General features: G+C 40.6%; 2 protein-coding genes across 8 annotated transcripts; both read right to left on the bottom strand.

The window, feature by feature from the left end:
* Nucleotides 1-34,539: 34,539 nt before the first annotated feature.
* Nucleotides 34,540-39,626, bottom strand: LOC104089096 (oligoribonuclease-like). 7 transcript variants are annotated; one of them, XM_070177935.1, is made up of 9 exons: nucleotides 39,538-39,608; nucleotides 37,980-38,111; nucleotides 37,654-37,785; nucleotides 37,091-37,167; nucleotides 36,500-36,581; nucleotides 36,310-36,365; nucleotides 35,612-35,698; nucleotides 35,238-35,431; nucleotides 34,540-34,917 (listed from the first exon to the last, which is right to left on the bottom strand). In XM_070177935.1, the coding sequence occupies exons 3-9, from the start codon at nucleotides 37,658-37,660 to the stop codon at nucleotides 34,869-34,871; spliced, it is 552 nt and encodes a 183-aa protein (XP_070034036.1). In that variant the 5' UTR covers nucleotides 37,661-37,785; nucleotides 37,980-38,111; nucleotides 39,538-39,608; the 3' UTR covers nucleotides 34,540-34,868. The 7 variants fall into 7 exon arrangements, with proteins under 7 accessions (XP_070034036.1, XP_070034038.1, XP_070034039.1 ...); XM_070177937.1 differs by having other exon boundaries at nucleotides 37,980-38,084; nucleotides 39,538-39,605; XM_070177938.1 differs by having other exon boundaries at nucleotides 37,980-38,033; nucleotides 39,538-39,584.
* Nucleotides 39,627-48,016: 8,390 nt separating this feature from the next.
* Nucleotides 48,017-49,532, bottom strand: LOC138894862 (uncharacterized). The gene is made up of 3 exons (XM_070179595.1): nucleotides 49,082-49,532; nucleotides 48,787-48,929; nucleotides 48,017-48,742 (listed from the first exon to the last, which is right to left on the bottom strand). Exons 1-3 carry the CDS (start codon nucleotides 49,530-49,532, stop codon nucleotides 48,017-48,019), a joined length of 1,320 nt encoding a protein of 439 aa, XP_070035696.1.
* Nucleotides 49,533-72,089: the final 22,557 nt, after the last annotated feature.

The raw sequence follows: 72,089 nt of genomic DNA, 5'->3' as shown, positions 1-72,089 counted from the left end.
ATAGTTTATTTGATGCTTTAATTTAAGTGCAAATGCCATTTTCTTCACTCAAACTATTTTTAAAGTAAATTGATCGAGCAGATACTTTTATATATTAATATTTTTGGCATGTGAGTTGTCCGTGCAGTTGTGATAGAAACATGGGCGTGAGGTGCCGTGAAAATATAAAAGTGGGCTGAGACCCATATTTTTATGAATATGAAATTAGGTGTCACAAGGTGACTTTTATTTGAAGGAATTATATTCCAAAATTTTATTTGAAAGAATTATATTTGAAAGATATTTATTTGAAGGAAGTATATTCGAAACAAAATTATTGGAAAGTATTATATCCTACGGATTATTATTTGAAAGATTTTTAGGTGAAAGAATTATATTTGAAGGACTTGATTAATTGGTTGTACTTGTATTCATTATCTTTCCTTCCTGCTGTTTATATCACTGGTTGATTATTATTGCCATCATTGTTATTTGTTTCCTATTATTTTTGTATGCTATATTACACAAGTTATTAGACTAGTGAGTGTCTTGACTGTACCTCGTCACTACTCCACTGAGGTTAGTATTGATACTTACTGGGTACCGACTGTGGTGTACTCATACTACACTTCTGCACATTTTTGTGCAGAGCCAGGTATTGGAGACATCGGACTCGGACATAGTTAGAGTGTGATCATAAGGATTCAAGATAGAGCTGCTTGGTTGTCGCAGTCCCTTGGAGTCTTTCCATTTTATTGTACTGTTAATTACTAATCAAACAGTATTGAGTATTCGATCCTTGAGATCATTTCATGTATTTAGTTAGAGTTCGTGACTCAGTATTACTAGTCTTGGGAGGTTGTTTGTAATTATTTCCACTGTTGGTTTATACAAAAAGATGTCTTGAATTGTAATTATAATTGGCTTACATAGTCTTAGAGACTAAGTGTCATCACGACGCCTTTGGTGGGATTTTGGGTCGTGACAAGTTTCCGCACCTGCAGGCTCGCAGATGCGACAAAAAGTGTGATGACCCAAAAGGTCATCTTATGTTTTAGAAACTCGAATCTGCACTCTTAAGCCTTAAAAATCTCATTTTTACCCTCCTTGATTTGCATGCGCAATCGGGGCAGGTTTCCGAAAAGCTTTTATGTTGAAAACAAATGAAAATAAGAATTTTTGCCTTAAAAGTTGATTTTAGTTTACCTCGGCCAACAATTTTGGTAAACGGGCCCGGATCCATGTTTTGACGATCCCGGTGGGACCGTATCGAAATATGGGACCTGGGCATATGCCCGGAATCGAATTCGGAGGTCCCTAGCTCAAGTTATGATTTTTTTATGAAAATTAAAAGTTTGGAAATTATTTATTTTTAAGAATTGATTGGTATTAGGCATTGTTAGTATCAGGTCCGTATTTTGGTTTCGGAGCCCGGTACAGGTTTGTTATGATATTTAAGACATGTCTATGAAATTCGATGAGAAACGGAGTTGATTTGACGTGATTCGGACGTCCAGTTGAGAAAATAGAAATTTTAAAGTGTTCTGAAAAATTTCATTTGATTTGGTTCTAAATTTAGAGTTCTAGGTGTTATTTTGGCGATTTGATCATGCGAGCAAGTTCGTATGATGTTTTTAGACTTGTTTGCATGTTTGGTTTGGAGCCCCGAGGGCTCGGGTGAGTATCGGATAGGCCACAGGATGTTTTGGACTTTGGAAATCTGGTTTTTTCTGCAGAGTCTGGGTTCTGGCATGTCCTTCTTCGCGTTCGCAAAGGTCCTCTCGCGAACGCGAAGAGTAAACTGATGAGGCAGGGATTTCTTCTTCGCGAACATGAAGTGATAGGGGCGTTACCCTTCGCGAACGCGACAAGCCCATCGCGAACGCGTAGTATTAGGCATTGGGGAGGGGGAGTCAGACGTTCTTTCATCGCGAACGCGAAGTCCAGGGGGGAGTAACCATCGCGAAAGTGAGCTGTGTCTCCCGAATGCGAAGGCTTGGCAGCCAGTACCCTTCGGGAATGCGACAGTGCTCTCGCGAACGCGATGAACACTGTCGCCCAGCACTTAACAGAATCCAAAAATGGGATTTTAGCCAAAAACTCATTTTTCTCATAAACCAAACGGTGTGAGGCGATATTTCAAGAGTCATTCCTTCCCAAAATTTTTGGTAAGTGATTCTAAACCATTTTCTTTCAATTACCCATTACATTTCTTGAATTTTTAACCTAAAATCTAGAGTTTTCATGGTAGAATTAGGGGTTAGGGTAGAAAATAGGGATTTCGGGAATTTGGGGATTTAGACCTCAATTTGAGACCGGATTCTAAAACTAATTACATATTCGGGCTCGAGGGTGAATGGATAAAAGGATTTTGGTCAGAACCTCGGGCTTTGACCAAGCAGGCCCGGGGTCGATTTTTCGACTTTTTGGAGGAAAATTTGGGAAATTTAATTTATGCAATATAATTGATTCCTTTAGCAATATTTGATATTATTAAGTCATTTTTTAATAGATATGACTGGTTTGGAGGTGAATTCCAAAGGAAAAGCTGTGATTGAGAATTAAGTGGCCTTCGGAGCGAGGTAAGTGTTGTGTCTAACCCTGACTTGAGTGAATTAGGAACCTTAGATTATTTGCTAAGTGAAATTCATATGAGCGGCGTATATGTGAGGTGACGAGTACCTATGCGCCGCCAATTTACCTATTTTTCCATGTTTCTCTATTTTTCTGATATTGTCTCATTCCTATGCCAAATTGCTACGTGTTATACTAGTGTTGTTCAAATTATCGTTCTTATCATGTTTACGAAATTTTCTGGTAATAATTGAGTTTTTATTTCAAAGTTAAGATTGCTATTATGGAACCAAATGTTGAAGTAAGGTTTGTACTTGTTATTCACTCTCCCTATTGTTATTTATGCATTGCATTATGGTAAGGGAGAGTGTTAATGCACGAAGGGTGATGTCGTGCCATATTGTTAGTATTAATGCACGAAGGGTGATGCCGTGCCATATTGTGAGTGTTAATGCACGATGGGTGATGCTGTGCCATATTGTGAGTATTAATGCACGAAGGGTGATGCCGTGCCATATTGTGAGTGTTATTGCACGAAGGGTGATGTCGTGCCATGATATGAGAGTAAAAGCACAAAGGGTGATGTTGTGCCGTTTCTATTAATTTTATGGTGAGATTGAGAGTAAAAGCACAAAGGGTGATGCCGTGCATTCTTTTTTACTGTATTCACCATTCCTGTTGATTTATGGTATATTGACTGCTCCGGTGATCATTCTATTGTAGTTCTTTATCTTGTATTCTCCTCAGTATGTCTCCCCTCCCGACATTTCCTGTTTAGTTCTTCATTCGTGTTATTTGCGTATACACTGTTAAATTATACAGGTTGATTGTAGGTGCCTTGCCTTAGTCTCGTCACTACTTCATCGAGGTTAGGCTCGAAACTTACCAGTACATGGGGTCGATTGTACTGATGCTGTACTCTGCACTTTCTGTGCATATTTTGATACTGGCTTGGGTTGATCGAGATTTTGCTATTGGTCTGCTGTCCGGAGACTCAAGGTAGATATGTCAGTGTTCACAGACCTTGAAATCCCCGTCTATCTTTTCTATTCTATTGTTTCTTACATTCAGACAGTTGCATTTCTTTCAGACTATTACTTGTAGTAAATTCTAGAATGCTCGTGAATTGTGACTCCAGATCCGGGTGGTAGTAGTTAATATAGTTTCATGATATTCCACACTTATTATATTTCATCTTAGTTAATTATTGTTAATTACTGAATGGAAATAAGGAATTGGTTAGTGATTCTCTAACGTTGGCTTGCCTAGCAAGTAAAATATTAGGCGCCATCACCATCCCGTCGGTGGGAAATTTTGGGTCGTGACAAATTGTATCAGGGCACTAGGTTGCTTAGGTCTCACGATTAACGAGAAAGCTTAGTAGAGTCTGGAGGATTGGTACGGAGACGTCTGTGCTTATCTTCCAGAGGCTATGAAGTTTAGGAACAAGTTTCACTTATATTCTTCTTTGTCATGCGATTTTGCTTTCTCAATACTGATTGATCTCTTCTACTTTTATTCTCTCGCAGATGGTGAAAACACATACCGCTTCCTCAGTTGAGCAGCAGCCAGAGCCTCCAGTGATAGCTTCTATGCGGGACAGAGGTCGAGGCCGAGGTCGTGCCAGAGGCCGAGGCAGGGGCAGGGCTCAGCCTAGGGCCCGAGCAGCAGCCCCAGTAGTGGATCTTACTTGGGACCAGTTCTCTCAGCTCTTCATAGAGAAGTTTCTGTCTATCTCATTGAGAGAGGAGCGTCGCCGTCAGTTTGAGCGTCTCCAGCAGGGCGGTATGACTGTTACTCAGTATGAGACCCATTTTGTGGATTTGGCCCGTCATGCCATTCGTCTGCTTCCCACCGAGAGAGAGAGAGAGTGAGGAGGTTTATTGATGGACTTGCTCAGCCTATCAGATTGCAGATGGCAAAGGAGATTGGGAGTCAGATTTCTTTTCAGGCGGCTGCTACTGTCGCCAGACGAGTCGAGATGGTTCCTACTCAGGGAGGTCAGGGGTCTGACAAGAGTTCTCGTTATTCCGGTGAGTTCAGCGGTGCCTCATCTAAAGGCAGGAGTACTTTTGGTAGAGGCCATCCTCCCAGGCCGTTTCATTCGGCACTCCAGGCATCCCACGGTGCCTCAGGTGGTCGTGGCCCTCAGATGCATTATTCCGACTAGCTAGCCTACAGTGCAGCACCAGCTCCTATTAGTGTACCTCTACTCCAGAGTTATCGAGGTGGTCATTCAGGTCAACAGGGATAGTTTCAGGGTCAGCAGTCACAGCAGCCGAGGTTATGTTATACTTGTGGTGATCCGAGGCACATTGCTAGATTTTGCCCTCGGGCAACGGGCAGCTCACAGCATCAGAGTTCTCGTGCCATGGTTCCGGGACCAGTTGCTGCACCACCTGCTCAGCCAGCCAGAGGCAGGGGTCAGGCAGCCAGAGGTAGGGGCCAGACAGTTAGAGGTGGAGGTCTGGCCGTTTGAGATGGAGACCAGCCAGTAAGAGGCCGTCCTAGGGACGTAGTTCAGGGTGGTGGGGCCCAGCCCCAGTGTTATGCTTTCCCAGCTAGGCCTGAGGCTGAGTCATCTGACGCTGTTATCACAGGAACTATTTCAGTTTGTAGTAGAGATGCTTCAGTTCTATTTGATGCGGGATCTACTTACTCCTATGTGTCATCCTATTTTGCTTCCTATTTGGTTGTGCCCCGTAATTCTTTGAGTGTTCCTGTGTATGTGTCCACACCAGTGGGAGATGCTATTGTTGTAGATCGTGTTTATCGTTCGTGTGTGGTCACCATTGGGAGTCTTGAGACTCGTGTAGATCTTCTACTTCTCGACATGGTTGATTTTGATGTCATACTTGGTATGGATTAACTGTTACCTTATCATGCTATATTAGATTGTCATGCCAGGACGGTGACCTTAGCCTTGTAGGGTTTGCCTCTATTAGAGTGGACATGGAATCTTGGTCATTCTGCCAGCAGGGTTATCTCTTATGTGAAGGCTCGACATATGGTCGAGAAGGGGTGTCTAGCTTTTTTGGCTTATGTCTGCGTTTCTAGTGCGGAGGTTCCTTCCATGGATTCAGTGCCGGTTGTTCGTGAGTTTCCAGAGGTATTTCCTGCAGACCTGCCAGGGATGCCACCCGACAGGGATATTGATTTTTGCATTGATTTGGCTCCGGGCACTCAGCCCATTTCTATTCCGCCATACTGCATGGCCCCGCCAGAGTTGAAAGAATTGAAGGAGCAGTTGTAAGATTTGCTTGATAAGGGTTTCATTAGACCTAGTGTCTCGCCCTGGGGTGCACCTATGTTGTTTGTGAAGAAGAAAGATGGATCGATGAGGATGTGTATAGACTATCAGCAGTTGAACAAAGTCACCATCAAGAACAAGTATCCATTGCCGAGGATTGATGATTTATTTGATCAGCTTCAGGGTGCCAAGGTGTTTTCAAAGATTGATTTGAGATCTGGCTACCATCAGTTGAGGATTAGGGCATCCGATATCCCTAAGACAGCTTTTCGGACTCGGTATAGGCATTATGAGTTTCTAGTTATGTCATTTGGGCTGACAAATGCCCCAGCAACATTCATGGATTTGATGAACCGGGTGTTCAAACCCTACCTGTATTCCTTTGAGGTTATGTTTATTGATGATATCTTGATCTACTCCCACAGTAGAGAAGAGCATGAGCAGCACCTTCGGATCGTTCTTCAGACTCTAAAATACAGCCAGTTATATGCTAAGTTCTCAAAATGCGAGTTTTGGTTGAGTTCAGTTGCTTTCTTGAGTCACGTTGTATCAGCAGAGGGTATTCAGGTGGATCCTAAGAAGATTGAGGCAGCCTAGAATTGGCCTAGACCAACATCAGCTATAGAGATCCATAGTTTCCTGGGTTTGGCGGGCTATTACAGTCGATTTGTGGAGGGGTTTTCATCCATAGCAGCCCCGTTGACCAGATTGACCCAGAAGGGTGCCCCGTTCAGGTGGTCAGACGAGTGTGAAGCGAGCTTTCAGAAGCTCAAGATAGCTTTGACTACGGCACCTGTATTGGTGTTACCCACAAGTTCAGGATATTATACAGTATATTATGATGCATCTCGTATTGGTTTGGGTGCGGTATTGATGCAGGGTGGCAAGGTTATTGCATATGCTTCACGGCAGCTGAAGGTTCACGAGAAGAATTACCATGTTCATGATCTAGAGCTAGCAGCCATCGTTCACGCGCTGAAGATTTGGAGGCACTATCTTTATGACATGCCATGTGAGGTATTAACTGATCATCGGAGCTTGCAGTATTTGTTCAAGCAGAAGGAACTCAATTTGAGGCAGAGGAGGTGGCTCGAGCTATTGAAAGACTATGATATCATCATATTGTATCATCCCGGGAAGGCCAATGTGGTGGTCTATGCTTTGAGTAGAAAGTCAGTCAGTATGGGTAGCCTTGCATATATTCCAGTTGGTGAGAGACCGCTTGCATTGGATGTTCAGTCCTTGGCCAACCAGTTCGTGAGGTTAGATTTTTCTGAGCCTAGTCATGTTCTAGCTTGTACATTTGCTCGGTCTTCTTTATTTGAGCGCATCAGAGATCGGCAGGATGAAGATCCTCATTTACTTGTCCTTAGAGACACAGTGCAGCACGGTGGTGCCAAGCAGGTTACTGTTGGAGATGACGGAGTTTTGAGGATACAGGGTCGTATTTGTGTGCCTAATGTGGATGGACTTCATGAGTTGATCCTTGAGGAGTCCCACAGTTCCCGGTATTCTATTCATCCGGGCGCTGCCAAGATGTATCAGGACTTGAGGTAGCACTATTTGTGGAGGTGAATGAAGAAGGACATAGTTGCCTATGTAGCCCGGTGCCTAAATTTCCAGCAGGTAAAGTGTGAGCATCAGAGACTTGGTGGTTTACTTCAGAGGTTAGATACTCCTGAGTGGAAGTGGGAGTGTATCACTATAGACTTTGTTGTTGGACTTCCACAGACTCAGAGGAAGTTCGATGCAGTTTGTGTCATTGTGGACAGGCTGACTAAGTCAGCGCATTTCATTCTTGTGGCAGTTACTTATTCCTCGGGGCGGTTGGTAGAGATTTATATTCGTGAGATCGTCCGTCTTCACGGTGTGCCCGTGTCTATCATTTCTGATCGAGGTACGTAGTTTACCTTGCACTTTTGGAGGACAGTTCAGTGTGAGTTAGGTACGCGGGTTGAGTTGAGCACAGCATTTCATCCTCAGACGGACGGACAGTCCGAGCGTACTATTCAGATCTTGGAGGATATGCTTCACGCCTGTGTTATTGACTTTGGAGGTTCTTGGGATCCATTTTTGCCGTTAGCGGAGTTTGCCTACAATAACAGCTACTAGTCGAGCATTCAGATGGCTCCCTATGAGGCATTATATGGTAGACGGTGCAGGTCGCCAGTTGGGTGGTTCGAGTCGGGGGAGGCTCGGTTATTGGGTACAGATTTAGTTTAGGAGGCCTTGGACAAGGTTAAGATTATACAGGATCGACTTCATGCAGCTCAGTCCAGGAAAAAGAGTTATGCTGACCGTAAAGTTTGTGATATTGCATTCATGGTTGGAGAAAGAATATTGCTTCGGGTATCGCCCATGAAGGGTGTTATGAGATTTGAGAAGAAGGGGCAAGTTGAGCCCTAGGTATATCGGGCCATTTTAGATCCTTGAGAGAGTGGGGGAGGTAGCTTATAGACTTGTGTTGCCTCCAGGGCTATCCTCAGTTCATCCGATATTCCATGTGTCTCTACTCCAAAAATATCATGGTGACACGTCCCACGTGTTAGATTTCAACTCTGTCCAGTTGGACAAAGATTTGACTTACGAGAAAGAGTTGGTGGCCATTCTAGACAGGGAGGTTCGTCAGTTGAGGTCAAAGAGTTACCCTTCAGTTCGAGTGTAGTGGAGAGGTCAGCCTATTGAGGCAACTACTTGGTAGTTCGAGTCCGATATGCGGAGTAAATATCCCCACTTTTCCATCAGCCTAGGTATTGTTCTATGTCCGTTCGAGGACGAACGGTTGTTTTAGAGGTGGAGAATGTGATGACCCAAAAGTTTATCTTATGTTTTAGAACTAGAATTTGCGCTCTTAAGCCTTAAAATCTGATTTTTACCCTCCTCGATTTGCGTACGCAGTCCGGGCAGGTTTTCGGAAAGCTTTTATGTTGAAAACTGATGAAAATAAGAATTTTTGCCTTAAAAGTTGATTTTAGTTGACTTCGGTCAACATTTTAGGTGAACAGGCCCGGATCCGTGATTTGACGGTCCCGGTAGGTCCGTATCGAATTATGGGACCTGGGCATATGCCCGGAATCGAATTCGGAGGTCCCTAGCTCAAGTTATGAATTTTTGATGAAAATTAATTATTTTTAAGAATTGATTGATATTTAGCATTGTTAGTATCGGGTCCGTATTTTGGTTCCGGAGCCCAGTACAGGTTCATTATGATATTTAAGACATGTCAGTGAAATTTGGTGAGAAATGGAGTTGATTTGACGTGATTCGGATGCCCAGTTGAGAAATTAGAAGTTTTAAAGTGTTCTGGAGAATTTCATTACATTTGGTGCTAAATGTAGAGTTCTAGGTGTTATTTTGCCGATTTGATCGCGTGAGCAAGTTCGTATGATATTTTTATACTTGTGTACATGTTTGGTTAGGAGCCCCGAGGGCTCGGGTGAGTTTCGGATAGGCCACGAGATGTTTTGGACTTTGGAAATCTGGTTTTTTCTGCATAGTCTGGGTTCTAGCATGTCCTTCTTCGCATTCGCGAAGGTCCTCTCGCGAACGCGAAGAGCAAAATGATGAGGCAGGGATTTCTTCTTCGCGAACGTGAAGGTTTGGTCGCGAACGCGAAGCGATGGGGGCGTTACCCTTCGCGAACACGACAAGCCCATCGCGAACGCGTAGTGTTAGGCATTGGGGAGGGGGAGTCAGTCATTCCTTCATTGCGAACGCGAGCTATGTCTCGCGAAGCGAACGCTTGGCAGCCAGTACCCTTCGCGAACGCGACAGTGCTCTCGCGAACGCGATGAACACTGTCGCCCAACACTTAACAGAATCCAAAAACGGGATTTTAGCCAAAAACTCATTTTTCTCAAAAACCAAACGGTGTGAGGCGATTTTTCAAGAGTCATTCCTTCCCCAAATTTTTGGTAAGTTATTCTAAACCATTTTCTTTCAATTACCCATTACATTTCTTGAATTTTCAACCTAAAATCTAGAGTTTTCATGGTAGAATTAGGGGTTAAGGTAGAAAATAGGGATTTCGGGAATTTGGGGATTTAGACCTCAATTTGAGGTCGGATTCCAAAACTAATTATATATTCGGGCTCGGGGATGAATGGGTAAAAGGATTTTGGTCCGAACCTTGTGTTTTGACCAAGCGGGCGCGGGGTCAATTTTTTGACTTTTTGGAGGTAAATTTGGGAAATTTAATTTATGCAATATAATTGATTCCTTTAGCAATATTTGATATTATTTAGTCATTTTTTAATAAATACGAGTGGTTTGGAGGTGAATTCCAAAGGAAAAGCTGTGATTGAGAATTAAGTGGCCTTCGGAGCAAGGTAAGTGTTGTGTCTAACCCTGACTTGAGAGAATTAGGAACCTTAGATTATTTGCTAAGTGAAATTCATGTGAGCGGCATATATGTGAGGTAACGAGTACCTATGCGCCACAAATTTACCTATTTTTTCATGTTTCTCTATTTTTCTGATATTGCCTCATTCCTATGCCAAATTGCTACGTGTTATACTAGTGTTGTTCAAATTATCGTTCTTATCATGTTTACGGAATTTTCTGGTGATAATTGAGTTTTTATTTCAAAGTTAAAATTGATATTATGGAACCAAATGTTGAAGTAAGGTTTGTACTTATTATTCTCTCTCCCTATTGTTATTTATGCATTGCATTATGGTAAGGGAGAGTGTTAATGCATGAAGGGTGATGCTGTGCCGTATTGTGAGTATTAATGCACGCAGGGTGATGCCGTACCATATTGTGAGTGTTAATGCCCGAAGGGTGATGCCGTGCCATTTTGTGAGTGTTAATGCACGAAGGGTGATGTCGTGCCATATTGTGAGTGTTATTGCACGAAGGGTGATGTCGTGCCATGATATGAGAGTAAAAGCACGAAGGGTGATGTTGTGCCGTTTCTATTAGTTTTATGGTGAGATTGAGAGTAAAAGCACGAAGGGTGATGCCATGCATTCTTCTTTACTGTATTCACTATTCCTATTGATTCATGGTATATTGATTGCTCCGGTGATCATTCTGTTGTAGTTCTTTATCTTGTATTCCCCTCAGTATGTCTCCCCTTCCGACATTTCTTGTTTAGTTCTTCATTCCTGTTATTTGCGTATACACTGTTAAATTGTACAGGTTGATTGTAGGTGCCTTGCCTTAGTCTCGTCACTACTTCATCGAGGTTAGACTCAACACTTACCAGTACATGGGATCGGTTGTACTGATGCTGCACTCTGCACTTTCTGTGCATATTTTGATACCGGCTCGGGTTGATCGAGATTTTGCTATTGGTCTGCTGTCCGGAGACTCAAGGTAGATCTGTCGGCGTTCACAGACCTTGAAGTCCCCGTCTATCTTTTTTGTTCTATTGTTTCTTTCATTCATACAGTTGTATTTCTTTCATACTATTACTTGTAGTAAATTCTAGAATGCTCGTGAATTGTGACTCCAGATCCGGGTGGTAGTAATTAATACAGTTTTATGATATTCCGCACTTATTCTATTTCATCTTAGTTAATTATTGTTAATTACTAAATGGAAATAAGGAATTGGTTAATGATTCTCTAACGTTGGCTTGCCTAGCAAGTGAAATATTAGGCGTCATCACGGTCCCGTCTATGGGAAATTTCGGGTCGTGACAGAAAGTCCGCAGGTGCGAGATGTCTGGACAGAACACTTAAATGCAAGGCTTCGCGCTTTTTGCTCATTTTCAACATTTTGAGCTCAGGGATTTTCAGAGAGAGCTTTGGGGTAACGATTTCTAACTAATTTTTGGTTGTATTTCATTAATCTATAGTTGTTTCCTCCATTTAATTTTGGATTTTTGATTGAAAAGTTGGGAAAATGGGGGAAAAGTTCCCTAACCAAATTTCTGAGTTTTGATTGGGATTTAGACATCGGATTTGGATAATTTCAGTATGAGTGAACTAGTGAGTGAATGGGTGTTCGTATTTTGTGACTTTTACCCGATTCCGAGACATGGGCCCAAGTCGACTTTTTAGGGCTAATTTCAGAATTTTTATTAAAGTATTGATTTCATTAATTAGATGAGTCTATTAAGGTTGTATTTATGATATATAATTATTTATGGCTAGATTTGGGCCATTCGGAACCGGATATTCGTGGGAAAGGCATTTTGACCGATTGATTGAGCTTGGTTCGAGGTAAGTGGCTTGTCTAACTTTGTGGGGGGGGAACTCCCCGTAGGATTCGTAGTGTTTTTGATATATGAGTATCATGTACGTGAGTTGACGAGTACGTACACGGGCTAATTGTGTAAAAACCTGATCTTTCTACTAAGTAATAACCTGATTTCTTTCTTATTTGAGTTTCATCAGCATGTGTAGTATCCTTCTAGATTAGAATAGCATGTCTACTTACCTTAACTGTTTACTTGAATTACGTGCAGCATGTTTAGTGAATTTACCTGTCTTTCCTTAACTGGTACTTAGGTTAAACTATAGAATTTCGTGCTATGACTATTGAATTCTCTTGTTTAGCTGCATATTTACTTTGGGACTAAGGAATGGTATTCCGGGAGATCCCCATGTACTACATATTTACTTTAGAACTACAGAACGGTATTCCGGGAGATCCCCTGTACTGCATATTTACTTTGGGACTACGGAACGGTATTCCGGGAGATCCCCCTGTCTTGCATATTTACTTTGGGACTATGGAATGGTATTTCAGGAGATCCCCTTGCACATTTACGTTTGTGACTACGAGACGGTATCTCGGGAGATTCCCTATTGTTATCTCTGTCTACTGAGCTGTTGTCTTCTATGATTTCTTTCTTTTTAAATTTCAGTCTTTATTTTGCTGCGGTATTTCATTTTATCTTGTGTTATTATCTATATACCAGTAGGGCTCTGACCCGACCTCGTCACTACTCAACTGAGGTTAGGCTTGGCACTTACTGGGTACTAATTGTGGTGTACTCATGCTACTCTTCTGCACATGTTTTTCATGTGCAGATCCAGGTACTCCTTATCAGCCGCACTATTAGTGAGCTGGGACAGCTTTGAAGACTTCAAGGTATATTTGTCGCGTCCGCAGACCTCGGAGTTCCCTTCTACTCTTCCGCATGTCCATTATTTTCTGTATTTTCTTTTGATAGATTCTGATTTATAGAGACACTAGATTTTCCTTTTGTAGTTTATGATTCACGATGTTTCGGGTTTTGCGAATGTTGTGTAGTATACTAAGGAGTTGGTTATTGTACATGCCAAGTGGCATGGTATTCAGTTATGGTGTTATTGCTACAGTTAGTTGTTGAATTTATGTTTTCATTTCATTATTCCGCAAATGTTAGGCTTACCTAATCACAGAGACTAAGTGCCGTCACGACGTCACACGGAGGGGAAATTGGGTCGTGACAAGTTGGTATGCCAGGTTATTGGGTACGGACTTGGTTCAGGATGCCTTGGAGAAGGTTAAGGTGATACAGGATATACTTCGCACAGCCCAGTCCAGACAAAAGAGTTTTGTGTATCTGAAGGTTCGCGATGTTGCATTCATGGTTGGAGAGCGGGTCTTTCTCCGGGTTTTGCCCATGAAGGGCATTATGAGGTTCAGAAAGAAGGGCAAGCTGAGCCCAAGGTTCATTAGTCATTTCGAGGTGTTGCGGCGTGTTGGGGAGGTTGCTTATGAGCTTACCTTACCTCCCAGTCTAGCAGACGTTCATCCGGTATTTCATATTTCGATGCTCCGGAGGTATCACGGCGATCTGTCATATGTGTTAGATTTCAGCTCTGATATCAACTTGTCACGACCCAATTTTCTTTCCGTGTGACGTCGTGATGACACCTAGTCTCTGTGACTAGGTAAGCCTAACATTTGCGGAGTAAGGAAATGAAAACATAAATTCAACAACTAACTGTAGCAATAACACCATAACTGAATACCATGCCGCTTGGCATGTACAATAACCAACTCCTTAGTATACTACAAAGCATTCCCAAAACCCAGAACATCATGAATCACAAACTACAGAAGGAGAATCTAGTGTCTCGATACATCAGAGTCTATCAAAAGAAAATACAGAAAATAATAGGCATGCGGAAGAGTAGAAGGGAACTCCGAGGTCTGCGAACGCGACAAATATACCTTGAAGTCTCCAAAGCTGTCCCAGCTCACTGATAGTGCGGCTGATAAGGAGTACCTGGATCTGCACACAAAAAACATGTACAGAAGAGTAGCATGAGTACACCACAATTAGTACCCAGTAAGTGCCAAGCCTAACCTCAGTTGAGTAGTGACGAGGTCGGGTCAGAGCCCTACTGGTATATAGATAATAACACAAGATAAAATAAAATACCGCAGCAAAATAAAGACTGAAATTTAAAAAGAAAGAAATCATAAAAGACAACAGCTCAGTAGACAGAGATAACAACAGGGGAATTTCCCGAGATACTTTCTACAAATCGACGGTAATACCCCGCCAAAGCAAGAAAACTTCGGATCTATGTAGCTGAGGACGATCTGGGCCAACTCTGCACTACTTCAATTTTCTTCGGATCCACCTGGATCCCCTCACTCGATACTATATGACCCAAGATTGACTTGCTTTCAGGTTATCATCAGTTGAAGATTTGGCGGCATTATTTGCACAGTGTGTTCCAGCCTTATCTTGACTCATTCGTCATTGTATTTATTGACAACATTCTGGTGTACTCCCGGAGTCGGGAGGATCATGAGCAGAACCTGAGTACTGCGCTTCAGACCTTAAGAGAAAAGAAGTTATATGCAAAATTTTTGAAGTGTGAGTTTTGGCTAATTGTTTCTCCCATATCTATTTCTACTATTGTGACTTGCCGGGAGAGTTTGTTTTGGTTTTTGGAATGTTTTGGGACACTTAGTCTCTAAATGGAGGGTTAAGCCTTAAGTTTTGAACTGTAGTTGAAACTATGTGAAGACGACTCCGGAATAGAGTTCTGTCGGTTCCGTTAGCTCCGTTGGATGATTTTGGACTTAGAGGCGTGACCGGATTGTGTTTTAGAGCTCTGTAGCTCATTTAGGATTGAAATGGCGAAAGTCGAATTTTTGGAGATTTTGACCGGCAGTGAAAATTTTGATATCGGGGTCGGTTTCCAATTCTAGAAGTTGGAGTAGGTCTGTTATGTTGAATATGACTTGTGTGCAAAATTTGGGGTCAATCGGATGTGGGTTGGTTGTTTTCGGCATCGGATGTCGAATTTGGAGTTTCAAGTTCTTTAAGTTTGAATCAAAGGATGATTTATGATTTTTAGCATTGTTTGATGTGGTTTGAGGATTCGACTAAGTTCATATCGGGTTATAGGACTTGTTGGTATATTTGTTTGAGGTCCCGAGGGGCCTCGAGGTGATTTCAGGTGGTTAGCGGCTTGATTGGAGTTAGGAATTTTATGCTGAAGTGTTGTTACTACTGATGTAACCGCAACTGCGGCGTGGGAACTACAGGTGCGAGCCCGCAAAAGCGAAGGAGGAACCGCAGATGCGGCCAAGAAGGAGATGGGCAGGAACCGCAAGTGCGAAGATTTTCCCGCACCTGCGAGAGTCGCAAATGCGGGCAGCTGGGCACAGGTGCGAAGGGGAGTCGCAGGTGCGATGCATTTCCGCACCTGCGATAGTCGCAAGTGCGACAGAGAGTCCGCAGGTGCGAGATGTCTCGACAGAACACTTCAATGCAAGGGTTCATGATGTTTTCTCATTTTCAACATTTTGAGCTCGGGAATTGGCGATTTTTCGAGGGATTTTCAAAGAGAGCTTTGGGGTAACGATTCCTAACTTAATTTTGATTGTATTTCATTAATCTATAGTTGTTTCCTCCATTTAATTTCGGATTTTTGATTGAAAAGTTGGGAAAATTGGGGAAAAGTTCCCTAACCGAATTTCTGAGTTTTGATTGGGATTTAGACATCGGATTTGGATAATATTGGTACGAGTGAACTCGTGAGTGAATGAGTGTTCGTATTTTATGACTTTTACCCAATTCCTATACGTGGGCCCGGGTTGATTTTTTAGGGTGAATTTTGGAATTTTTATTAAAGTATTGATTTTGTTAATTAAATGAGTCTATTGTGGTTGTATTTATGATATGTAATTATTTTTGGCTAGATTTAGGCCATTCGGAATCGGATATTCGTGGGAAAGGAATTTTGACCGATTGATTGAGCTTGGTTCGAGGTAAGTGGATTGCCTAACTTTGTGTGGGGGAACTCCCCGTAGGATTTGTACTGTTTTTGATATATGAGCGCCGTGTACGTGAGGTGACGAGTACGTACACGGGCTAATTGTGTAAAAACCCGATTTTTCTACTAAGTAATAACCTGATTTCCTTCTTATTTGAGTTCCATCAGCATGTGTGGTATCCGGCTAGACTAGAATAGCATGCCTACTTGCCTTAACTCTTTACTTGAACTACGTGCAGCATGTTTAGTGAATTTACCTGTCTTTCCTTAACTGGTACTTAGGTTGAACTGTAGAATTTCATGCCGTGACTATTGAATTCTATCGTTTAGCTGCATATTTACTTTCGGACTACGGAACAGTATTCCGGGAGATCCCTCTGTACTGCATATTTACATTGGAACTATGGAACGGTATTCCGGAAGATCCCCCTGTACTGCATATTTACTTTGGGACTACGGAACGGTATTTCGGGAGATCCCCTTGTCTTGCATATTTACTTTGGGACTACAGAACGGTATTCCAGGAGATCCCCCTGCACATTTATGTTTGGGACTACGAGACGGTATCTCGGGAGATTCCCTGTTGTTATCTCTGTCTACTGAGCTGTTGTCTTCTATGATTTCATTCTTGTTAAATTTCAGTCTTAATTTTACTGTGGTATTTCATTTTATCTTGTGTTATTATCTATATACCAGTAGGGCCCTGACATGACCTCGTCACTACTCGACCGAGGTTAGGCTTGGCACTTACTGGGCACCGATTATGGTGTACTCATGCTACTCTTCTGCACATGTTTTTTCATGTGCAGGTCCAGGTACTCCTTATCAGCCGCACTATTAGTGAGCCGGGACAGCTTTGGAGACTTCAGGGTATATCTGCCGCGTCCGCAGATCTCGGAGTCCCCTTCTAATCTCCCCCATGTCCATTATTTTCTGTATTTTCTTTTGATAGACTCTGATGTATCGAGACACTAGATTCTCCTTCTATAGTTTGTGATTCACGATATTCCAAAATTTGGGAATGCAATGTAGTATACTAAGGAGTTGGTTATTGTACATGCCAAGCGGCATGGTATTCAGTTATGGTGCTATTGCTATAGTTAGTCGTTGAATTTATGTTTTTATTTCCTTATTCCGCAAATGTTAGGCTTACCTAGTCACAGAGACTAGGTGCCATCACGACGTCACACGGAGGGGAAATTGGGTCATGACCATAAAATGTTGGAGACTCTAATGATGAGTGTAAACCTCACATAACATGATGTATAAGTAGTGCCTCCAAATTATGAGGGCGTGCACATTAGCTAACAACTCCAAATCACGCACAAGATAGTTATTCTTATGGATCTTCAACTAACGAGACGCATAGCCAATCACCCTACCTCCTTGAATCAAAACAACACCAAGTCCAGCGCGCGAAACATAACAATATACAACATAAGGCTCTGAACCTGTGGGCAACACCAATACTGGAGCCGTAGTCAAAGTAATCTTGAGCTTCATATAGCTCTCCTCACACTCGTCGAACCATCTGAAAGGAGCACCCTTTTGCGTCAACTTGGTCAATGGGGCTCCAATAGATGAAAATCCCTTCATAAAGGGACGGTAGTATCCCGCCAAATGCAAGAAACTCCATATATCAATAGCTGAAGTAGGTCTAGGCCAATTTTGAACTGTCTCAATCTTCTTAGGATCAACCTTGATATTTCACTAGACACAACATGACCCAAGAAGGCAACTGAGTCTAACCAGGACTCACACTTCGAAAACTTGGCATAAAGCTGATGATCCTTGAAAGTCTGAAGCACAGTCCACAGATATTGCGCATGCGCCTCTACACGATGAGAGTAAACCAGAACATTAGCAATGAATACAATCACGAATGAATCCAAAATAATGACTCGGTTTATCAAATCCATGTAAGTCGCTGGAGCGTTAGTCAAACCAAATGACATCATCAAGAACTCGTAATGACCATAGCGAGTCCTAAAAGTTGTCTTAGAGACATCCGAGGCCCTGATTTTCACCTGATGATAGCCCGATCACAATTGAATCTTGGAAAACACCTTTGTTCCCAAAAGCTGATTAAATAAATCATAAATGTGAGGCAATGGATACTTGCCCATAAAAGCAACCTGGTTAAACTGTCGATAGTCAATACACATCCTCATAGAACCATCCATCTTCTCCACAAATAATACCAGTTTCTTCTCCATAAATAATGTCGGCACAACCCAAGGAGAAACACTCAGTCTAAAACCCCTTATCAAGAAAATCCTGCAACTGCTACTAACTCAGCTAGAGTCATACAGTATGGTGAAATAAAAACAGGTTCCCAAAATCAAGTCAACGCAAAATTCAATATCCCTATCGGGCGACATTGCCCAGTAAATCTATAAGAAACACCTCTAGGAACTCATTCACCACTGGCACTGAATCCATAGAAAGAACCTTCACACCAGAATCTCAAATGTAAGTCAAATATGCTAAATATCCCTTCTCAACCATACGATGAGCTTTCAAAAATGATATCACCCTACTCGTGGAATGGCCAAGGGCCCATCTCCACTCCAATCTAGGCAACCCGGCATAGCTAAGGCCACAGTTTTAGGTAACAATCCAAGATAGCATGATACAGGGACAACCAATCCATACCAATAATAATCTCAAAATACACCATATCCAACAACAAGAGATTTCAAGGCATACTCAAGTGCAATGCAAAATATGAAGAAACATAAGAATGTGTAAAATTCGAATCAAAATCGAGGTCTAAAGTTCTAAAATATAAAATTCTAAATTTTTAGCTAAAATCCATATTTCTACTCTATGACATCTTAGATGTAGAGATGAAAAATCTATGAAAAGTAATAGAAATTTATCAAAAACAAGTTAAAGTTACTAACCTATGAAGTTAGGAAGAAATTACTCTCTAAAATCGCCTCTAAGTGTAGTCTAGGTCGCAAAGATAGAATAAAATGAGCTAGATCTCGAAATTCCAAACTTTATCCATGTTGCAGATGTCACAATTGCAAACAAGAGTCTCGCATTTGCAAACAGACCATCGCAATTGCGATGTCTACAGCACCAACAATGCACAACTCTATAAAAATCAATCTTAAACCAATCCAAAACTCGCCTGAGCCTCTCGGGCCCCAATCCAAACATCCATACAAGTATAATAACATCATACGAACTCGCTCGTAAGCTCAAAACATCAAAATAAAATCTACGATCAAGAATCAAAACTCAAAGATTTCAAAGTTCATAACTTCAAATTTTTAATCTTTTACAATAAGCGCCGAAACGACCTCGGACCCCCCGGTATCCCAACAAACACGCGTATTAGTCCAAAATCATCATACCAACCTACCTGAATTGTCAAAATACCAATCCAATGTCATTTACTAATAATATTGACCCTAATTAACTATAATAATTTCAAAGCTCAAATATCAAGTTTTCTTTGAAAAATCACATTTAAACTTTCTGAGAATCAAAACGGATCATGCACGCAAGTCATAAATAATCGAATAAAGTTATATAAAGTCTCAAATCATGAAATGGGAAGGTAAAACTCAATACGTCCTATCGGGTCGTTACAATTCTAAGCCACTAAAGTTTATTAATATCTAAAAAATTAAGGAGCCTAGCAGGTGAAGAATAAAAAAGGAAACAATATTCATTAAATATGCCTTGAAATATATACTTTTTTACTTTGATGGTCAAAACTTCCATCAATATGGTGGATAATTAAAAAAAATATAATGTTATGTTGTTGTAATGACCCGACTTATCGTTTTAAGAATTTACGTTCCGTTCGGTAGCTTAAGGTCTCGAGCAGCTTTGAAATGTGTATTATGACTTGCGAGGGTGGTCAAGTTTGATTTTTGGATTATTCAGGATTTAATTGAAAGAAAAATTCTTGTTTAGGAAGCTTAAGTTGAAATAATTGATCCGATAGTAAATTATGTGTAAACAACCACGAAATGGAGTTTTGATGAATCCAATAGCTCTGTATGGTAATTTTAGACTTAGGAGCGCGTCCGTAAAATATTTTGAAAGTCCATAGTGAAATTTTGCTTGAAATGGCGAAAGTTGAATTTTTGGGAAGTTTGACCGGGGAGTTGACTTTTTGATATCGGAGCCGAAATCTAGTTATGAAAATTTTCATAGATTCGTTATGTCATTTATGACTTGTGTGCAAAATTTGAGGTCAATCGGAATTGATTTGATAGATTTCGGCATCGAATGTAGAAGTTGGAAATTCTTAAGTTCCTTAAGCTTAATTGGGATATGATTCGTGATTTTAGCGTTATTTTATGTGATTTGAGGTTTCAACTAAGTTTGTATGATATTTTAGGATTTGTTGGTATATTGTGTTGAGTTCCCGAGGGCCTCAGGCGAGTTTTGGAGTGGTTTCGGATCATTTTTAACTACTGGGTTTTTTGACAGCAATGTGCGAAATTTCTGATGCGTAAAGTTGACTTTGGAAGCTTATATCTCAAAATTTATAAGGAATATGGACATTTTCAAAACATGAAAGTTGTAGATCTTTGATTCTAGTTTCTATAATGATAAACCATTCATCATTTATATATTTGTACAAAATGTTATCATCAATTAACTGAAGCTGGTACTGCAGATTTTGGCTACAGCAGTGTGCATCACCAGAAATTTTTGCTGCATAGGGCTGACTTTGGGAGCTTATATCTCGCAATCTATAAGTAGTTGGGCGGTGAGAGAAACATGAAAGTTGTAGCCCTTTGTTTAGTTTGCAGAAATTTAAATTGTTTGATAGTTGGAATTGAGTACAAGAAGTTATGGTTGATACACTACAGGCTGTCGGGGAAGAGTTTTGGAAGAGTTTGATGTTTTCAGCATAAGCATGTAATGATCCAAAGGTCCATTTTTAGTTCTAGAGATCGAAATTTGATTTTGAGACTTCCGAGATTTTGATAATGAATTATAGGAGTGATCTGAAAAGTTTGGTCTAATTTCATCAAGTCGCTATTGGATTTTTAGCGCGAAACATGAGTTAATTGTTTAACAAGCGAAATTGGTATCGCATTAAGAAAATGAGCTCTGAATTGTGTTCCAATTGAACAACTAGGCTTGTATTATTATTTGTGAATTATAGGAACAAGAATCGTCAAATTCCGAGTTTGTATGATGGAGTTAGAGCCTTTTTAGTGAAAACAATAACTGCAGGTGCAAGTAAGTTCTGGTGTGAACTTTTAGTGACGAACAATGGACTTTTAGTGACAGAAAATGGGCTTTTAGTGACGGATGGGCAGAAACTTAAAGACCAAAAATAGTCATTTCCTTCATTTCATCTTGAATTTTTGGAGCACGGTTCTTGGGCGATTTTGAGGATTTCTTCACGACTTCGACTTGGGTAAGTGTCCTATATCCAAAAGTAATTATATTTCATAAATCCACGGTTATATCCATCATTTATTTCGAATTTAGATGGAAGAAATTAAGATTTTTGCAAAACTTTTCAAGAACGAAAATTTTAGATTTGGAGGTCGAGTTGTTATTGGAATTTGATAATATTGGTATTGGTGGACTCGAAATTGAATGGGTTGTCGGATTTTATGAGTTTCATCGGATTCCGAAATGTAGCCCCCACAGGCGATTCTTGAGTTAAATTTCGAATTTTTGTTGGAAAATTAGTATTTTCATATGGAATTAATTCCTATAATTAGTATTGACTGAATTGAATTAATTTGGATAGATTTGAGCTGTCCGGAGGTTAATTCAAGCAAGAAGGCAATTTTGGAATATCGGCCTAACTTAAAAAGAAAAGTAAGTATCTTACCTAACCTTGAGTGGGGGAATTACCCCTTAGGCATCGAGTCTTATGTACCATTTGTGAAATGTGAAAAGCCGTGTACGCGAGGTGACGAGTACGTACTCGGACTTATATGTGCAAAATTGATTGGGTTAAAGTGTAACGACCCGGCCGGTTGTTTTGAGAGTTAGAGTCCCAAACTCCTATTAACTGCTTTCCCCATATCTATTTCTGCTACTGTGACTTGCCAGGATGCTTGGTTTTGAGTTTCGGGGTGTTTTGGGACACTTAGTTCCTAAATGAGAGTTTAAGTCTTAGAATTTGGACTGTAGTTGGAACTGTGTGAAGACGGATTCGGAAAGGAATTCTGTCAACTCCGTTAGCTCCGTTGAGTAATTTTGAGCTTAGGAGCGTGTCCGGAATATGTTTTGGAGGTCTGTAGTAAATTTAGGCTTGAATTGGCGAAAGTTAGATTTTTGGCGATTTCGGACGATAGTGGAAATTTTGATATCGAGCTCGGAATGGATTTTTGAAAGTGGTTGTAGGTTCGTAGTGTCATTTGTGACCTGTGTGTAAAATTTGAGGTAATTCGGACTAGATTTGATGTGGTTTGGCGTCGTTTGTAGAATTTGGAAAATTTTAAGTTCTTAGGCTTGAATCTGTGCTTAATTCATGATTTTTGGTGTTGTTCGATGTTATTTGAAGGCTCAACTAAGTTCGTATGGTGTTATAGGATTGGTTGGTAGGTTTGGTTGAGGTCCCGAGGGCGTCGGGTGTGTTTCGGATGCTTAACGGAATGAAATTGAACTTAGGAAAATCTGATGCTTTTGCTGGTTCTGCTCTAATCGCACCTGCGCAAGGCTGCCCGCAGGTGCGAGCAAATTGGAGCAGAAGCGTGAAAATGGAGGAGTTCCAGGGGTCGCAGGTGCTAGGTGATTTCCGCATCTGCGATGCCCGCAGATACGTTAGGGGTCTTCGCAGGTGCGCAAGGTCCGCAGAAGCGGAAGGGAATTCCGCAGGCGCGCACGCGCAGATGCGGCCGTTTCATCGCAGGTGTGAAGGTAGAGGGGGGTAAGTGATTTGCGCAGATGCGCACATTTTGCCGCACAAGCGCACCCGCAGGTGCGAGCCCAGGCTCCGCAGGTGCGGAAATACCTGGGCAGTGGTTAAAACCGAAGGGCTTCGCGATTTTTGTCATTTTTGGACTTTGCAACTCGATTTAGGGCGAGTTTTGAGAAATTTTCGAGGGATTTATTCGGGTAAGTCCCTTGTGCTTATTTTTTATCAATAATCATGCTTCCCCATGTATTGTCCCACCTAGTTAGTGTGTATTTAAGGTGGAAATTGGAAGTTGGAGGCTAGGGATTTGGGAGTTTGAATTGTGGATTTGGAGGACCATTTGGTGTCGGATTTTAGTAAAATTGATATGGTTAGACTCGTGAGTGAATACGCTTTTGGATTTTGTGACTTTTACCCGATTCTGAGACATGGTCCCCACTGGTGATTTTGAGTTAATTTCGGAATTTTCGTTAAAATGTTGATTTCGTTAATTAGATGAGTCTATTATTGTTGTATTTATGATATGTAATTGCTTTTGGATAGATTTGGGACATTCGGAGCCGGATATTCATGGGAAAGGCATTTTGACCGATTGATTGAGCTTGGTTCGAGGTAAGTGGCTTGCCTAACTTTGCGTGGGGGAAATCCCCTTAAGATTTGGAACTATTGTGCTATATGAGCGCCGTGTACGTGAGGTGACGAGTACGTACACGGGCTAGTTGTGGTAAAACCCGATTTTCTTACCGAGCAGCAACATGTGTTTCTGTTATTTTGAGTTATACCATTTTAGTGAATACTAATCTATTTTCATTCTTAATTGAGTTATTCCAATATGTGTAGCTATCATGTTTAGTCTAATACAACATGTCTACGTGTCTTAATTATTTATGTGAATTATGTGCAGCATGCTTAGTGAATTTCCTACTTCTTCCCTGACTGGTACTTAGTCTAAATTTTAAGAATTTTGTGATATAGTTGTATTTCTATCATTCGCGCTGCATATTTACTTTGGGACTATAGAACGGTATTCCGGGAGATCCCCCTATCTTGCGTATTTACTTTGGGACTACGGAACGGTATTCCGGGAGATCCCCCTACACATTTACTTTGGGACTACGGAATGGTATTCCGGGAGATCCCCCTGCACATTTACTTTGGGACTACAGAACGATATTCCGGGAGATCCCCATGCACATTTACTTTGGGACTATGGAATGATATTCCGAGAGATCGCCCTGCTTATTTACGTTTGGGACTACGAGACGGTATCTCGGGAGATCCCCTGTTGTGTTTCTGTATACTGAGTTGTTACCTTCTATGATTTCATTGTTGTTAAATTTCAGCCTTTATTTTATTGCGGTATTACACTCTATATTGTTTTATAATATATTTACCAGTAGGGCCCTGACCTGACCTCGTCACTACTCGATCGAGGTTAGGCTTGGCACTTACTGGGTACCGATTGTGGTGTACTCATGCTACTCTTTGCATATATTTTTTTCGTGTGCAGATCCAAGTGCACCTTATCAGCTGCACTATCAGTGAGCCGGGACTGCTTTGGAGACTTCAAGGTATATCTGCCGCGTCCGTAGACCTCGGAGTCCCCTTCTACTCTTTCTCATGTCCATCATCTTCTGTATTTTTTCTCGTTAGACTCTGACGTATAGAGACACTATATTTTTCCTTCTGTAGTTTGTGATTCACGATGTTCCGGGGGATTTGTTGTGTATTTTTGAATAGTTGGTTAAATTTATATTTTTAATTCATTATTCCGCAAAATGTTAGGCTTACCTAGTTGTAGAGACTAGGTGCCGTCATGACGTCACACGGAGGGAAAATTGGGACGTGACATAAAGTCTTAGGCATATTATGTAGTAAATTGGATAATTGTTGGCATTTATTAAATCATCTATTTGCCATGCCTCAATTCGCGTTTGTTGAATTTGTTTTTATATGACAATTTGATGTGGTTATTGCTTGTATATTTATGTGAATTATGTGAGTTTGGTGATTTGATATTTTCTGAAAATAATTATACTATGGATTTTTCATCTGTAAATAATTAATGAAATAAGTTTAAACTGAGGCGTTATATAACTATCAAGAATTTAGATTAATGAAGGCGTTGCCCTATACTAAGTATTTTCCATCTCTGTTGTTGTTTTGAGATTTTATACACATTGTGTGGAGCCTTGGGCTATTTATTGTGAAATTAATTAATTTTTTTATATCTTTGGAATTGGTTGTGGACATTGGGCAATTTTTTATATGAATTGATTTTGTTATGTTGTCGTGATAATATTCCGTGTAAATTATTGTGTTGTGTGAGTTATTATTTTGGGGAGATAAGGGTGGCATTTCACCGTTGATATTATGTGGGTATAAGGGTGGCATTTCACTGTTGTTGTGTTTGTTGGAATACTGTCTAGGCGGAACAATAAGGGTGGCTATAGGAGCGATAAGGGTGGCAATAGGAGCAATAAGGGTGGCTATTGATAAAGGGAGGCTATTATATGAGTGATAAGGGTGGCTATAGGAAAGATAAGGGTGGCTATTGTCAGGGATGATATGTGATAGTGTGGGATTATTGTGTTGGTAATTTTCATGTGATGTTGTGATCTTTCTTGTGTTTATTTTTATACCTTGTGCAATTTATCTTGTTGTTGGTAAATTGATAATAGTATGATCTATGTTGAAATTGGGAGTCTGTGGTTATTGCCAGGCAGATTATGAAATGAATTGTGGGCACTAGGTGCCGTGAGTAAATAATGATGATATTGGCACGTGAAATGTCCATGCAGTTGTGATATGAAATATGGGAACGAAGTGACGTGAGTAAATAATGATGATATTGGCACGTGACTTGTCCGTGCAGTTGTGATATGAAATGTGGGCACGAGGTGCCGTGAATAAATGATGATGATGATATTTGGCACGTGAGTTGTCCGTGCGGTTGTGATTAAGAAATTGGCACGAGGTGCCGTGGAAATATGAAAGTGGCTTGAGACCTATATTTTATGATTTTGAAATGTTGTGTCACTGTCACTACCCAAAATCCATTAAATGTCGTGATGGCGTCGAATACCACTGCCAGGCAAGCCAAAAATAAATACTTAATAGTTCTCATTTTTAATATTTTAGAAATCATATTTTTCTTCAATTAAACAATAAAAGATGGAATCTACAATGTAAAAAATAATATTTTACAACAATTTCAATACAGGACAACCCAAATCACCCCAAAACCCGGTGTCACAAGTGCATGAGCCTCAACTAGAAATGCAAAATAAAATACAACATATGTCCAGAATGTAAATTCGAACAGGAGAAAATATAAATATTCTGAAGGAGACTCTGCTGGTTGCGGACTCGTAACGTGGAATGAAGCTCACCTAAGTCCCCGCAATAACCGTGCATCTGCGCCCACAAGGTCACTAGACATATATGCACCTCCACAAAAATGTACATCAAGTGTAGTATGAGTACGTAAATCAACGTGTATCCAGTAAGTATCCCGCCTAACCTCGAAGAAGTAGTGACGAGGGGTCAGCTCCGACACTTACTATGGGCCATAAATAGAATACCAATGATATAATTTAGCATGGATTACGTAGAACGGCTGTAAGCTCAATATCATGAAATAAGTAAAGAATTCTTTTGTTACTAAGGAATTTCCAAATTTATTTTCGTCATTTAACATTTTGTATCTCGGGCCAATGAAAGCAATATCAATTATTATAAATTCAAAAAAAATATATCAAGCGCAAATCATGCCGAGGTCGTACGGCCTGATCCAACATAATATTTAAACCGTGCACTGCCGAGGGTCGAAGGGCGCGAACCATAGATGCATCTATTTAACATGTCGAGGCGTTCGGCCCGCTCCACAAAAGAGAAAATACAATTTAAAACAATCAAATTCAAGTTTATTAAGGCAAATATTCAAGAAATACAAATTCTCATTTACGGTCAAGAAGAATGGTGTTTCCCGAAAGCATAGTCATAAATCAGATGTCTACAGCTTCGGTGTCTTACTACTTGAGATGCTTACTGGAAAGCAGCCAATGCAATCACCGGGGCGCGATGACATGGTTGACCTTCCTAGGTGGGTCCAGTCAGTTCTTAAGGAGGAATGGACATCAGAGGTTTTTGACGTCGATTTGATGAGATTTCAAAACATTGAAGAGGAGATGGTACAGATGCTGCAAATTGCTATGGCATGTGTTGCAAAGGTCGTGGACATGCAACCCAACATGGAGGAAGTTGTTAAAATGATTGAAGAGGTCAGACAATCTGACTCTGAAAATAGGCAATCTTCAGAAAGAGAATAGATTCTAGGACTCAAATGTGCAGATCACTTACATTCCTTGGATTTCTGACATACAATTTGTAAGTGCTGAGAAATTCATTCGACTCTATACTCAGTACAACAACATACATGCTACTTCCTAAGTTTTCTCTCATTCAATCCTATTGACAAGTGTATCTAATGAAATTGTGAATTGTTGATTTGTATTTGCGGCATCATTTGCCGAGTATTTCATTGAGGGCAAGACACCTCCTAAAAAATTCAATGCCTATGCACACCGACGCAGATTTGGTGCTCTCTTGTGGAATTATGCTAGAAAGAAGATGGAACTGAACGCGCAAAGTGATGATGAGATTATTGGTCGACAGAATAAGTCGCGGAAGCGGAAGAAGTAGTTACTTTTGTCATTGTTGTAGGATGAACTCAATAATTTCGTTTTGTATTGTGTTCTGTTATGTTGTCATTGTTGTAAGACGAATCAGATTTGTTCGTGTTTGAATTTTATGAATACTTTTAAGATTTGTACGAAAAATGAGATGTATGCTCTATTATAAAGGTTTAATGAGTTTTATTGCAATATTGGAGTGTTGCAATTTAGTTTATTTTGGTATTTTCTCCCTTGATTTTGTGTTGTGAATTCAAGATATGAGAAATATACGGTAGTTTATGATACACTGTCTCTTCCAGATTCATGCATGATACATATATGATACACACATGATACATAGATGATACAGTCGTTTTGGATTGTTGCACAGTTAGTTTCTTCACAACGAGTTCTGCAGTTTATTTGGTTTCAAAATATGTATTGATGAAGCCACACTCTTATTTGCAAATTTCTAAAACTATTTACACAGTTTTCTAGCTGCTACGACTATTTTCCATTAGTTAGCTTTGTTATTATACAAATACAGACATGAGTAAGAGCCGATACACAGAGATACATAGGTGATACATAAGAGATACATAGATGATACAAATATGATACATAGGTGATACATAAGAGATACAAATATGATACATAGCTTATACAACTTCTTTTTTAATCAAACAGATGTATAATTTAAAAAATACACTTGCAACACGATATTTAAATGGTGACCATAACGGTGTATTACGGATATAGGGCAGGCTATGTGTGCCTAATATAGATGGTTTGCGTGAGTTGATTCTCCAGGAGGCTCACAGTTTGCGGTACTCCATTCATTCAGGTACCGCGAAGATGTATCACGATTTGAGGCAGCGCTATTAGTGGAGGCGAATGAAGAAAGATATAGTTAAGTTTGTAGCTCGGTGTTTAAATTGTCAACAGGTGAAGTACGAACATCAGAGATCTGGTGGATTACTTCAGAGACTTAAAATTCCGAAGTGGAAGTGGGAGTGTATTACCATGGACTTCGTAGTTGGGCTCCCACGGACTTTGAGGAAGTTTGATATTGTTTGGATAATTGTAGATCGGTTAACCAAGTCCGCACATTTTATTCCAGTTGGTACTACTTATTCTTCGGAGCGGTTGGCTGAGATTTATATCTGCAAGATTGTTTGCCTGCACGGTATGTCAGTCTCCATCATTTCAGATCGGGGTACACAGTTTACATCACAGTTTTGGAGGGTAGTACAGCGAGAATTAGGTACACAGGTTTAGCTGAGTGCAGCATTTTACCCTTAAAGGACGGACATTCCGAGCGCACTATTCATATATTGGAAGATATGCTACGCGCTTGTGTTATAGATTTTGGAGGTTCTTGGGATCAATTTCTGCCACTCGCGGAGTTTGCTTACAATAACAGCTACCAATCGAGCATTCAGATGGCTCCGTATGAGGCTTTGTATGGGAGACGGTGTCGGTATCCTGTGGGTTGGTTTGAGCCGAGTGAGACTAGGCTATTGGGTACTGATTTGGTTTAGGATACTTTGGAGAAGGTTAAATTGATTCAGGAGCGGCTTCGCATGGCGCAGTCTAGATAGAAGAGTTATGCCGACCGGAAGGTCCGTGATGTTGCTTACATGGTTGGGAAGAAGGTTCTACTCAAGATTTCGCCCCTGAAGGGTGTGTTGGGATTCGGAAAGAAGGGCAAGTTGAGTCCTCGGCATATTGGGCCGTTTGAGGTGCTTAAGAAGATTGGAAAGGTGGCTTATGAACTTGCATTGCCGCCTAGTCTATCGAGTGTCCATCCAGTATTTCATGTATCTATGCTCCGGAAGTATGTCGGGGATCCGTATCATGTTTTGGATTTCAGCACAGTGCAGTTGGATTGTAATTTGACTTATAATGTGGAGACAGTGGCCATTTTAGACCGGCATGTTCGAAAGTTGAGATCAAAGAACATAACTTCAGTGAAAGTGCAGTGGAGAGGCCAGCCAGTCGGAGAAGCTACTTGGGAGACTGAGCGGGAGATGCGGAGCAAATATCCACACCTATTTGAGACTCCATGTATAATTCTAAACCCGTTCGAAGATGAAGGTTTGTTTAATATGGGGAGAATGTAACGACCCGACCAGTCGTTTCGAGTATTACAACCCCGTATCCCCATTTACTACTCAAATTATGCTTTTCGGTTGTTATTTGACTTGATGGGGTAATTAGTTCGGGTCCAGTAAGGTTTTGGAATGATTTGAAACACTTAGTTCCAAGGTTTAGAACTTAAGTTGAAAAGGATGACCGGATATTGACTTATATGTAACGACCCCGGAAAATATTTGCTAAGGAAATTAAGGTTTCATGTGCCGAACTAGGCTACCGCATAATGGCCGCAGAGTAAATCAGAAGTGGGGCAAGTTTGGAGGAAGGTCTGCGGCGCATTATGCGATAGAAGAACAGGTCTGCGGACCGCATAACGGCCGCATACTGAAACAGTGTTGCCCAGTTCCGGAGGGCCTTTTTGCGACCCATTATGCGGTCCGCAGGAGCATTATGCGGTCGCGTATGCGACCGCAGAGGGTGTTTCGGGGCTTCATTTTTTTGGTTTTATAAACCCGACCCCATTCTTATAAAATACTATTAGGGGTCATTTTGAATGGTTTCATCTGATATTTTAGAGAGAGGTGAGAGCATCTTAGAGAGAAAAAGTGAAGAGCTAGCCATTTGTCCATCAATTCTTGTTCAAGGTTTGAAGATTTCACAAGGATCTTGCTAGGGCTTCAAAGAGGTAAGTATTTCTAACCCTAGTCTTCAATTTTGAGTTTGGGTAAAGATGGGTGATTGGGAGTATGATTCTTGAGTGTAAGAGTATTATTTATATATACATGTACCAATAAGGTTTGTGAAAAGATTGTTGAGTTCAAATAGGTAAAGATTCGGTTGAAAATGGTAGAAATCTTCAAAGACTTTAATGGAAAATTTGAGGGTCGAGTAGATGTCCGAATTTGGTGAAATTTGTATGGTTGGACTTGTGGTTGGATGCACATTCATAGTTTATAATTTTTGTTGGGTTTCGAGACGTGGGCCGCATGGGCAATTTTTTAGTGCAATTTTAAATTTTAGTGGAAAATTAGTATTTTCATATGGAATTAATTCCTATAATTTGAATTGATTGAATCGAATTAATTGTGACTAGATTCGAGGCGTTCGGAGGCCGATTCGCGAGGCAAAGGCTTATTGGAATAAAGAATTTCTCGGATTGAGGTAAGTAACAGTTCTAAATTTGGTCCTGGGGGTATGAAACCTCGGATTATGTATTATATGATCGGTTTTGAGGTGACGCACAGGCTAGGTGACAGGCGTGTGGGCATGCACCATTGGAATTGTGACTTGGTCAAATTTCATGGAACTATATAGTTGAATAATCTTTTGTTATCTGTACATTCTCCATGTAGTAGAGAAATTGAACCACAAATCATGTTTAGATTATGTGTTGGCACTGTAGGGACCTATAGAGGCCGTGTACATGTTGAATTATCTCCTAAATTATTGTTTTATACTCAGTCACAATTTACCTGTTTATTTTATCTCAGTCTCTATTGTTCATTATTGATGCATTATATCATTGTTGTTTGGGCTGATTTTCATGATTATTGAGAGCCCGAGAGATAGAACAGATTTATGATTGAGTGAGGCCGAGGACCTGATTGTGAGATATTATACTATAGCACGTGAGTTGTCCGTGTAGCACGTGAGTTGTCCTTGTGGATCTAGATATTATACTATAGCATGTGAGTTGTTCGTGCGGATCTAGATATTATACTATAGCACGTGAGTTGTTCGTGAGGATCCAGATATTATACTATAGCACGTGAGTTGTCCGTGCGGATCCAGATATTGATACTATAGCACGTGAGTTATCCGTACAGCACGTGAGTTGTCCGTGCAGATTATAGCGCTTGGGCTAAAGGAGCCCCTTCGGAGTCTGTACACACCCCTAATGAGCGCAGGTACCTACTGAGTGCGAGTGTTGAGTGCTGAGTGAATGGAATGGGTTGAGTGACAGTGGTCCTGAGAGGATGCATTTGATTTCATTTTTATTGCACTACGGTTATCATATATCACTATGTTGGAAATTTCTCAGAGATATTACCTCCTGTTTCAGTTGAACTTGATATGAAATTACTGATTGGGCCTTAAATGTTAAACTTGCTAGCATGCCTACTTTCTTATGCTAGAAATTACTGTAATTGGACTTAGTTGTGAAGCTCGTCACTACTTTCAGTTCTTTATTTAGTATTGTTACTTTCTGAGTTGGTTGTACCCATACTACACCCTACACTTCGTATGCAGATCCAGGTGTTTCCGGACACAGTGGATGTTGATTTCTTCGCACAATTGATTATTCGGAGATTCCGAGGTAGTTGTCGGTGTTTCGCAGATCTTGTTTCTCCTTCCTTATCTTCTTGATTACTATATTTGGTCTCAGACTATTATAGACCGTATTTTCCAAAACTGTGAAGTATAGATGCTCATGTACTCTGTTACACCCCGATAGTTGGGAATTCCGCATTATGTTTTGGGTTTTCTATCCCGGTTATGAGAAATTTTACTACTAAAACTGCTTTAAATTCATTCTTGTTAAAAGTGTTGGAAATATTTGTGAGAAATCGGCTTGCCTAGTACCACGTTAGGCGTCATCACGACAGGTTAAGATTTTGGGCCGTGACACAGTCGATGCCAAAACCTACCAAATCAATTCCGATTGACCTCAAATTTTGCACACAAGTCATAAAATGGCATGACGCACCTATGAAAATTTTCAGAACTGGATTCCGACCCCGATATCAAAAAGTCAACTCCCCGATCAAACTTTCAAACTTAAATTTCTATTTTAGTCACTTCAAAACTAATTGAATTTCGGACTTCCAAATAATTTTTCGGACACGCTCCTAAGTCCAAAATTACCATACAGAGCTATTGAAATCATCAAAACACTATTCTCGGGGTCGTTTACACACAAGTCAACTTTTCAACTTAAGCTTTAAATCTTGGAACTAAGTGTTTCATTTCATTCTGAAATCTCCCCGACAAGTCACATTATTATAATTGAACACAAGATAAGCAGTAAATAGGAAAACTGGGCTGTAATATCCAAAACGATCGGTCGGGTCGTTACAATACTTAAGTGAGGCAGAACCTTGATCTTTCAGAATATTATAAAGTCTCCAAAATTTCATGTGACTGTGTTGGTGCAGTAATTCAACTGATGTTAGAAAGTTTTAGGAACATAATAGGCAAACATGCTAAACGACTTTTGAAGTTAGAAAATTACAATTCATATAATAATTAACTATAACTTAATGCATGGTGAAAAGCACAAAATATTTCTTAGAGAGTACGATAAGAGTATAGAAAAATAAGTTATACGGAACTAGGGGTCTTTCCTAGAAAGAGAAACTCTCCAACTTCTCTCTAAAAAACACCCTCTTTCATCTTTAGCATCAACTTCACCACCATGAAGCTAGTCACCGCCACATCGCCCAACAACGAATCATTACCCCTCCAAAACCACCTGACCCTCCAGATATTATCAGCACCACATCGACCACCTCCTTCAAAGAAAAACTTCTGGCCTCTGAGGAGTGTGATTGTCCCTCTGTAAAACAATATACTGTAGTCCTGGGTTTGAATTGCAAAAATAGCCTTTTTTGTTAAGCGCACTCTTTATATTTTGTCTCCTCTAATAGGAGTTGTGTAAATATGGTCCATTTTAGTTTAATGAATAAAATTTGGATTAAAAGAACCTACTCTTATATATGATCCATCCTTCGTGTGTATTTATGCCCGATTTGACTCTCTGTCCTTAGGAAATTAAGAATTTAAATTTTATGGGTTTCAATTCGAATATCTACTATATTTTGTCTAATTTACTCGGTTCAAATTTTATCATTTTAAATAAGGATTCATGTTATCCGCCGTAATTTATTTGGGACTGAAGCATAGTTGTTATCGTATACTTATTTAGTAGAATTTTTAAGATATATACTGGTCTAAATCAAAGTTATTGAGTTCGGATAAACCCGTAACTTCTTTACTAGATCCACCTCGATAATGGTTTTAATTAACATCTTTTTTTCTTTCTTTTTCTTTCTTTGAATTATACATCTATGTTTTCAAGTGACAAAACCCTCATAACTTCAAAATAATATACTAAAAAAATTCTATCAATTTCCAGTGCTGTTGTGTTCTATATTTCGTTTGAGAACTAGATAAAGTAGGTGTGAGAATGGAAATGTGTGTTTAGCTGATCACTTGCACTTGATATGCTTCTATTATAATAGAATTAGATATTTTTCTTGATGAATCTCTTCCATGTTCTAATTTATTTAATGTTGAATCGTTTTTATAACTGCTATTTTATTTATGAGTCTTATTCTTTATCCCATATCTCTTCTCGTCTTCTTGAGCCGAGGGTCTATCGAAAACAGCCTCTTTACTCCCTCTAGGTAAGGATAAGGTCTGCGTACACACCATACCCAGACTCCACTTGTAAAATTTTACTGGGTTGTTGTTGTTATTATTCTTTATCCTATGCAAGAAACTATTATTTCTTCTTTTCATTCCAAATTCAAGAATATGATCATTACAACTAGTTGGTCTGAGTTCGTCTGCTGTCAACTAGCATACAACATAATACCTCTTACCATTGGTTCTCACCAAGCAGGAAAACACAAACAAATGGATGAATAAATAAGCTTTCATATGGAATGTTTGTTAGTTGAAATAGAAAACCCCCCAAATTACAAGAGTTTAACTTTTATACACTGTCTGTTCTTAAGCCGATGATCTATCGGAAACAAACTCTCTATCTTCACAAGGTAAGAGTAAGGTCTGCGTAGACAATACCATCCTCAAACCCCACTTGTGGGATTGCACTGGGTTTGTTGTTGTTGTTGTACTTTTATACACTATCAACGCAAAAGAACTTCCCGATCAAACCTGGAAAATAAGGCAGGTAACCTGCTATAATAAGTCAAAATACTTCTATAGCCTGCCTGATAACGTAAATGTTTTTTACACGATCAGTGTACATAAATTAAATCCAATTATATATGATAGCCAAGGATGTGAAGGTACAAGGAAATCAGTTTGCCAAACGCTCATAACTTAGACAAAAAGACGATACATTTAAATGCTCGTATCACTTTCCACCGGCAGACAACCCCTCATTTTGGGAATCAGATGAAAAGAATCCTCAACCATGAGATACAAATCTCCTTCACTATCACTTTTTGGACTTGGAGGCTTTGAATATGTGTTCCTTGTAGTATTTGAGTTCGGCTATGCTCTCCTTAATGTCATCCATAGCTCTGTGCTTGTTTTTCTTTTGAGGAGCCTTTCTGTTGTCTTAAAAAAAACAGCACACCATGCAACAGTGAGAAATCGAGCCTATTGTATCAAAGCATCAAATACTGATACTGAAATCATAATTGAGAACAAAAAAAAAGAAAAAAAAGGACAGCCCGGTACACAAGGCATTTTGCGTTCACGCAGGGTCCGGGGAAGGGCCGCACCTCAAGAGGTGTGATGTAGACAGCCTACCCTAATGCAAACATTAATGGTTGCTTCCACGGCTCGAACCCGTGACCTATAGGTCACCCGGAGACAACTTTACCGTTGCTCCAAGGCTCCCATTCATTAGAACAATACGCAGACCTTATCCTTACCCTGAGAAGGTAGAGAGCCTATTTCTCATTAGAATTGAGAAACAAAGATTTAATCCTCCCCCACCGACCCGATGAATACATCGAATATACCAGATAAACCTCACTCGTGGATACCAACGAAGACACAATGCCTTTATGCTGCTGACATCAACAAGTACATGTGAAAACAAACTTGCCAATTTTGGCATAAACTTCTGCAATGAATTAATTAGAATGACAACAGTTAATAACTAACTACTTTACAAGCCTGAACTTTGAAAGGCTATAAAGTTGACTGTAGTAAAATTACAAAATAATCACATACATCTACTTGTAGATGAGATTCCTCAAAATGATGTTTACATGTTTAGACATACACACACCAATCACCATACCTTCAAAAACAGAAGATCCGTATAGACTGAATTTCCTGCGAGTAGTGGTGTATACGTCCTTATGTTTCTCTTGACAAACTCAGCAACCTACACAAAGCAAGGGGAACAAAAAGGAATATTAATCTGACGGACCAACTTGTAGAAACCTCTAGCACACATATATGGAAATCTGTGGGTTCTTTCAACCAGAATTGCACGCTGCTCTATCATGGCAGCAATATTGAAAGCATAGCAATAAATGGTAAAAAATATACACCAAAAGGAAAAATTAGAACAGATTAAGAAAAGAAGAAAAAGGGAAGAGGAAATGGAAGATATTAATGCCGGTTACAGCTCTTAAAGAAATATGAAGTTATATCTTTTGCCTTTTCGGATGAATGCCATTCATCACAAGGCCATTTTCCATGTGTTGGGATGTACCTCTACCTCAAAATGCTATGCAAAGTTAACATCTCCAAGTAACAGATTCTTGAAACAATCAAAGAAGCTATAAATAGGAACTTGTGTGCCTAATTTTGAGATTGAAGGTACAAAATAACATAGCATATAAAATTATACTTAAAACCTGTAAACAGAGGAAGCAAAACTTCAAGACAGTTATTGTTTGCTGCTTACTCTATTACATATGATCCTCAAGTCTGAAAACAGAAATAATGTTCATGACATAAGCATACTAAAGCCAAAAAGGAATAGGATACCTGTGTCTCGGCTTCTTCTTCGGTGATGGTACTCTTGAGCACCTCCTGAGTAAAACCTAAATTACATTAAGTTTCATCTTTGAACTAACATTACAACAAAAAAAAATGTAATCTATTATGGTGACATGCTAGTTGCATTCCAGATGAGACAACTTATAACCTAGAGCAAAGTACACATTAAGCCACTTACCACTTGTTGCATGATGGCTTTGACACCATTCTCCCATATTGTCCAGATACTCCTTGCTTTGATGTATAACCAAATCAGGACCCTAATTTTGAAAGCACATAATAAACTCCTGTTAGTAGAAGCACGGGATGTATTGACGAGATGTATAGATGCACAAGGAAGAGATCCAGCACGGCAAAATTCTAATGACAGATAAGGTGGAGTAAGTTCTGTATATTGCGGATGGAATAATTACCGGCAAAAAATCCATCTCAAAAAAAAAAAAAAATACCGGCCAAAAATATCTTTTAATTTCAAAAATACTATAATTACTTTTGTAATGGCAATTGGAATGATATTAACTCCTATTTATTCATTATCTATGTCATGCCAGATGTTCTATGGATACAAGCTATTTAATGCCCCGAATGATTCTTTTTTTGATTCTGGAAGTAAGGATATTACCAATGCCATGCAAAGCAGTCTGCCAGTTAGCATTATGGTGATATGTACCATACACATTACTATAGACAACTCCCCCGTGATGATGTTAACAACATGCTAAACTAGAATAGAAATGTAGAATACATTAGAAAAGACAGGCAATTTTACCTCAATTGATTTGGTCAAATTTCCATCTGTAATCACACAGGCAATCTCCAATATCCTGTCAACCTCAATATTCAAACCTACGTAGAAAGGAAATGTCAAAAGAAAATAATACTATCAAAATTTCATCTCCAACAGCACTTTTGGAGATGTGCAATACTGCTTTGTTTTCAAGACTCAAATTTGAAACAGCCTCTGGAAAACAGGAGAAAAAGAAGCTCAGAGTTTCTTCTTTGGATCAATGATTGGGAGCAGTTAGTTCATTAGGGATGATGATACTCAGGAGGCCTCTCTGGCATAAGACACAAAATGCAAAGTTTGAGGAGGGGAAATATTCAACATTCATTTGTAACCATCCTTTAAAAAGACTCTGGTAGTATCAACGGCTCAAGACAACACAATCAACATAGGATTGCAAACATGAGAGATTATAGAATGCTCTAAAATCATACTGAATGTACTTGATGTCATAAGTCGTTGGAAAATAAAGTACGTCTATTGATGTCCTTTAGTACATCATCTTTAAGAACCAGGCCAATTCCAACGAGTCATGAATTAATACTTACCAGTCATCTCAAGGTCAATCCATACAAGCGGAAATTTGTACTCTCCTGGAAGCAAAGGTGACCTCTGAACCCCATTTTCATTTTTGAGTGCTGTCACCTCTCCTGAGCTATCATCTTTTTCCTTGGCTTTATCTGAAGAGTTCAAAAATTGTCATTTTCTTGCAAGGATCAGCTACATATCTCCAACTTTTAATATTGACCATTCATTTATTCGACTAATAAGTTCAGCATAGCTATTGATCTAGAAAGCTTAGAATTACGCAGGCATTTAGATACAAATTCTGCTCTCGCAGGCATTTAAATACAAATTCTGCCCCCATTGTTACCTCATCCATTTACCGTCTCAGTTTCCCCATGAGTTTCTGTATCGTCCCGGGTATCTGCGACACCCAAATTCAGCCATGAGAAGGCATTTGAGAGTTGATTCATTTCTGTAAAAGCCCTTGATCATTAAGCTCCTAGGGAATACTAGGTTAATGTAAGCATACCATAATGCTTTTTCATTAGGAAGTAAAATACATAATAGAGGACACTTATTTCTGTGGGAGGTAGTATTTTAACTTCAGAGACAGGTTTAATTTTCAAGAATCACTGACCAAATCATCTTCAATCGCGTTACACCACAGAGTGCCCGACTTAGTAATGGAGCATAAAATATAATGCAACTCCTATACATCATCATCCTATCACGACTTAATATGATTAGGTCTCTAGAATGCAATGTTTCTTCTCAATTGCTCAAGAATATCCAATGGTACGGGAGAAAGCACCTCCACACAAAAGAGAATACATTAACAACTAACAAAAGAAGGGAACAAAAAAACAAGGGCAAGTCCTTGGCTTATATCAACTTTTTTTGTGAAAATTGAGGAACAAGGGAATTAACATCGTTTCTCTAAAGTTAGACTTATACTTAATTTGTTGCTCTTAAGAATTTTCTCTGCCTTGTAGAGCAGTGAGATATCATTGTTAGAACGTGATTATCCTCCCCCATAGTCACACTATATAATCTAATGGTTGCTTTTTCTGTCAACAAAACTATTTCAAATTCATAGACACTAATACATATCATATAACCAATACTCCAAAGCAAACAAAATTGTAAATGAATAAAAGGAGCTCAGCTGTCAAAGATGCAAGAAGACTCCTTAATCCATTTCCAGTTAGTAATAGTATTATCACCAAAGATGAGGTATTAGCATTACTAAGGCAGGCGGATGTTGTATAGCTCCCCACCCCCCACCCCCACCCCAAAAAAAAAAAAACCGTTTTCTAGGGTTACAACGAGCTGGCCTCTGAGAGCAGTGGCGTAGGCACAAGCATTGAAGGGTGGTCAGCCGAATACCGTTCATCGAAAAAGTATACTGTGTATATAGAAACTTATATTGTGTATATAGGTCAAAAAAATATTTTTTATATGTGTATATTAAATTTTGAACACCGTTCACGAAATTGGGATAAAGGGCTATTTACTAAGTCATATAATATGTGACACTTCGTTGAAGAAACCCGTACAACAGTCAGCTCTCAAGTAGATAAAGAAGTTGAAGACAGTTACATCAGCTATTGGCTGTACACACACACACACACACAAAAAGTAGCCGCAGGTCTAGTGGTACTCTTTATCTTTTATGTCTTTCTTTCTTTCTTTTTTCCATTAACGTTATTCAGTATCTACCAACTTAAAAACCTGAATCCGCATAAGCTTTTGAGGCCCCAAAATGTTGAAACATGAACCAAAAAAAAATGCAAGCACATTTTTTTAAAAAAAAACAGTTCTTGATTCTATATTTGTATAGAAACTTGTATATGCGTGTGTTTTGTATATACATAGAGCCGTAAGAAAGAATAAGGGCGTGTGGAGGAGAAGGAAGGGGAGTTTACCGACAACAGCAGCAGGAGCCTAGAGGGGTCGGAGGTTGGCTCGAGTGCTTGAACACTCCCCAATTATTTTCTTCTTTATTTTGAAAATGAAAATCCGGCGTCATGGGCCTAAGTATAACTTTTGGGCTTTAGTATGTACCTATTGCAAAAAGGAATATTTACACAAATAGCCGTTCATATTTATTATTTACTTTTTCTACCTATATATATAGTTTATACATTGATTATACCCAATTATACGCATATAATACATAATTTATGCATATATTATACCTCCATCGGCTATTTTTAATTTAAGCGGTTGGGTGGGCAGCTATTTGGGTTAATTCTTCGCAAAAATTGCATAAATATGACATTTGTTTTGGATGGTCTTTAATTTTTGACTCTCGCTTGCCTCATGAGTCATGGATAGAACTTCAAGATCAAAAATTAAAAGTGTTGCACATAGGGAAAGCGAGGTATAACACTTGTTAAACTTGAAGTTCTACCCATGGGGCAAGCGGGGATAAAACTTCAAGACCATCCACTTTAAGGGCTATTTGTATACTTCAGCCATTGCAGGGAAATTGCACAAACGCCTGATTTTGGGGTTACTGTTTAAGTTGAATCCTAAGTTCAATTTATTTATTTTGTAATATTACCCACTTCGAACATAACTTCAGACGCAGGAACGGATTTATGTGGAGGGGAATGGGGTACATGCACCCATCTCTCCTCCCTAGGATATGTATAAAGTACTAATTTTTTCAATTATGTAGGTAAATATATTTGTTGTCACCCATACTCAAGTGACTAGTATGGTGCAGTAGTGATTAAGTGCCCCTCTTATCTCTTTTTTGTCCTCAAGATCAGGGTTCGATCTACGTACAATTTTATTTGATTAATTCCATTTATACTAATTAATAAATAAACTCTCAATTCTCCATGCCCTTTTCAAGGAACAACAAATCCCTACACACCTTTCTTCTTTTCAATTAGTGAACAAACACGTTTTTTTTTTTACTTTTTTTAAATTTCCTTTTGCCTACGTCTTTTTTATTTTTCTTCTCTTAATCATTCTTTTGAGTACAAAAATTTTGAAATCCCTAAAAACAGAGTACTGATGACTCATCTCTCTCGGCTCTGAGGCTATCTGTGGACTCAAAGCAGCAAATTTCCCTGCGCAATATTAAGCGTCGCTTTTAAAAACTTTTTTGAATGATTGTTTAGTTTGCTATATAGAGCGTGAGATATTTAAACTGTAAGTAATGATGCTATTATTGACCGTTTTCAAAGTGTAAAAACTCATCGAGGACAATCGTAAAGTGACTGATATTTTTTGCAGATATAGTATTAATATAGTTTGCCCGTCAACTTGCTGTCACCATAAAATTTTATATAATGGAACCAAATATCTATTTTAATGATAATAGTACACTCTTGATATTAAAATCCTAGATACGCCTCTGTTCAGACATACGCAACTGAAGTAACATAATCAGTGTCTGAAGCTATAAATTTTATTTGAAGTTAGGAAGTCACAGGAATTGAAAGCATTTTAGGTGATTCTTTTTCTCTCAAAACAAGAATCAGAGCATCAGTTTTGTATTTTTACTAAGTAACATTCTTTGGAGCATCAGGTGTTGCAACAGCTACCGGCAGTTGGTTTTGCAGTTAGGTATATATTATTTTAACTTTGATGGTTCATATCCCCCCCCCCCCCTCTCTTTCTCTGATAATACTCCCCTACCACCCTCTCTGCACTTCGCCGGCAAATTCAACAGAAACATAGGTAACGCCTCTTTTTCTCTCTTTTCCTATTATCTCTTTCTTTCCCAGTTCGTTATTTTCTCCTTCTCCCTTTCTTCTAGTTCTTTTTCTGCTCTTTAGTTTGTCCCCTTCCCCTGTGACCCCACAACCCCTCTATCGTCAGTTTCCAAATTTTTATCTATCGGGGCCAAATTTTCTGTGGCAAACAGAGGCGCATGAAACTAAAGCGCCGGCGTGTGGAGGAGGCAGTAGAGGCACGTGGACTTCAGGAAATCAGTTCCATTTAGTACTACAACATCGTCTGATATCCCCGACTTGAATCTAGCCTATATCATTCTTGAATTAGTATTCTTTGCATCTCTTGAATTTTTCTCTCGTTCTTATTTCTTGCCCATTGACAGATACTTCATTGTACTTATTTCCAATTCTTTTCCAGAAAAACTCTCAGGCATCAAAAAATCTTTCATCATATCGTCATTTTCATTGTAAAAATAAAGTTTTGTTTTTTTGGGGTGTTGCTTTTGGTTTTGCTTTTTCCGGCGACCCCCGCTCCATCTTCTTCTTCCCCTCTCTCTCTTTCCCTTTCTCTCTCCCCCTCCCTTGTGTGTGGGGGTGCATCTGTTTCTTTGGACAGGTGCAGCTTCTTCCCGGCGAGGACGGACTATTTTCCAGTGTGTTTAGATTGCCGACAAGTTTCGTAAATTCCGGCAACTTCTGAACAGCTTTCCGGTGGGATACAGCAGGACTTGCCAGTGCTCTTGAGCAGATTCGATACGCTTCAGGAAAACTTGCTCCAGGTTCTTTCGTTCTATATCCGGTACTCGTGGTATCGGTATTTTTATTGTTATTTTTTCTGCTCGCGGGAGTTGGTACCTCCCGTTTTCCAGTTTCCCTTTGTTGTATGAGTTAAATTCCTGGCATTTTACCTCATACTACTTTATTTACCGTATTAGTGTGCCTGTTGTTGCAACTTGTATTCTTCTGGTTTGGTCTGTTGCCTTGTGTGATAGTGATTCCCCTTTCTCTGACGTAGGTATAGTAGATGTGGTCTGGGATGGTCGAGTGAGGTCATGTTCTTAGGGGGAACGGGGGATGGGGCGGGAGGTAGGGTAGAGTTTAGGGGGTGGGGCGGGAGGCAAGGGAGGTAAAGGGAACAAGGGTATCTGTAGGTTGAGAATTGGGTCATGGAATGTAGGTACATTGACGGGTAAATCTATAGAGTTGGTGAAGATCCTCCAGAAGAGGAGGGTCAATATAGCGTGTGTCCAGGAGACAAGGTGGGTAGGGTCGAGGGCGAGGGACGTAGACGGGTATAAACTTTGGTACTCAGGAGTCTAGAAAGGTGAGAATGGAGTGGGCATCTTGGTGGATAGGGAACTTAGAGAGTCTGTGATTGAGGTTAGACGAGTGAATGATAGATTGATGACTATTAAGTTGGTGGTTGAAGAGTGCACCCTAAACATCATTAGCGCCTATGCGTCGCATGTGGGCCTAGATAAGGAGGTTAAACGGCGCTTCTAGGAAGGGTTAGATGAGATTGTGCGCCAGGTTCTGCCTGCTGAGAAGCTATTCATAGGAGGGGATTTCAATGGGCATATTGGGTCGACCACAGGTGGTTATGGCGAGGTGCATGGAGGCTTCAGTTTTGGGGAGAGGAACAGAGGAGGTACATCATTGTTGGACTTCGCTAAGGCTTTTGGGTTGGTGATTGCGAACTCTAGCTTTCGGAAGAGGGAGGGGCATTTGGTTACTTTCCAAAATGCGGTGGCGAAGACCCATATTGACTATATCCTCCTCAGGAGGTGTGACAGAGGGTTATGCAAGGATTACAAGGTGATTCCGGGTGAGATACTCGCGACGCAACATAGGCTCTTGGTGGTGGACGTTGGTATTATGTTAAAGAGGAGGAAAAGGTCTACTCGAGGAAGACTGAGAATCGGGTGGGGAGCCTTAACTAAGGATAAAGCCCAAGCGTTGGAGGGGCGGTTGTCGGCTATGGGAGCTTGGAGGAGAAGTGGTGATGTAAGCACTATGTGGTCAGCGACAGCAGACTGTATTAGGGAAGCTGCGATAGAGGTGTTAGGGGTCTCGACGGGCGTCTCTGGTGGGCACAAAGGAGACTGGTGGTGGAATGAAGTGCTCCAAGGTAAAGTGGAAGCAAAGAAGGCGGCGTACCTGAATGTGGTTGTTCAACTAGTGCTATGCTTTGTAAGTATTTTCAATGTGTGTTGAGCTCTTATATATTCATGAGTTGAAATTGTGTATAACATTTTTTAGGGAAAAGTATTTCAAGAATAAATGGTGTGCTACTTGTTTATGATTTTAACTTATGCTCCGATTGCCAATCATTTGGATATGGTTGATTGTGACTTGTTGTTTCTATGGTTTTTCCCTTTCTTATATGGGCATTCTATTCTGAAAGAGGAAATTTAGCTTTACATACTAGTACTATTCTATATGTACTAAGTACTAACGTCCCTTTTGCCGGGGGCACTACATCTTCAATGGATGCAGGTGGTTCATCAACGTGCAACTTTGGTCCTCGTTAACAGTTACTTCCTCTTTAGCAGGTTTTGGTGAGCCCTACTCTATTCCGGGCCTGATATCATTTGATATTGTACTTTGTGTTTTGAGGTATAACCGGGGCCTTGTTGCTGACATTTCCATATTACTTTTCCTGTTATACTTAGAGGCTCCGCACCTCACACTTCTGCGATGCCCATCCTGCTTCTGCGAGCTCGCACCTGCGAGCCAATTTTCGCAGGTGCGATTGCACCAGAAGGCAAAATTTTCAGATTTTCTTCTAAGTCCGAATTTTGATCCGTTAACCATCCGAAACTCACCCGAGACCCCCCGGGACCTCAACCAAATATACCAACAAGTCTTAAAATATCATACGCACTTAGTTGAAACCTCAAATCACATCAAACAACGCTAAAACCACGAATCATACCCCAATTCAAGCTTAATGAAAACTAAGGAATTCCAACTTCTACATTCGATGCCGAAACCTATCAAATCAAGTCCGATTGACATCAGTTTTTTCACACAAGTCATAAATGACATAACTGGCCTATGAAAATTTTTAGAACTGGATTACGACCCCGATATCAAAAAAGTCAACTCCCCGATCAAACTTCTAAACTTAAATTTTCTATTTTTGCCATTTCAAGCCTAATTTACTTACGAACTTCTAAATAATTTTCCGGTCACACTCCTAAGTCCAAATCACCATACGGAACTATTGGAATCATCAAAAATCTATTATGGAGCCATTTACATATAAGTCAACATCCGGTCAATATTTTCATCTTAAGCTTTCATCTTTGAGACTAAGTGTCTCAATTCATTCCGGAACCTCACCGGACCCGAACCAATTACCCCGACAAGTCACATAACAACTGTAAAGCATAAATTGAGCAGTAAATGGGGAAACGGGGCAGTAATACTCAAAACGACCGGCCGGGTCGTTACATTATCCCCCTCTTAAATAATTGTTCATCCTCCAACGGGTTTAGAATCATACATAGAGCCTCAAATAGGTGTGGATATTTGCTCCGCATATCTTGCTCAGTCTCCCAGGTAGCTTCTCCAAATGGCTAGCCTCTCCACTGCACTTTCATTGAAGCTATGTTCGTTAACCTCAACTTTCGAACCTGCCGGTCCAAAATGGCCACCGACTCCACATCATAAGCCAAATTACCATCTAACTGAACCGTACTGAAATCCAAAACATGAGAAGGATCTCTGACATACTTCCGGAGCATAGATACATGAAACACTGGGTGAACACCCGACAGACTAGGTGGCAAAGCAAGTTCATAAGCCACCTCTTCAATTTTCTTAAGTATTTCAAAAGGCCCAATATACCTAGGACTCAACTTGCCCTTATTCCCAAATCTCATAACACCCTTCATAGGAGAAACTCGGAGTAGTACCTTCTCTTCTACTATGTAAGCAACATCACGAACCTTTCGATCGGCATAACTCTTCAGTCTAGACTACACCGTGCGAAATCGATCCAGATTTAATTTAACCTTTTCCAAAGCGTACTGAACAAAATTAGTACCCAATAGCCTAGCCTCACCCAGTTCAAACCAACCCACTGGAGACCAACACCGTCTCCCATATAAAGCCTCATTCGGAGCCATCTGAATGGTCGATTGATAGCTGTTATTGTAAGCAAACTCTGCAAGTGCCAAAAGCTGATCCTAAGAACCCCCGAACCCCCAAAATCTATAACACAAGTACGTAGCATATCTTCCAATATCTGAATAGTGCGCTCGGACTGCCCATCTGTATGAGGGTGAAATATTGTACTCAATCGTACCTGTGTGCCTAATTCTCGCTACACTGCTCTCCAGAACTATGATGTAAACTACATGCCTCGATCTGAAATGATAGACACTGGCACACCGTGAAGGCGAACAATCTTGTGGATATAGATCTCAGTAAACCGATCCGAAGAATAAGTAGTACCGACTGGAATAAAATGCGCGGACTTAGTCAACCTATCTACAATTACCCAAACAACATCAAACTTCTTCAAAGTCCATAAGAGTCTAACTACAAAGTCCATGGTAATATGCTCCCACTTCCACTCTGGAATTGCAAGTCTCTAAAGCAATCTGCCCTTTCTCCGATGCTCATTCTTCACCTGTTGACAATTTAAACACCGGGCTACAAACCCAACTATATCCTTCTTCATTTTTCTCCACCAATAGTGTTGTCTCAAGTCCTGATACATCTTTGCGGCACCCGGATGAATGGAATACCGCAAACTGTGGGCCTTCTCAAAAATCAACTCTCACAGTCCATCTATATTTGGTACACAAATTCGACCCTACATCATCAACATCCCACCATCTCTAATTTACGGGGTAACAATGATATTTACACGAACTACAACAATGAACCACCCTTAAGAACCCCAAAACCCGGTGTCACAAGTGCATGAGCATCAACTAGGAGATACAACAAAATACAACATTTTTCTAGAATACAATTAGACAGGAGAACATAAATAACCCTGATGGAGACTCTGCAGGCTGCGGATCATAACATGAAATGCAGCTCATGGTAAGTCCCCGCAACATCTGCGCCTCTACGCCCAAAAGATCACCAGGTATGTATGTACTTGTACAAAAATGTACATCAAGTGTAGTATGAGTATGTAATCAACACGCACCCAGTAAGTATATAGCCTAACCCCGTAGAAGTAGTGACGAGGGGTCGACTTCGACACTTACAAGAGTTCTAAATAAATAAGTGAAACAATAATTCATAACCAACATGAAGTAACATCTTTGGGGATCATCATACTGTGCTCTCTTATGCGGTCATATAAAGAAGACCAAAAACCACAAAAGCTAGAACCCGACTGGGCTCCGAAACATCTAATCTCACAAACTGATTGGCCAAGGTCTGAACATCAACTGCAAGAGGCCTCTCACCAATAAGAATGAATGCAAGGCTACATATACTCATCCTTTCTACTCAAGGCATCGACCACCACATTGGCCTTCCCGGGATGATAACGAATGGTAATGTCATAGTCCTTTAGCAGCTCCAACCATCTCCACTGCCTCAAATTTAGATCCTTCTGTTTGAATAAGTGCTGAAGACTCTGATGACCTTTAAATACCTCACAAGACACACCGTAGAGATAGTGCCTCCAAATCTTTAGTGCATGAACAACAACTGCCAATCTAAGTCATGAATAGGGTAGTTCGTTTCACGTGGCTTCAACTGGCACGAAGCATAAGCAATCACTCTATCCTCCTGCATTAATACACACCTAATACTGATCCGAGAAGCATCACAATACATTGTATAATAGCATGAAGCTGAAGGCAAAACTAGAACTGGAGTTGTGGTCAAGTCAGTCTTAAGCTTCTGAAAGCTCTCTTCACACTCATTTGACCACCTGAATAGAGCACCATTCTAGGTCAATTTGGTCAAGGGCAATGCAATAGACGATAAGCCCTCCACAAAGTGACGATAATACTCGGCCAAGCCAAGAAAACACTAAATCTCAGTAGTTGAAGATGGCCTGGGCCAACTCTGAACTGGCTCTATCTTTTTCGGATCCACCTTAATTCCTTCACTGTAGAATGCCACCAAACTAAGCCAGAACTCACACTTAGATAATTTGGCATAAAGTTTCTCTTCCCTCAACCTCTATAGTACAATACTCAAATGATGTGCATGTTCATTCTAGCTACGTGAGTACACCAGGATATCATTAATAAATACTATGACAGACAAATCAAGATACGGCTGGAATACATTATTCATCAAGTGCATAAACGTTGTTGGGATGCTGGTCAGCCCAAAAGACATCACAAGAAATTCACAGTGACCATAACGGGTCCTGAATGCCGTCTTTAGAATATCCGAATCATGAATCTTCAACTGGTGATACCCAGACCTCAAATCAATTTTGGAGAACACTCTCGCTCCCTGAAGCTGGTCAAATAAATCATCAATACGTGGCAAAGGATACTTGTTCTTGATTGTAACTTTATTCAACTGCCTGTAGTCGATGCACATCTGCATAGCACCATCTTTCCTTTTCACAAACAGAACTGGTGCACCCTAAGGCGACACACTAGGTCTAATAAACCCCTTATCAAGAAGTTCCTGAAGTTGCTCTTTCAATTCAGATGGTGCCATATGATACTGAGGAATAGAAATAGGATGAGTGCCCGGCACCAAGTCAATACCAAAATCAATATCCCTGTCGTGTGGCATACCTGGCAGGTCTGCAGGATACATCCGGAAAGTCTCGCACTACCAGTACAGAATTAATAATAGGAGTGTTTCCATTAACATTTCTCACAAAGGCCAAATATGACAAACACTCCTTCCCAACCATCCGTTGGTCCTTCAAATAAGAAATTACCCTGCTGGGAACATAATCTAGAGAATCTCTCCACTCGACCTTCAGCAATCTCGATATTTCCAACATCACAAATTTTGCGTGGCAGTCCAGAATAGCATGACATGGAGACAACCAATCCATACCCAAGATTACATCGAAATCAACCATACTAAGTAATAAGAGATCAAATCTAGTTTCCAGTACCCTAATAGTTACCACACACGACCGATACACAAGGTCCACAATAATAGTATCACCCACTGGCGTAGATACGCAAACAAGTGAAACTAAGGACTTACGGGGCATATCTAAATAACGAACAAAATATGATGAAACATACGAATATGTGGAACCAGGGTCAAATAATATAGAAGCTTCCTTGTGGCACACTGAGACAGTGATCACTGCATCGAAAGCAACGACATCTGTCCTGGCAGGAATAACATAGAATCGAGCCTTACTGCCACCTGATCGACCTCCCCCTCTAGGGCAACCTCTGGCTGCCTGAACCCTACCTCGAGCTAGTTGGGCGGGAGGTGAAGCAACTGGTGCAGGAGTTATAGGCTGAATCCTCTGCTTATTAGACCTCACGAAAGGCAGGGAAAATGTTTCCTCACATGACCCAGCTCTCCACACTCATAGTAATCCCTCTCAAAAAATGGTGGCAAGTTCTGAGGCATACCTCGAGAACCAGAATAACTACCAGAAGAACCTGGTACATATGAACCTTGAACTAATGGTGCACGAGATGAACTCTGAGCTGGAAGTGAACTAGGTTGACTCAGGTGAGCACTTTATGAACCATTGCTAGCTAATGTGCCACAATGATCTAGACGAGCCATCTAAGCGGGCTAATAAGGACGACCCCTACTATGATAGGGCTGCCTCTAGAAGGAACACCGCTGGAATTACCTGGACCACAATACCTCTTGGCCTTCCTCTCCTCATGCTCCTGAGTACGAGCCATTTCTAGCCGTCGAGCACTGTTAACCACCTCATCGAATTTAGCATCTACTATATTTCCCAGAGTCATAACAAAACGGAACTGTTGGTTGAGGCCATTAATGAACCTCCTGATCTTCTCCCTCTCAGTGGGAACCAACGAAACTATACGACGAGCCAATTCTGAAAACCGCATCTCATACTGGGTCACGGTTAGGTCCTCCTGACGTAAATACTCGAAATGCCTACGCAGTTCCTCTATGCGGGTCTGTGGCACAAACTTCTCCAGAAATAATACAGAAAACTCATTCCATAAAAGTGGTGCTTCACCAACTAGTCTGCTTCTCTCATAAGTCTCCCACCATCTGAAGGTTGCTCCGGTCAGTTGAAAAGTGGTAAATGAGACCCCATTGGTCTTCATAATACCCGATATGCGAAGTATTCGCTAGCATCTGCCCAAGAAATCCTGAGCATCATCTGACTCAGTTCCACTGAAAGTTGGAGGATGGAGTCTTCCAAACCTCTCTAATCTCTTCTGCTCCCCGTCATTCATAATAGGACCCACCTAGGCCTGAGCAACTGCAACCGGCTGGACTGGTAGTGCCCCTGGTATCTGAAGTCCCTGCACTACCTAATCTGGAGTACGGGCGACATGGGTATGAGTACCTCCCCCTGCTTGAGAAGTGGCTGGTGTTGCCTGAGCCGAAACCACCGAGCAAGGCCAGTGCAAACAGTCAATATCTGGGCCAAAGCCTCCTAAAGGCCTGGAATCACAATGGGCACAACTCGTGTCTGCGCTAGTCCCACCGGCTCAACTATGTCTGGAACCTGCTCCTGAGCTGGAGTAACTGGTGGTTCTACAGGTGTTTCTCCAATTTTTGTACAAGCTACACCTCGACCTCTACCACGACCCCCGCCTCTCGTGGACCTAACTGGTGGCACTGATGGCTGATCGTTCGATCCAGTAGTACATGTCCTCACCATCTGTGAGAGAATAGAATAACAAAAATTTAGTTTCTAGAATCAACACATTCGCCCGACAGAATACAAAAAAATGAAATTTTCCTAAGGGTTGGTTCGGCAGCCTCTCGAAGATAAGTATAGACGTCTCTGTACCGATCTGCAAGACTCTACTAAACCTGCTCATGACTCGTGAGACCTATGTAACCTAGGCTCTGATACCAACTTGTCATGACCCAAAATCCGCATGTCATGATGGCGCATATCTCAATACTAGGTAAGCCGACAACCTCAAAAGTCACAAAATTCTTTTAAGTCTGAAAACACAATAAATAAATTTAAGGGTAAAAATACACCATTTCTGATACAAAATACTGAGTCATTATAAAATACACTCCCAAAACCCCGTATTACTGAGTACATAAGCATCTAAATAATAACAAAGTCTGACTGATAAAAATACTATCTAAAATTATATAACAGTACAATAACTAAAATAAAAGAGAGTCAAGATTTGCGGACGCCAAGCAACTACCTCAAGGGTCTCCAACAGATGAAATCCCAAATCTAGCAACCACCGTATCCGGAAGTACTTGGATCTGCACATGAGGTGCAGGGTGTAGTATGAGTACAACCAACTCAATAAGTAACAAGACTAACCTTTGGGCTGAAAGTAGTGACGAGCTCAGCAGGTACAGTCCTGTATAGAAATAATAGTACAAAAATGTAGGCATGTGTTCAAGTTCAACAGTTAAACTCAGTACAAGTAAAATAGCTCAATTCTAAATGATATGAGGAATATGATATATCTATATCTACATGCCAATGTACGTGCTGTATGTGATGCACTTCAGTGGAAAACCTCGTGTATTCACACTCACAAAATACTCAATCACCCAGTACTGTATACGGACAATCCAGCCTAGGGAAGATCCATCCCATATATATATATATATATATATATATATATATACACATACACACACACACACATCAACTGAAAGTCAGTCACTCAGCACTGTATAAGGCCAATCCAATCTAGGGAAAGATCCATCCCCGAATATAAATAATTCGGACAAGATCCATGTCTAGGAAATTCATCACAATTATAAATAAATAAGGCAACTCCATGCCCTAGGAAGTCCATCCCAAACATTAGATCATTTGCGCTCATTGGGGGGAGGGGTGGATACAGACTCTGGAGGGGCTCCTTTACCCCAAGCACTATATAAATACGATATGGCCTACTGTGGTGTGCAGTCTGATCCCATAATAATAAAGCCTATAAGGTCTGCTGCGGCGTGCAACCCCGATCTATATAATAATAATAAATATAAAGCCAATATGGCCTGCTGCGGCGCGCAACTCGATCCCATAAATATCCTCGCAATGGATGAACATGACTGAGTATGAAATGTACATTTTAAAATAATTCATCCAACAACAACACTACCCTATGGGTCGCAAAATTTCGGCACGTAGCCTAAACATGATCTTTAATATGAGCTTCAGGTCAATTTCTTTAACACGTGGAGGATATGCGGAAAATAACATGATTCTTTAATTTTACAACTCCACAGAATTTATTTAACTCACAATTTCTATGGTGCATGCCCATACGCCCGTCACCTAGCATGGGAGTCACCTTCATACAATTCACATAACACATAAAGGTAGGAGGGTGGTAATTCTTGTACCTCTCAATTCTAAGTTGTTCTTCCTCAAATGCTGCTTCCCTAACCACAGGCTAAACTGGGTCCACAGGCTGTGTTGCCATGACACCTGGTACCTAACCAACATGAACTCGCTATTCTAGAGTGTGGGCGGCAGGAGTCTAGGTTCCGCCCCCGGTCTGTGAAGTAGTTGGTGCAACTGGAATTAACCCCTCCTGAGCCAATGTACCAAACATGCTCAGGAATTGTGCTAAGGTCTCCTGAAGTCCGAGGGTAACATCAGGTGCCTCCAGTACCTGCCCCCAACCGGAGCTACTGGCGCCTCCTCAACTGCTGCTCGGGTAAATGCTCTAACTGCGGCGCGTGCTCCTCTTCGGCCTCAGACTCTGCCCCTAGCAACACCTGCTCTGGGGGCAGCGTCATCAGTAACTGCAGCTCATGTCCTCACCATCTGTGAGAGAATGGAATAATAAAAGCTTCAAACTTTGAGATCAATAAACTCGCATGATAGGAATGAAGGAAGTGAAACTGTCCTAATAGTTCTGTAGCCTCTCGAAGATAAGTACGAACGTCTCCGTACCGATCCGCGAGACTCTACTAAACTCGCTTATGACTCGTAGCACCTATGAACCTAGAGCTCTAATACCAGCATGTCATGACCCAATTTTCCCTCCGTTGGGTATCGTGATGGCACCTAGTCTTAGGGACTAGGTAAGCCTAACATTTATTAAATAACAACAATAATTAAATAACATCTAATAATCTTTGAAATGGAAACCTCTATAAAATTTACAATTCCCAAAATCGGTAGTACAAGTCATAAGCTCTACAAAGTTTGCTACAATTCTTTTAAATACATCTGTTTGAAATAAAGTAACAGTATGAATACAAGTCAGAAGGTGACTTTGAAGCATGCGAACGCAGCAGCAGGTTTACCTTGAGTCTCTACAGCAACAATCCGTACAGCTAGCTAATGATCAAGTGACTTCGAAATACCTCGATCTGCACAAAAATGTGCAGAAGTGTAGTATGAGTACACCACGGCGGTACCCAGCAAGTATCAAGACTAACCTCAGTGAAGTAGTGACGAGGAACTGTCAAGACACCTACTGGACTAAATGACCCGAGCAAAATATAAGTATAGAAACAACAGAGAATAATATCTACATAAAGACTACACGATATGACTAACAATACAATAATTGCAATAGGAAAGGGCAACAATAAGTATCAGCGGAATATTTATAATAATGACACAGAAGGGTGAACATAAACACAACCTAAATCCGAAATCATAGATACAGCAAGAACAAATAATAACTCAGCAACAACGACCGCTTTCACATCAGGTTTTAGTCAACAAACTCCATGGAGTTACGAACCTCGGACAAATCACAACTCACGGGTCTCAATACCTGAACCCTAACACTTGGCATCCTGTGCCCTCATTACATCTTATAACTGCACTGATGACTCGCGTGCCAAATAAAGTCATTCTCACATAGAAGGCAAGTAAGCAAGGGTGTGGATTTGTACTCAACAATATCAAGAAAATCTCTTATCCGATAAGAGTGCTTAACTATGTGTATGCTTATGTAAGTGTCCTAACATAGTTCATACCAGCTAGTGAGCATAAGGAAAAGAACGGACATCATGTAGAATGTTTTCTGGATCATAAAGCCTCAATCTTTATGCCGACCCATGGGCCCGCACCTCGAAACCCGATAAATTTTATAAAATTCGAACACCCATTCCGATACGAGTTCAACCATACTAAAATTATCAAATTCCGACACCATTTCGTCCCTCAAATCATGATTTTTTTCATTTTGAAAAGTTTCTTCAAAAACCACCATTTTCCTCAACTAAAAATACAAATTTAATGACAAAAATAATGATAAAATCATGGAATATAATACATTCTAGGTGAAGATCATTTACCAATCGATTTTCTTGAAAAACTCAAAAAGAATCGCTCAAAACCGAGCTCTAGAACTCCAAAAATGTTAAAAATTGCTAACCCTCGGAATAGAGAACTTTATATTCTACCCAAGTATTTGTACATCGCGATCGCGGAACAAATAGTGCGATCGCGAAGAAGAAAAATAGTAACTGCCAAAATTAATTGCGCGATCATGTAAGGAACAGTGCGATCGCGAAGATGGAAAAATGTTGAGGGCAGGTACTACACTACGCGACCCCGCGTGAGTGTGCATGCAATCGCGAAAGGGGAAGGGAAACATCACCAGCTGTTACAGTCGAGCTATGCAAACACGGGCAATGAAGTGCGAACGCGGAGAAGGCAGAAGCACACGTACACGATCGCGAATAGGACTACGCGAACGAAAAGAAGGAATGGTCAGCCCACCAAACAAGCCTTCACGATTGCGGCTTCAGCTATGCGATCGCATAGAAGGGGACACCAGATATCAGCACAACTATACCAAACAATGAGAAAATGGCCCGTAGCCCATCCGAAACACACTCGAGGCCCCAGGGACCCCGTCTAAACATACCAACAAGTTCCATAACCTAACACGGACTCGCTCGAGGTCTCAAATCACATCAAACAACGTCGAAACTACGAATCAAACCAAGAATCGAACTTATAAACTTTCACATCTTCCAACTTCTAAAACTCGTGCCGAAACCTATCAAACCAACCCGAAATGACGTCAAATTTTTCATGCAAGTTCCAAATAACATAACGGAGATGTTCCCAGTTCCGGAATCAAAATCCGACCCCGATATGAAAAAGTCCACTTCCGGTCAAAATCTCCAAAAATTCGACTTTCGCCATTTTAAGCCTAAATCAGCTACATACCTCATATTCACAGTCTGGACACGATCCTAAGTCCAAAATCACCCAACGGAGCTAACGAAACCAACGAAACTCCATTCCGGAGTCGTCTTCACACAATTCTGACTACAGTCAAAATCCTAAGACTTAAGCTTCAGTTTTAGGGACTAAGTATCCCAAATCAATTCGAATTATCCGATAACTGAATTCAACCATGCACACAAGTCAATACACATAATACAAAGCTGCAAAGGGCCTTATGTTGCCGAACGAGACTTAAATTCTCAAAACAACTGGCCGGGTCGTTACATCTTTCCCCTCTTAAACAAACGTTCGTCCTCGAACGTGCCAAGAATCGCCTCGAAGTCTTCAAATCACTGAAAGCGCATATCCAAAATATATCCGTGGGTGACCCCACGTCACCCCTAATCCACATAAGCCTGACGATACCATCTCAATTGTAATTTACCTCTTTCTACCAATACCGATAAGCCTTAGAGTCGAAATTCTCATCTTCCATTCATCTCCAAAAGTCCCGATTCTAAATCCATACCAGTATCAGTCTCAACCAACTTCAACAACTCATGCCTACACCCACAAGGTATGACCACACGACATGAAACATCACACATAGGCCCCTAATAACATTTCTGATCACAATAGTTGCGCGTAATCTAAACCATCACCGGCAATTAGCCTCATATCCGTTAGAGACCCGTCTCAAACCTCCACAATGCTAATAATGATGCAAGAAACACGAAGAATTCATAACTATACACCCGGGTCAACAAGTCACATCTAACGCCACCAAGCACACACCCCGTAAACTAAAACTCAAATAAGCATAAGACAAAAATGACTGAATATGTAAAGAGAAACACATAAGAGAAATATCAAACAAGCCCGACATGCACAACTCTCTATTAATACCATCCTATGAATCAATTTAAAAGGAAAAATTAAATTATGTGAACAAATCACAAGGATTTCATCCTGATATAACTTTCCACCGCGGCTCGCAGCCCGGCTCAAAAATATCAAATCACATGGAATCGCGAGGGTCTCACCCTCAACTCTGAATCACAAGCCGAATACACATCATACCAATTGAAATCTTCCACTAACTCAATTCATCCAATAAAATCACAACACTTATTGAACTATCACCCCGGTAGAGTATCAAATCACAAATCATAACCAAATTACTCAGGAATCACATCAAACCTGCCATAATAGACAACATGAATTCATTTCTAGTCTCGTAACTTTCAATAATGAATTAAAACAACGATAGACACGGCTATCACTCATAGAATCTCCCAACAGGGGCAAACACATAAACATAATATTAAGTCATGAACTCACCCATAGGTGGGACAACAAATAAGGGAACTCGCCCCGATAAGCAAAACCGAATCAAAATACGAATGGTGCCCCTTTGTAACAAATCAAGAGCATACCTGTATGACATCATCTGGCGCAGCGGCCTCAAGCCTACTATATGAAGCACATCATCGGGTCGGGCCTTCCCCTCTTGGGCGTCCTCTACTCGCCTGAATACTCCGCTATGACACACCTGTCCTGAGTCTAAGACAATCTCTCACCCTGTGGCTGGTATCTCCACACTCGAAGAAACCTCTCTACTGACGTGGCTATGGGAACTATGCAGTGCTGGTACTCTAAGACCTATGAGCGTCTGAAACACTGTGCGATGCCTGAAGTGCAAACTGAACTGGCTGACCCACAAACCTCTACTATGTCATACCCTGCCTCCAAAATAAGGACCAGTAGATCTCTCCGGTCTACGAGGACTCCTCGCCTCCCTGTCCTCTCTCTCCGGACCTGGTACATATGAACCTTGAACTAATGGTGCACGAGATGAACTCTGAGCTGGAAGTGAACTAGGTTGACTCAGGTGAGCACTTTATGAACCATTACTAGCTAATGTGCCACAATGATCTAGATGAGCCATCTAAGCGGGCTAATAAGGACGACCCCTACTATGATAGGGCTGCCTCTAGAAGGAACACCGCTGGAATTACCTGGACCACAATACCTCTTGGCCTTCCTCTCCTCACGCTCCTGAGTACGAGCCATTTCTAGCCGTCGAGCACTATTAACCACCTCATCGAATTTAGCATCTGCTATATTTCCCAGAGTCATAACAAAACGGAACTATTGGTTGAGGCCATTAATGAACCTCCTGATCTTCTCCCTCTCAGTGGGAACCAACGAAACTATACGACGAGCCAATTCTAAAAACCGCATCTCATACTGGGTCATGGTTAGGTCCTCCTGACGTAAATACTCGAAATGCCTACGCAGTTCCTCTATGCGGGTCTGTGGCACAAACTTCTCCAGAAATAATACAGAAAACTCATTCCATAAAAGTGGTGCTTCACCAACTAGTCTACTTCCCTCATAAGTCTCCCACCATCTGAAGGTTGCTCCGGTCAGTTGAAAAGTGGTAAATGAGACCCCATTGGTCTTCATAATACACGATATGCGAAGCATTCGCTAGCATCTGCCCAAGAAATCCTGAGCATCATCTGACTCAGTTCCACTGAAAGTTGGAGGATGGAGTCTTCCAAACCTCTCTAATCTCTTCTGCTCCCCGTCATTCATAATAGGACCCACCTAGGCCTGAGCAACTGCAACCGGCTGGACTGGTAGTGCCCCCGGTATCTGAAGTCCCTGCACTACCTAATCTGGAGTACGGGCGACATGGGTATGAGTACCTCCCCCTGCTTGAGAAGTGGCTGGTGTTGCCTGAGCCGAAACCACCGAGCAAGGCCAGTGCAAACAGTCAATATCTGGGCCAAAGCCTCCTAAAGGCCTGGAATCACAATGGGCACAACTCGTGTCTGCGCTAGTCCCACCGGCTCAACTATGTCTGGAACCTGCTCCTGAGCTAGAGTAACTGGTGGTTCTACAGGTGTTTCTCCAATTTTTGTACAAGCTACACCTCGACCTCTACCACGACCCCGACCTCTACCACGACCCCCGCCTCTCGTGGCCCTAACTGGTGGCACTGATGGCTGATCGTTCGATCCAGTAGTACATGTCCTCACCATCTGTGAGAGAATAGAATAACAAAAATTTAGTTTCTAGAATCAACACATTCGCCCGACAGAATACAAAAAAATGAAATTTTCCTAAGGGTTGGTTCGACAGCCTCTCGAAGATAAGTATAGACGTCTCTGTACCGATCTGCAAGACTCTACTAAACCTGCTCATGACTCGTGAGACCTATGTAACCTAGGCTCTGATACCAACTTGTCATGACCCAAAATCCGCATGTCATGATGGCGCATATCTCAATACTAGGCAAGCCGACAACCTCAAAAGTCACAAAATTCTTTTAAGTCTGAAAACACAATAAATAAATTTAAGGGTAAAAATACACCATTTCTGATACAAAATACTGAGTCATTATAAAATACACTCCCAAAACCCCGTATTACTGAGTACATAAGCATCTAAATAATAACAAAGTCTGACTGATAAAAATACTATCTAAAATTATATAACAGTACAATAACTAAAATAAAAGAGAGTCAAGATTTGCGGACGCCAAGCAACTACCTCAAGGGTCTCCAACAGATGAAATCCCAAATCTAGCAACCACCGTATCTGGAAGTACCTGGATCTGCACATGAGGTGCAGGGTGTAGTATGAGTACAACCAACTCAATAAGTAACAAGACTAACCTTTGGGCTGAAAGTAGTGACGAGCTCAGCAGGTACAGTCCTGTATAGAAATAATAGTACAAAAATGTAGGCATGTGTTCAAGTTCAACAGTTAAACTCAGTACAAGTAAAATAGCTCAATTCTAAATGATATGAGGAATATGATATATCTATATCTACATGCCAATGTACGTGCTGTATGTGATGCACTTCAGTGGAAAACCTCGTGTATTCACACTCACAAAATACTCAATCACCCAGTACTGTATACGGACAATCCAGCCTAGGGAAGATCCATCCCATATATATATATATATATATATATATATATATATATATATATATATATATATATATATATATATACACACACACACACACACACACACATCAACTGAAAGTCAGTCACTCAGTACTGTATAAGGCCAATCCAATCTAGGGAAAGATCCATCCCCGAATATAAATAATTCGGACAAGATCCATGTCTAGGAAATTCATCACAATTATAAATAAATAAGGCAACTCCATGCCCTAGGAAGTCCATCCCAAACATTAGATCATTTGCGCTCATTGGGGGGAGGGGGGGGATACAGACTCTGGAGGGGCTCCTTCACCCCAAGCACTATATAAATACGATATGGCCTACTGTGGTGTGCCGTCTGATCCCATAATAATAAAGCCTATAAGGTCTGCTGCGGCGTGCAACCCCGATCCATATAATAATAATAAATATAAAGCCAATATGGCCTGCTGCGGCGCGCAACTCGATCCCATAAATATCCTCGCAATGGATGAACATGACTGAGTATGAAATGTACATTTTAAAATAATTCATTCAACAACAACACTACCCTATGGGTCGCAAAATTTCGGCACGTAGCCTAAACATGATCTTTAATATGAGCTTCAGGTCAATTTCTTTAACACGTGGAGGATATGCGGAAAATAACATGATTCTTTAATTTTACAACTCCACAGAATTTATTTAACTCACAATTTCTATGGTGCATGCCCATACGCCCGTCACCTAGCATGGGAGTCACCTTCATACAATTCACATAACACATAAAGGTAGGAGGGTGGTAATTCTTGTACCTCTCAATTCTAAGTTGTTCTTCCTCAAATGCTGCTGCCCTAACCACAGGCTAAACTGGGTCCACAGGCTGTGTTGCCATGACACCTGGTACCTAACCAACATGAACTCGCTATTCTAGAGTGTGGGCGGCAGGAGTCTAGGTTCCGCCCCCGGTCTGTGAAGTAGTTGGTGCAACTGGAATTAACCCCTCCTGAGCCAATGTACCAAACATGCTCAGGAATTGTGCTAAGGTCTCCTGAAGTCCGGGGGTAACATCAGGCGCCTCCAGTACCTGCCCCCAACCGGAGCTACTGGCGCCTCCTCAACTGCTGCTCGGGTAAATGCTCTAACTGCGGCGCGTGCTCCTCTTCGGCCTCAGACTCTGCCCCTAGCAACACCTGCTCTGGGGGCAGCGTCATCAGTAACTGCAGCTCATGTCCTCACCATCTGTGAGAGAATGGAATAATAAAAGCTTCAAACTTTGAGATCAATAAACTCGCATGATAGGAATGAAGGAAGTGAAACTGTCCTAATAGTTCTGTAGCCTCTCGAAGATAAGTACGAACGTCTCCGTACCGATCCGCGAGACTCTACTAAACTCGCTTATGACTCGTAGCACCTATGAACCTAGAGCTCTGATACCAACATGTCACGACCCAATTTTCCTGCCGTTGGGTATCGTGATGGCACCTAGTCTTAGGGACTAGGTAAGCCTAACATTTATTAAATAACAACAATAATTAAATAACATCTAATAATCTTTGAAATGGAAACCTCTATAAAATTTACAATTCCCAAAATCGGTAGTACAAGTCATAAGCTCTACAAAGTTTGCTACAATTCTTTTAAATACATCTGTTTGAAATAAAGTAACAGTATGAATACAAGTCAGAAGGTGACTCTGAAGCATGCGAACGCAGCAGCAGGTTTACCTTGAGTCTCTACAGCGACAATCCGCACAGCTAGCTAATGATCAAGTGACTTCGAAATACCTCGATCTGCACAAAAATGTGCAGAAGTGTAGTATGAGTACACCACGGTGGTACCCAGCAAGTATCAAGACTAACCTCAGTGAAGTAGTGATGAGGAACTGTCAAGACACCTACTGGACTAAATGACCCGAGCAAAATATAAGTATAGAAACAACAGAGAATAATATCTACATAAAGACTACACGATATGACTAACAATACAATAATTGCAATAGGAAAGGGCAACAATAAGTATCAGCGGAATATTTATAATAATGACACAGAAGGGTGAACGTAAACACAACCTAAATCCGAAATCATAGATACAGCAAGAACAAATAATAACTCAGCAACAACGACCGCTTTCACATCAGGTTTTAGTCAACAAACTCCATGGAGTTACGAACCTCGGACAAATCACAACTCACGGGTCTCAATACCTGAACCCTAACACTTGGCATCCTGTGCCCTCATTACATCTTATAACTGCACTGATGACTCGCGTGCCAAATAAAGTCATTCTCACATAGAAGGCAAGTAAGCAAGGGTGTGGATTTGTACTCAACAATATCAAGAAAATCTCTTATCCGATAAGAGTGCTTAACTATGTGTATGCTTATGTAAGTGTCCTAACATAGTTCATACCAGCTAGTGAGCATAAGGAAAAGAACGGACATCATGTAGAATGTTTTCTGGATCATAAAGCCTCAATCTTTATGCCGACCCCCGGGCCCGCACCTCGGAACCCGACAAATTTTATAAAATTCGAACACCCATTCCGATACGAGTTCAACCATACTAAAATTATCAAATTTCGACACCATTTCGTCCCTCAAATCATGATTTTTTTCATTTTGAAAAGTTTCTTCAAAAACCACCATTTTCCTCAACTAAAAATACAAATTTAATGACAAAAATAAAGATAAAATCATGGAATATAATACATTCTAGGTGAAGATCATTTACCAATCGATTTTCTTGAAAAACTCAAAAAGAATCGCTCAAAACCGAGCTCTAGAACTCCAAAAATGTTAAAAATTGCTAACCCTCGGAATAGAGAACTTTATATTCTACCCAAGTATTTGTACATCGCGATCGCGGAACAAATAGTGCGATCGCGAAGAAGAAAAATAGTAACTGCCAAAATTAATTGCGCGATCATGTAAGGAACAGTGCGATCGCGAAGATGGAAAAATGTTGAGGGCAGGTACTACACTACGCGACACCGCGTGAGTGTGCATGCAATCGCAAAAGGGGAAGGGAAACATCACCAGCTGTTACAGTCGAGCTATGCAAACACGGGCAATGAAGTGCGAACGCGGAGAAGGCAGAAGCACACGTACACGATCGCGAACAGGACTACGCAAACGAAAAGAAGGAATGGTCAGCCCACCAAACAAGCCTTCACGATTGCGGCTTCAGCTATGCGATCGCATAGAAGGGGACACCAGATATCAGCACAACTATACCAAACAATGAGAAAATGGCCCGTAGTCCATCCGAAACACACTCGAGGCCCCCGGGACCCCGTCTAAACATACCAACAAGTTCCATAACCTAACACGGACTCGCTCGAGGTCTCAAATCACATCAAATAACGTCGAAACTACGAATCAAACCAAGAATCGAACTTATAAACTTTCACATCTTCCAACTTCTAAAACTCGTGCCGAAACCTATCAAACCAACCCGAAATGACGTCAAATTTTTCATGCAAGTTCCAAATAACATAACGGAGATGTTCCCAGTTCCGGAATCAAAATCCGACCCCGATATGAAAAAGTCCACTTCCGATTAAAATCTCCAAAAATTCGACTTTCGCCATTTTAAGCCTAAATCAGCTACATACCTCAAATTCACAGTCTGGACACGCTCCTAAGTCCAAAATCACCCAACGGAGCTAACGGAACCAACGAAACTCCATTCCGGAGTCGTCTTCACACAATTCTGACTACAGTCAAAATCCTAAGACTTAAGCTTCAGTTTTAGGGACTAAGTATCCCAAATCAATTCGAATCATCCGATAACTGAATTCAACCATGCACACAAGTCAATACACATAATACAAAGCTGCAAAGGGCCTTATGTTGCCGAACGAGACTTAAATTCTCAAAACAACCGGCCGGGACGTTACATCTTCCCCTCTTAAACAAACGTTCGTCCTCGAACGTGCCAAGAATCACCTCGAAGTCTTCAAATCACTGAAAGCGCATATCCAACATATATCTGTGGGTGACCCCACGTCACCCCTAATCCACATAAGCCTGACGACACCATCTCAATTGTAATTTACCTCTTTCTACCAATACCGATAAGCCTTAGAGTCAAAATTCTCATCTTCCATTCATCTCCAAAAGTCCCGATTCTAAATCCATACCAGTATCAGTCTCAACCAACTTCAACAACTCATGCCTACACCCACAAGGTATGACCACACGACATGAAACATCACACATAGGCCCCTAATAACATTTCTGATCACAATAGTTGCGCGTAATCTAAACCATCACCGGCAATTAGCCTCATATCCGTTAGAGACCCGTCTCAAACCTCCACAATGCTAACAATGATGCAAGAAACACGAAGAATTCATAACTATACACCCGGATCAACAAGTCACATCTAACGCCACCAAGCACACACCCCGTAAACTAAAACTCAAATAAGCACAAGACAAAAATGACTGAATATGTAAAGAGAAACACATAAGAGAAATATCAAACAAGCCCGACATGCACAACTCTCTATCAATACCATCCTATGAATCAATTTAAAAGGAAAAATTAAATTATGTGAACAAATCACAAGGATTTCATCCTGATATAACTTTCCACCGCGGCTCGCAGCCCGGCTCAAAAATATCAAATCACATGGAATCGCGAGGGTCTCACCCTCAACTCTGAATCACAAGCCGAATACACATCATACCAATTGAAATCTTCCACTAACTCAATTCATCCAATAAAATCACAACACTTATTGAACTATCACCCCGGTAGAGTATCAAATCACAAATCATAACCAAATTACTCAGGAATCACATCAAACCTGCCATAATAGACAACATGAATTCATTTCTAGTCTCGTAACTTTCAATAATGAATTAAAACAATGATAGACACGGCTATCACTCATAGAATCTCCCAACAGGGGCAAACACATAAACATAATACTAAGTCATGAACTCACCCATAGGTGGGACACCAAATAAGGGAACTCGCCCCGATAAGCAAAACCGAATCAAAATACGAATGGTGCCCTTTTGTAACAAATCAAGAGCATACCTGTATGACATCATCTGGTGCAGCGGCCTCAAGCCTACTATATGAAGCACATCATCAGGTCGGGCCTTTCCTTCTTAGGCGTAATCTACTCGCCTGAATACTCCGCTATGACACACCTGTCCTGAGTCTAAGACAATCTCTCACCCTGTGGCTGGTATCTCCACACTCGAAGAAACCTCTCTACTGACGTGGCTATGGGAATTATGCAGTGCTGGTACTCTGAGACCTATGAGCGTCTGAAACACTGTGCGAAGCCTGAAGTGCAAACTGAACTGGCTGACCCACAAACCTCTACTATGTCATACCCTGCCTCCAAAATAAGGACCAGTAGATCTCTCCGGTCTACGAGGACTCCTCGCTTCCCTGTCCTCTCTCTCCAGACCTCGCATGTCCTCTCTCTCATGGCCCTGCTTGTCCTCTCGCTCCTGATCCCACATGCCCTCCACTCGGTGAGCGATCCATACCTCCTGCTGAAATGAAAGATCTGACTCTAACTCCCGAGCCATGCTGGACCGATTATCATGCCTGAGCCCCTCAATGATTCTACGAACATGCTCCCTAATTGTAGCGACCAAAACAGGTGCATGTATGGCCAAATCACTGAATCTAATGGCATACTCTGACACTGACACTGACATAGTGCCCTGGCGTAGCAGCTCAAACTCCGCATGCCATGCATCTCAAAGGGACTGAGGTACAAACTATCTCAGGAACATCTATAAAAACTATACCCATGTAAGTAAAGCTGACTCAGTTGGGCTACCCAACTCGTATGCCCTCCACTACTAGTAAGTCGCTCCCCTGAGATGGAACATAGTAAAAGCAACCCCTCTCGTCTACACAATACCCATAGTACGGAGAATGTGGTGACACTCCTCCAGAAAACCCTGGGCATCATCTGTCGCCAATCCACTGATGGTAGGAGGGTGGTAATTCTTGTACCTCTCAATTCTAAGTTGTTCTTCCTCAGATGATGCTGCCCTAACCACAGGCTAAACTGGGTCCACAAGCTGTGTCGCCATGACACCTGGTACCTAACCAATATGAACTCGCTGCTCTAGAGTGTAGGCGGCAGGAGTCTGGGTTCCGCCTGCGGTCTGTGAAGTAGCTGGTGCAACCGGAATTAACCCTACCTGAGCCAATGTACCAAACATGCCCAGGAACTATGCTAAGGTCTCCTGAAGTCCGGGGGTAACATCAGACGCCTCCAGTACCTGCCCCCAACCAGAGCTACTGGCGGCTCCTCAACTGCTGCTCGGGTAAATGCTCTAACTGCGGCGCGTGCTCCTCTTCAGCCTCAGACTCTCCCCCTAGCGACACCTACTCTGGGGGCAGCGTCATCAGTAACTGCAGCTCGTGTCCTCACCATCTGTGAGAGAATGGAATAATAAAAGCTTCAAACTTTGAGATCAATAAACTCGCATGATAGGAATAAAGGAAGTGAAACTGTCCTAATAGTTCTATTGCCTCTCGAAGATAAGTACAAACGTCTCCGTACCGATCCGCGAGACTCTACTAAACTCGCTTATGACTCGTAGCACCTATGAACCTAGAGCTCTGATACCAACATGTCACGACCCAATTTTCCCTCCGTTGGGTATCGTGATGGCACCTAGTCTTAGGGACTAGGTAAGCCTAACATTTATTAAATAACAACAATAATTAAATAACATCTAATAATCTTTGAAATGGAAACCTCTATAAAATTTACAATTCCCAAAACCGATAGTACAAGTCATAAGCTCTACAAAGTTTGCTACAATTCTTTTAAATACATCTGTTTGAAATAAAGTAACAGTATGAATACAAGTCAGAAGGTGACTCTGAAGCATGCGAACGCAGCAACAGGTTTACCTTGAGTCTCTACAGCAACAATCCGCATAGCTAGCTAATGATCAAGTGACTTCAAAATACCTCGATCTGCACAAAAATGTGCAGAAGTGTAGTATGAGTACACCACGGCGGTACCCAGCAAGTATCAAGACTAACCTCAGTGGAGTAGTGACGAGGAACAGTCAAGACACCTACTGGACTAAATGACCCGAACAAAGTATAAGTATAGAAACAACAGAGTATAATATCTACATAAAGACTACGCGATATGACTAACAATATAGTAATTGCAATAGGAAAGGGCAACAATAAGTATCAGCGGAATACCATAATAATGACATAGAAGGGTGAACGTAAACACAACCTAAATCCGAAATCACAGATACAACAAGAACAAATAATAACTCAGCAACAACGACCGCGTTCACATCAGGTTTCAGTCAACAAACTCCATGAGGTACCGAACCTCGGACAAATCATAACTCACGGGTCTCAATACCTGAACCCTAACACTTGGCATCATGTATTGCACCTCATCACCGCACTGATGACTCGCGTGCCAAATAGATCCATTGTCACATAGAAGGCAGGTAAGCAAGGGTGTGCATTTGTACTTAACAATATCAAGAAAACCTCTTATCCGATAAGAGTGCTTAACTACGTGTATGCTTGTGAAAGTGTCCTAACATAGTTCATACTAGCTAGTGAGCATAAGGAAAAGAACGAACAGCACGTAGAATGTTTTCTCACAACCTTCACAAGATAAAGCTCACACAGGTACGTGTACCAGTACATAAATATCAACAACAAGAAGGCCCCCAGGCCATCACAAATCATCACAAATCAATCCTTGACATAGCCCACCCTGTCTCGCCTCGTGTGCAATAGTAAAGTAAATGCCCGCCTTGTCTCGCCACACATGCATAATAATGTTTCCACCTTGTCTCGCCACATGCGCAACCCACATATATATCCCGCCTTGTCACGTCGCATGTGCAAATATCAATAGTAAAAATAGCACAACAGAATCCTCGTGCAACCCCATAACAACAACTGCATGGAAGAAACCTCGTGCATCACCACAATAAGTACAACAACAACAATGACAATAATACAAGGGTATGACAAATAAGCCAACTCAGAAATTCCAGAACTCAAAGAAACGGAGAAACTAATTCACAAGGAGTATCCACAATAGAGAATGCTAGACATAATAAGAACAGCTCAACAAGAAAGGAAATATTATATAACAACGGTCCATAATGTACAGTTCGGCAACGAAGGAGCTAACACAAGGCGAATAATTCCAAATAAGGACAAGTCAACTAAAACATTGGATATCTAACTTCTTTTAAGGTTGGGCAATTAAGAAAGAGATACGACAACTTCAATTAAGGATAATCAGTATAAGGATAATCATTGCCTCAATTAAGGATGAACAATTGCAGAAGAGATAATTATAACTTCAAATAAAGAAAAACAGTTAGGGAAAAGACAATATGGCAATAGAAGAGATAACAATTTCAGTTAAGGCACATATAAATCAAATGAACAACAAGAGTGGATCATGAAGCAATTGATTCCAATTAAAGTAGGTAGAAGTGAAACTAGAAATTAAGAAACGTAATCATAAGGAGAACAATTGCACTTTCAGTGAATACAAGGACCTAAGAATCCCTAAAAGGACAATTTTCCATAAATAAGTCCGGGCATGTACTCGTTACCTCGCGTACAGGGACTACGATTAGCATAGAAGACTCAAACCCTAAGGGGTAGTTCCCCCACACGAAGTTAGGCAAGATACTTACCTCAAAGAGGATAGACCAATACTCTAAAATGAATTTCTCGGGTGAAATGACCTCCGGGCAGCTCAAATCCAACCAAAATAACTTCAAAGCACAAATAAAACTCATAAGAAACTATTCTGGATCATAAAGCCTCAATCTTTATGTCGACCCTCGGGACCGCACCTCGGAACCCGACAAATTTCACCAAGCCTGAACACCCATTCCGATACGAGTTCAACCATACTAAAATGATCAAATTCCGACACCATTTCATCCCTCAATTCATGATTTTGTTTTTTTGTTTTGAAAATTTTCTTCAAAAACCACCATTTTTCTCAACTAAAAATACAAATTTAATGACAAAAATAAAGATAAAATCATGGAATATAATAAATTCTAGGTGAAGATCACTTACCCAATCGAGTTTCTTGAAAAACCCACAAAGAATCGCTCAAAACCGAGCTCTAGAACTCCAAAAATATTAAAAATGGCTAACCCTCGGAATAGAGAACTTTATATTCTGCCCAGATATTTGTATATCGCGATCGCGGAACAAATAGTGCGATCGCGAAGAAGAAAAATAGCAACTGCTGAAATGAATTATGCGATTGCGTAAGGAACAATGCGATCACGAAGAGGGAAGAATGTTGGGGGAAGGTATTGCACTACGCGACCGCGTGAGTGCGCAAGCGATTGCGAAAGGGGAAGGTGGAAAATCACCACCTGTTACAGCTGAGCTATGCGAACGCGGAGAAGGCAGAAGCACACGTACATGATCGTAAACAGGACTACGCGAACGTAAAGAAGGAATGGTCAGCCCACCGAACAAGCCTTCGCGATCGCATAGAAGGGGACACCAGATATCAACACAGCTATACCAAACAATGAGAAAATGGCCCGTAGCCCATCCGAAACACACCCGAGGCCCCCGGGACCCCGTCTAAACACACCAACAAGTTTCATAATCTAACACAGACTCACTTGAGGTCTCAAATCATATCAAACAACGTCTAAACTACGTATCGAACTTATGAATTTTCAGATCTTCCAACTTCTAAAACTCGCGCCGGAACCTATCAAACCAACCCGGAATGACGTCAAATTTTATAGGCAAGTTCCAAATAACATAAAAAGAGTTGTTCCCACTTCCGGAATCGAAATCCAACCCCGATATCAAAAAGTCCACTTCCGGTCAAAATCTCCAAAAATTTAACTTTTGCCATTTCAAACCTAAATCAGCTACAGGCCTCAAATTCACAGTCCGGACACGCTCTTAAGTCCAAAATCACCCAACGGAGTTAACAGAACTGACGGAACTCCATTCTGGAGTCTTTTTCACATAGTTTCGACTACGGTCAAAATTCTAACATTTAAGCTTCCGTTTTAGGGACTAAGTATCCCAAATCACTCTGAATCATCCGATAACTGAATTCAACCACGCACACAAGTCAATACACATAATACAAAGCTGCTAAGGCCCTTATGCTGCCGAACGAGACTTAAATTCTTAAAACGACCGGCCGGGTCGTTATAGCTTCTGTGAGGTTCCGTCCGCTATGGTGGACCTCACGCTTCTGCGATGCCCATCCCGCTTGTGCGAGCTCGCACCTACGTGCCACTTTCTGCAGGTGCGATTGCACCAAAAGGCAAAAATTTCAGATTTTCTTCTAAGTTCGATTTTTTATCCGTTAACCATCCGAAACTCACCCGAGGCCCCCGAGACCTCAACCAAATACACCAACAAGTCCTAAAATATCATACGGACATAGTCGAAACCTCAAATCAATAAAACAATGCTAAAACCACGAATCATACCCCAATTCAAGCTTAATGAAACTAAGGAATTCCAACTTCTACATTGGATGCCAAAACCTATCAAATCAAGTTTGATTGATCTTAAATTTTGCACACAAGTCATAAATGACATAACGGACCTATAAAAAAATTTCTATTTTCGCCATTTCAAGTCTAATTAAATTACGGACTTCTAAATAATTTTTTGGCACGCTCCTAAGTCCAAATAACCATACGGAGCTATTGAAATTATCAAAACTCTATTCCGAATTCGTTTGCATATAATTCAACATCCGGTCAATATTTTCAACTTAAGCTTTTATCCTTGAGACTAAGTGTCTCAATTCATTCCGGAACCTCACCGGACCCGAACTAATTATCCCGGCAAGTCACATAACAACTGTAAAGTATAAATTGAGCAGTAAATGAGGAAACATGGCTGCAATATGAGAGATGAGGGAGTATCATAAATAGATAGTAAATATGTAAGAGGTAAGCTAACCTAATATTGCACCAACAAACAATGGGTTTTAACCACATGTAGAAAATAACAGCAAAAATGGCTTTAACTTCACTTTTTATCAACTTGCACAAGTACAACAGAAGAACATCAAGAAATAAATTTTAAGAAAGCTAAATAACAACATGATAGAACAAAAGCTCTTAATTTATTGTACTTGAGGTGTTTATTAATACCCAACAAATTTATATTCTATAAAGTGCTTTGATTTATCTCTCTTTTAACACTGAATGAAGAGAATATTTTGATTTACAAATGGAGTATATAATAATAATAGTGAAAGAAATGTCTTGAAGAAAAGGTTGAAAATGAAATAAATCGAGTATAATCTAGGTCTAGTATTCATACCCACGTGATTTTTTCAAACTTATTCAAATGACATTTCAACGACAAGTAGCCATTATTATATATACCAGATACACTAACACCATCTAAAATACTTAACCCATTTCTTTTTTCATTTTCAAATTATTTTTTCTGCTCCTCATGTAATACTACAAACATTAAAACTACTTAAATTTATGAACTTGCTGATTATTTGTCGAAGGTTGCCGGTTTCAACGGTGTAAATGATAAGTTGTAGCAATCAGATTGTCCATTAAAAATTTTGAAGGTTGATTATTCAAAGTCTTCTAAAGCAAATAAATTACTACAATGATTTGTTTGTTCATCCTTATCTACTTTCAATCTCACAAATAAACTTTCCAGATAATCTTTCGACACTAAAAATAACAAAAGGAAGTGGGTAAAGCAAAAGAACATTGGAAAGCCAAAGAAAATTCAAACTATGTCTTCTGCCACATTGGAAAGCCAAAGAAAGTTCAAATTCAAATCCTAAATTAATCAAATTCAGAACACAAATAAAGTTCAAACTCTTTCAAATACAATCTCTTTGAACACAAACTCTTTCTGCCAAATATTGGAAAGGTAGTGTAACGACCCGACCAGTCGTTTTGGGCATTTACACTCCTTTATACTATTTGAAGTCTTGAGTATCTTCATATGATGTATTATGACCAGTGTGTATTGTCGGCTTTGGTTTTCAGGTGTTTCAGGATTAGTACGAAAGAATGAATTTCATGTTGGAAGCCTTTAGTTGAAAGAAATGTTCAAGTTTGAATTTTTGTATTCGATCCCGGAATGGAGTTTTGATGGTTCCAATAGCTCTGTATGGTGATTTTGGACTTAGGAGTGTATCTGGATAATAATTTGAAAGTCCATAGTTAAATTAGGCTTGAAATGCGAAAATAGAAAATTTAAAAGTTTGACCGGGAGTTGACTTTTTGATATCGGGGTCAGAATCATATTCTGAAATTGGAATAGCTTCGTTATGTCATTTATGACTTGTGTGCAAAATTTGAGATCAATCGGACTTGATTTGATAGGTTTCAGCATCGAATGTAGAAGTTGTAATTTCTTAGTTTCATTAAGTTTTAATTGAGGTGCGATTCATCATTTCGATGATGTTATATGTGATTTGAGGCCTCAAGTAGGTCCATAATATATTTTGGGACTTGTTGGTATGTTCGGATGGAGTCCCGAGGAGCTCGGGTGAGTTTCGGGGTAGTTTCAGACCATTTCTAGACCATTTTTAACTGTTGGTTTGTGTCTACAGAGGTGTGCATCGTGATCACGAACATTTGGTCTCATTCGCGAAGAGCAAACAGCAGTTTGGAGCCTTGTGAATCACGATTACGTAGAAAATTGTTTTTGCTGCACTAACTCAACTTTGGAAGCTTATATCTCGCAATATATAAGGAATTTGGAGATGATCCAAAAATGAAAGTTGTAGTCCTTGATGTCTAGTTTTCATAAAGTTAAAACATTTATCATTTGGAGTTTTTTACAAAAGGTTATGACTATTATACTAGAGGCTGTCTGGAAGAGTTGGGGAGTTTGTTCTTCACGATCGCGAAGAGCAAATTTTGAGCTGGAAAATTTTGTGCTTCACGATCGCAAAGAGTAAATGCCTGGACATAAGCTATATTTTGAGGTTTCGGCCATTTTAACACATTTGGGGCTATGGATCTTAGATTGAAGCTGTCACGACCCAAAATCTCACCCGTCGTGATGGCGCCCATCTCAATACTAGGCAAGCCGACAATCTCAATAAACCACATGTCTTTTAAATTTGAAAGCATAATGATTTAATTTAGCAGAAGAAATCTCACAAGTACAAATATAAATACTCCCAAAACCCGGTATCACTGAGTACATGAGCATCTAATATAAATACAAGTCTGGAAAATACGGTCCATAATAGTTTGAGACCAAATATAGTAAATATGGAGATAGGGAAGGAGAGGCAAGGTCTGCGAAACATGGCAGCTACCCCTCAATCTCCGAAAAATCAACTCTGCGAAAGAAATCAACACCCGCTATGTCCGGGAATACCTGAATCTGCTCACAAAGTGCAGGGTGTAGTATGAGTACAACCAACTCATCAAGTAACAATAATAAATAAGTAACTGAAGATAGTGACGAGCTACACAGTTATAGTTCATTTTCAGTAATTCCAGCAAAGAATAGATATGCTTTCAATCCGGCAGTTTAAGTCAAATCAATTTTATACAGTTCAAGGTCATGTAATCC

Source organism: Nicotiana tomentosiformis, chromosome 6, assembly GCF_000390325.3.
Source record: "Nicotiana tomentosiformis chromosome 6, ASM39032v3, whole genome shotgun sequence".
NCBI classification, from domain to species: domain Eukaryota; kingdom Viridiplantae; phylum Streptophyta; class Magnoliopsida; order Solanales; family Solanaceae; genus Nicotiana; species Nicotiana tomentosiformis.
The sequence above is the reverse complement of the archived record's forward strand: the minus strand, read 5'-3'. Positions and strand labels throughout refer to the sequence as shown.

Excerpts from the sequence above, each read along its gene's own strand:
- LOC138894862 (XM_070179595.1), bottom strand. The coding sequence starts at position 49,532 with ATGAAGACCAATGGGGTCTCATTTACCACTTTTCAACTGACCGGAGCA. Across the intron at positions 48,930-49,081 it reads CAAGAGGTATTGTGGTCCAG|CTCAGAGTTCATCTCGTGCA; the intron begins GTAATTCCAGCG and ends GTTCACTTCCAG. Across the intron at positions 48,743-48,786 it reads AGTGTGGAGAGCTGGGTCAT|AGGATTCAGCCTATAACTCC; the intron begins GTGAGGAAACAT and ends TCTAATAAGCAG.
- LOC104089096 (XM_070177936.1), bottom strand. Across the intron at positions 36,582-37,090 it reads ATTTGACCAAATCAATTGAG|GGTCCTGATTTGGTTATACA; the intron begins GTAAAATTGCCT and ends TTTCAAAATTAG. Across the intron at positions 35,432-35,611 it reads CGGATCTTCTGTTTTTGAAG|AAGTTTATGCCAAAATTGGC; the intron begins GTATGGTGATTG and ends AATTCATTGCAG.